Source organism: Akebia trifoliata, chromosome 5, assembly GCF_017979445.1.
Source record: "Akebia trifoliata isolate Shusen 1 chromosome 5, ASM1797944v1, whole genome shotgun sequence".
NCBI lineage: Eukaryota > Viridiplantae > Streptophyta > Magnoliopsida > Ranunculales > Lardizabalaceae > Akebia > Akebia trifoliata.
In genome coordinates, this window is record NC_141379.1 from 23478479 (window position 1) to 23550567 (window position 72089).

At 34.3% G+C, this 72089-nt stretch overlaps 2 protein-coding genes across 4 annotated transcripts; one reads left to right on the forward strand and one right to left on the reverse strand.

Annotated features, from left to right (window-relative positions):
* Nucleotides 1-27356: 27356 nt before the first annotated feature.
* Nucleotides 27357-54915, reverse strand: PYM (partner of Y14-MAGO). 3 transcript variants are annotated; one of them, XR_015178639.1, is made up of 6 exons: nt 54520-54915; nt 54321-54437; nt 48925-49158; nt 33548-33692; nt 33232-33298; nt 27357-27945 (listed from the first exon to the last, which is right to left on the reverse strand). XR_015178639.1 is itself a non-coding variant. In XM_086443043.1 (5 exons), exons 1-4 carry the CDS (start codon nt 54697-54699, stop codon nt 33549-33551), a joined length of 675 nt encoding a protein of 224 aa, XP_086299169.1. In that variant the 5' UTR covers nt 54700-54915; the 3' UTR covers nt 31510-33298; nt 33548. The 3 variants fall into 3 exon arrangements, 2 of the variants coding, with proteins under 2 accessions (XP_086299169.1, XP_086299168.1); XM_086443043.1 differs by lacking the exon at nt 27357-27945 and having other exon boundaries at nt 31510-33298; XM_086443042.1 differs by lacking the exons at nt 27357-27945; nt 33232-33298 and having other exon boundaries at nt 33363-33692; nt 54520-54914.
* Nucleotides 31481-32045, forward strand: LOC147401683 (putative calcium-binding protein CML29). Its single transcript, XM_086443044.1, has one exon. It carries the CDS (start codon nt 31481-31483, stop codon nt 31952-31954), a length of 474 nt encoding a protein of 157 aa, XP_086299170.1. The 3' UTR covers nt 31955-32045.
* Nucleotides 54916-72089: the final 17174 nt, after the last annotated feature.

Consider the following 72089-nt stretch of genomic DNA (forward strand, 5'->3'; position numbering starts at 1 on the left):
TACCCTTCGAGTACATTTGGATATACTTGATAATGTAGTTCATAGTCTAAAGTTCTTTTCAAGTACTTTAAAACTCTAAATACATTATTCCAATGCTCAATACTTGGATTATTAGTAAAATAACACAACACCTACTACATGTGCAATGTCAGGTCTTGTGCAATACATAGCATACATAAGATTCCCAATCACACTAACATATTCTAATTGAGCTTTAACACGACCAGTGTTCTTCATTAACTTGATACTAGAATCCATAGGGGTAGGAGTTAGTTTATGATTAAAATGACCATATTTCTTCATAATTATCTCAATATAATGAGATTGAAACAAAACCATTGCATTGTCATTTCTTAAGATTTTAATTCCTAGCATTACGTTAACCTCTCATAAATCCTTCATATCAAAATTAATTGATAGAAACATTTTGGTTTCTTTTGCATAAGTAAGATTAGTTCCAAAGATGAACATGTCATCAACATAGAGACAAATAATGACACCAACATTATTTTCAAATTTGCAATAAATACATTTATTAGCATCATTAACTTTGAAATCATGAGGCAAAACTATTTTGTCAAATTTCTCATGCCATTGAAGACGACTTACTTTAAATCATAAAGATATTTAATTAGTTTGTAAACTTTCTTCACTTGATCAAGTTTGACAAAACCTTCTAGTTGCTCAATGTAAATTTCTTCTTCTAAATCACCATTTAGAAAGATTGTTTTTACATCCATTTGATGGACAACCATTTTATAAATGGAAACAAGAAAAATAAGTAGTTGAATAGATGATATTTGAGCTACTGGAGCGTATGTGTCAATATAATATAGATTGTGTCTTTATTTAAAGTCATTAGCAACTAATCTAGCTTTAAATTTATTTATCGATCCATCTGCATTTAATTTCTTCTTCAAAATCTACTTATACCCTATAGGTTTTGCACCTGAGGGTAAGACTGAGAGAACCAAAGTTTGATTTGAGATAATCGAGTTCATCTCATCATTAATGGTTTCTTTCTAAAATATTGAGTTCATAACCTCACAAAATGTGGAGGCTTCATGTGCTTCTATATTTAATATAAACCTAGTAAAAATTTTTACTTTATTTTTATCTCATTCAACGAGATAAATCAAAAAGCCGAGTCTAGTGCGTTCAACTTTAGGTATCTTACTCTTCCTAGGTTTGATATCTTGTTGGTGATTAAAACCTGCACCATTAGTGTTATCTTGAATAGGTTGCAGAATCTTTTCACGAATAAAATTTTTAGAAATAGGTTCATAAGGACTTAACTTAGTCAAATCCTCAAAAAATTCTATATCTACAGATTTAATGATATCACCAGTGTCCAGGTCAAGAAAGCGATAAGTTAAGCTATTATAAGTGTATATGCATGATTTTTAATTTTCAAAAATCACCTCTGTGAGTGTTTAGAGTCGTCATCATTTATTTTTGTAAAAGGGTGTGAATGGTTACTCAGAATGCATTTTTTTAAAAAAGTATCATTTTGACGTTTAGTGATTCTCATCTGGATAAAATATCGATCCACCTAAAATCTAGGTAAGTGGTTCGATTAGAAAAGGGGAAAGTGTTAGGCACCCCTCTTTCTCCATCAAATGATGGTAACCTTGAAAGATTTGGTCGTTTGAATGAAGTGAAAGAAAATAAAAACGAAAAGTCAAACGGTCGACAACTTGTACTCTTACATGTAAGGGATTCACTATTAGTCCGGATCATGAGGATCATTTTATGGAAGGAAATGATCCTTATCAAGATTATGCTTTAAGGGTGTAAATTTTTAAAAAAATATTAGCTTGCGACCATGATTCGATTCTCATGAATTGAGAAAGGTTTCCTTACCAATTGCCTTAAAACAAGTTGTTTTGGGAAATTAAAATGATTTTTTTCCTTATTTATTAAAAGTGGTCACAACCCTTACATTTTCAACCAAATAGAAGTTCGATTTACTAGAGGTATGGGAGGGGAGATACTACATCTTAGAGGTTTTCTAAAATTTAAAAAAAGGAAGAAGGACAAATAGAAGAGGGAAATGGAGAAAGGGGAAGTGTAATGCTAGGTTCAATCCTACCTTGAGGCTTAGGCCTTTTTTTTCTTTCTCTTTTCATTTTTCTCTTTTTTTCTTCTTAAATCTTTTGTAGAATTATGGGAGTAGATATTTTAGAGTAGATGAAGTAATAAGAGAGGAGAAGAGTTGACTAGAGAATTGAAGAAATTTTTTTAGTCTTTTTCTTGAGGCTTGATAGCATATCCCTTTTTGAAAGATGGGAGGCATTTATAGGTGTTGAAGGTTACTTTTAAGGGTAGGATGAGGTGAAAAGGTAGAAAGGTGAGAAATGACATGAGTTTTGAGGATGAAGAGTGTGAAATTTAAGGTTGAGAGGAGGGCATTTATGGAAGAAGTAAATGGGTAGCTTTTGATCCAAATGGGTTGGATCTCTCAACCCATTTGGGTTGAGTGTTAGGTAAGGTGAATGGATATGATGTTTGGTTTAAAGAATGAATTATGTAAGAAATTAGGTGGTGAAAGCGCCCTTGATCCGCGGGGTACGCGAATCCGCTTTTGACCTTTGAGGTTTGGGAGTTGCCACCTAGTTATTATGGTCTAGGAACTGAACATTGACTCTAAAAGGCAAAAAAAATAATAATAATAATCTACGAAAAATAAGAAACTAAGTTCGGGGATCACGTTACGGAGTTGGAAGGTGTTAGGCACCAACCCCGCCTGGCAAACGGCGGTCTCTACTAATTCCCAAATAGAATTACATTGCTAAAAAGACTTGATCAATAAATTTTTTTTTTAATTTTTACCTTTACGAAGACAATGGTCTTGTTCCCTCAGATTTGGTAGAATAGTTCTTTGTACAGCACTCCTCGTTTCGTTCTGTCACCGGATTCGTTTAAGATCTTCAAAACAAAGTATCCTTCTGAATTTTTCTAATTTTTTTTATGGATTTTTAAAGTGTTTTGGAATGATTTCTAGGTGTTTTTTGAGTTAAAGTTGGGGTATGGATGTTAGGTAAGGACTTGGGACTTCAAAATTAAAGTTTGTGGGAGGCTAGGAAAGTTTTTTAACCTACTTTTTCTAAGATTTATTTTTTGATACGAAAATAGGTTGTAGGGACCCCTATTTATAGATTTTTTGGAGTGCTTATTTTGATAGAGTTAGTGTTTAATTATAATTCTTTTAGAGAGAGTTATTGTTTATTTAGAATTATTTTAAATAGAGTTATTATTTAATTAGAATTCTATTAGGTAGAATTATTATTTAATTAAGATTATTTTAAATAGAGTTATTATTTAATTAGAATTCTATTAGGATTTTGACTTTTAGTCTCACTTGATGGACTTTAAAATTTTGACTTTAGTATTACTTGATTGACTTTAAGATTGACTTTAGTCTTACTTGATTGACTTTAATAACTTGACTTTAGTCTTACTTGATTGACTGTGAATATATTTTTGGAGAACCTCCTTTATTATATCTTTAATTTTTTAGGCCCCCAAATGGAGGGGTCCTTTAATAAATATCTAGGTAACCATCAACAATTTTGCCTAAGAGCCTAATTGATAGATTTTTTTGGTTCAGATTTTTAAATTAATTTTATTAATATTTCACTTTACATTATTTAATATTTTATTTATTAATTTCAAAATTTTTAAAATTTTTTTAATTGAAAAATTATCGTTTTGCCCTCGAAGATGACTTTTTGCGTTTTAAGTCAATTTTCAATGTTCCAGGATGTTTTGGAATCGATTTTTTATGAGAAATTCGATGAGAATATTGATTTTATCATTTTTAAAATTTTTTGTGAGAAATGGTCGTGAACTTTATGAGGGGCATTTTCGTAATTTTGTCGAATTTTGTGAAAATTGGTAAAATGATTTATTTGATTTCGATTTGTTGTTTTATGTGTTTGAAAGGATTTTTCTAAGTGTGATGTAAGTTCTAGGAATATTTTGAAGTTATGGATATTTTGGTAATTTGGTCATTTTTTAGTGATTTTTATCGTAAAGCTTCTTTTTGTCTGCAAGATGATGATTTCTTTGTTTTTGAGGTTACATTTTCCTAGCGTAGTGTGATTTCTACAATTTTGTTAGTTCGAGATACCTCATCCGAATTTCTGAAACATATCTGATAACAAAATAAAGTATTGGAATTATCATCCATCATTGGGAATCGTTGCGATCGGGTTGACGAGTTGATTAATCAGACGAATGCAAAAATGGGATGTCTACAGATGCCCTTATTTGGCAGAGGGTTGAAGCAAACTAGATAGCAAATCTATTTTGGTAGATAGTGCGATATCCGAATGCCAAAGTTAGTGACAGTTCATTTTGCAGTCTGATTTAGCAATTCGTCGGGACGTTCGGATCCTTGAGGGTAAAACTCTCATCGAACAAATTTGTCAGGTCCTCGAGCTTGAACTCTTATTGACGATGTCAGATCATCGAATTTTTAGAAAATTCTTCCTAACTAATGCAAAAGTGCACGTGTGTACAATGGTGTGAAAAAATGTGTCAGGTCCTAGAAATATTCTCTTACTGACAATAATGATTCAAAATTAAAATGTGATTATGCAACGAAAGCAATCATGGCAAGGTTGATCAATGAGGTAATTGTAGTCATAACATTGTAGCAATTTCGTTAAATCCTATTTGAAATTCTTTTTTAAAGTTCGAAAAAATTTGAGTTTCATTTATTTGACTCGAACCTGTTGTAGCCACGCTTCTCGGGCTAAAGAACTTAAACAATCCTGTTAATTCAATATGATTCAAATAAAGTTGGAGTCTCATTTCTCGGACTCGAACTTATTAGAGCCATGTTTCTCGGGCTAAGGTTTACAGGAACTTAAACAATCTTGTTAATTCATTTTATGATTCAAAAAAAGTTGGTGTCTCGTTTATCGGACTCGAACTCACTAAACCACGTTTCTTGGGCTCAAATTTATAGGAACTTAAACAATCCTATTAATTCATTCTATAATTCAAAAAAGTTGGAGTCTCATTTCTCAGACTCGAACTTACTAAGCCACGTTTCTTAGGCTTAGATTTATATGAACTTAAACAATCCTATTAATTCATTCTATGATTCAAAATCGAACTCAAAGTTTGAAAGATCAGGCCTTTATTGGCTTATCATGCATTTGGATTCATAATTATCATTGGACTTCATCGAACTTTTAAGTAAGATTTCCTTTTTTATCATGTGATTAAGAACAAAATTTTGGAATTAAATAACTTTCAAAAATACCCCTAGTTTCAAGGTTGACTTTAACTGGAACTTGACTACGAACTGATAAAATGGATTACGCTTAAAAAATATGGACTCTGACATTCCCTTAAATTTAAGACTCTTAAGATTATCATATGTGCAATAAGGGATTGATCATTTTTTTTCGAATTGCTTTTGAAAAATTCTTAAGTTGGACTTAAAAAATCTTAATAAATATTAGAATAAAAGATCTTTCTCTTCAAAGTGGTTGATGATTCTACATCTTCCATTAACGAACACTTGAACAAGTAAACATACTCCTAAATATTCTACAATGTTCGAAATGACTTCTGAGTTTCTTTGTTTTCATCGAATGTTGTGGCTTGAATGGTTCTGCATTTCTCAATTTCTGCACAAGCTTTCTTCTGAATTTTTCTTCTTGATAGGACTTTTCCTCCCATTTGATGATGGCCTAATTTTTGCTTAGGTTGCCTTTCCAGGTTTTCAACCTAGCGGATTTTTCTTTTCTTTTTCTAAAGATGCCTTGATTTTTTTGTAGGTTGCTTTTTCAGGTTTTCAACCTAGCAGGCATTTTTTATGGTTATGCCCTAACTTTTGCTTAAGTCGCATTTTCAGATTTTCGACTTAGCGGACTTCTCTTTATTCTCAATGATCTTGAATATTCAACTCTACAGCTTCTTAGTTCCCTATACCTTAAGCTAGTCAATTAGCATTCAGGAGGACTTAATAGGTGGGCTTAGGACATGGTTTAGAAAGAAAGAGTAAAGGGCTCGACTTCCCAAAATGCCTATAGTCTAATATTCTTTTTTTTTTGTCATTCTTTTCTATAAATTCTTTTGACTCTTTTTTTTTCTAATGCCCCTAGTTTGGCATTTATTTTTGTCAAATTTTTTTTAATGCCCTTAGTTTGGCATTTTTTCTCTTTTGAACATTTCAATAGGGGATTTTCATTTTGGATGACACTTTTCTTAAGATAATACATTTTTTTTGCATGACCGGGCCTGAAGTAACTTATCAGGTTGCCTACGTACCTCAAATATTTCTTTTTCTTTCTTTTGGGATCAAGTCAAAACGTAGTTCATACTTAGACTTCCCTCTTGAGGTTGGTTGGTGTGGTTTTAGAAAGAAACATACTTTTTGATTTTTTTAAAGACTGCGAGGGGCTAAATAAAGTTATCTTTTTTTTTTTGGTAAGACAGGGAAATGGTTCGACTAAAGGAGGCCTCCTTTGGTGAATGCTGCCCGACTTGGTCAAAATTTTAGGAATTCGATATCTGGATTGCTCTGTTGAGTAAGGTCTTCTTTTGAGAATGAATACTTTTCAGTCTTCTTTTGTGAAATCGAGTATGATCGAGTTTTCTGACTATTTAACTCTTCTAAAACTTCGAGAAAATCTTTTATTCTCTTATGAATGAAAACTCTCATCTTTTGAGTGAAAAACATGATAAATCCACTTATAGGTCTTAGCGTTTTTGTCAATGCTTCCAGTTATATCATTTTTGACCAATAATCTTTGACTTTAAAAATCAACATTGACTTTATATCTTCATGAGACTATGTAGGAACGTTGTTAATCTTCTCAAGTAAGTTTATTATTCTTTCATATTCCCCTGAGGATAATGTAGTACCCATTTGCACTCTTTTGAATGTACTCTTTAATTCTATTATTTATCAAATTTGATTAGTGAGCTTTGAGACATTCCTCATATCTAATTTTATGTTCACATCATTATTGCACGCATGATAATCAAAAGCTTCTATATTTTATTGGAATTGAAAAACATAGACTGATAAAATCGACTAAAACTTGAAAGTTGAAGAAAGACTAACGTAACTGAAACAACTAACTGGATTTAAAGACTGACGAAAACTAGATTGAAACTCAAAGAAAACTCAGGGATAATTATCTATTAAGTGAGAAGGTCATTCTGGGTGGATGGACTTCTTGGACTTGACATTGGTACTTTGACTAGACAACTCTTTTGACGGATCCAAAATGATACAGATGAGGGTTTAAAACGTTTAGGGACACCTAAGATTAACCATCGATTCTGAAGGTTTAACTCTTAACCACATGATTAAAATTTTGATATAAATTAGTCCTCTGGTGGAAAATATCGAATCCAAATACACTATAAGTTTATAGTGACCAAGAATGTGAAAAATATTAGTCACGGGTCTACCCTTGATTAGGATAGAACCTTTGATCAGACAAATTAATTTGATCTTAAGATCGAATCTTTTTATATAAAGTGGTCTGGATCTTTAAAAGTGAAACCAATTAGTCCAACTGATTTGGTATTGATCAGTTTGATCCATTTGTCAATTGGGCCAACTGGTTTAATTGGTTCAAATTGCTCGGTACATTTCACCGATTGGGTCAGATCGATATAGTGGGTTTAGTTTGAACAGTCTGGATCAGTCCACCCACTTACCTGTTGGTTGGATTAAATAGAGTAACCCGGGAACACCCATAGTCAGTTCAGGTTGTGACCTATAGGAAGGCTTCTATACTCTAGGTTTACTACGTACAATGCAATTTATCTGGCCACCCTTGCCCAAGTGCACCTATATACTTCTCGAGCGTACTCAATCAGACAGGTACGTGGTGACTTGGTTTGATTTACTGTATAGGTGATAATCTAAAACTTCAACTCACTTCTCTGAAGTCAAAAATAGCCAGTTTAATCTTTAGATCAGAGGTGGCGCGCGATGCTTGAGCAAATGCACTTTTAAATCACCTATTTTCTAGAATAGATGTAGTTTATCCTCCTAGTACCGTAGTACATCGGAGCAGGATCTCGGTAGGCACTAATTTTGACCAAAAAGTGTAATTGATATACTTATATTATCTTTAATATACCTATGGGTACGAGTCAAGGGTTGTAGCTTTCATAAATGGCTTGGCATCCCACAAGGGGACCGACCACATACTAGCATTGACAATAGGGACATGTGATCGTGCGATTTACAATAGGTCAAAAGCTCAGGTCGCTCCAGCCTAGGTGCATCGATATACCTTTCAGAGTCACCTGATCAAACGGTACTGATGCCCCAGTTTAATATACACTAAGGTACGTGACTAGAGTTGTGATTTTCATGAATGACGTCGCATCTTCGAAGAGACCGAGCCACTCACTAGTGCCATGTTGACTATATTGGGACATACAAACGTGCAAAACAGTAAACGTGCATGTGGTGTGTGCAAAACAGGGTGGGGTGTGCCCGGGGTTTTTTCAAACAAATGGGCCCATGGGCCTGATCATACCATCACACATTGATACCATATGAATATTAACTAAAATAAATGCCAGTTCAATAACATCATTAAGATCACCAATAAACACATCAACTATATATCTGATCAAGATCAATGGCAAATCAATTAATGAGCATGGCATATAATAATTGATCAAATCCAAATATTATAATAGGCATAATTTTTATAATTTTTAAGGTCCAATCAATGATCACTTTTGGGTGATCCAAAATAAATCGAGATTCCAATAGATGTTACATTGATGATAGGATGATAATTATTGAGATGAGCTCGCTCTCAGGAACATTAATTGTGCTAACACTAGATAAATTTGGATTTTCTGTGAATTAGGAAAATATAATCCGAACTTGCATTGATGATATCTAAGGCTCCTACTAATGAAATCGAGTGAATTCAGGTTCTAAATTAATCTACTTGATGGGATCTACGTTTTATTAAGAGGTGCCCAGACCTAATTCTGATTAGAATGTTTTATAAAAATGTTTTAACATTGCTGTCTCAACATTCTTTCAACAACAATTTCAAATTTACAGATTGAACTTGCATCGATGATATCCAAGGCTCCTGATAACGAAATTGAGTAAATTCAAATTTTAAATTAATCTACTCGATGAGATCTACGTGTTATTAAAGGTGTCTGGACTTAATTCTCAATAGAATGTTCTGTAAAAACGTTTTAACATTGCTGTCCCAACTTTCATTCAGCAACAATTCTAGATTTACAGATTGAACTTGCATCGATGATATCCAAGGTTCTCGATAACGAAATTGAGTGAATTCAAGTTCTAAATTAATCTACTCGATGAGATCTACGTTTTATTAATAGATGTCCAGACTTAATTCTCACTAAAATATTCTGTAAAAACGTTTTAACATTACTATCCCAACCTTTATCATTCCATACTTTTCATATGTCAATTTGAATTTTTCATTATTTAGGGGTCATCAAAAGGTGACCCTTAATTGGACAAAAATACAATACCCAAAATCATCCACAATCAAGCCACAAAAATAAATAAATAAATAAAATAAATTGAACTAAATAATAATAAAAAAACTAGGTCATCCTGGTAATGATCCCATACTTGAATTTTTCAAGTCTGATCCTCAATAGTCCCCAGCGGAGTCGCCATTGAAAGCGTACTCGATTCGCGGGGTGCGCGGACCCGCTTTTGATTTTTGAGGTTTGTGAGTCGCCACCTAGTTATTACGGTTTAGGAACTGAACATTGACTCTAAAAGGCAAAAAAAAAAAAAAACTAATCTACGAAAAATAAAAAACTAAGTCCAGGGATCACGTTACGTAGTTGGAAGGTGTTAGGTACCAATCCCGCCCGGCAAACGTCGGTATCGCTCTACTAATTTTCAAATAGAACTACATTATTAAAAATACCTAATTAATAAAAAAAAAATTAATATTTACCTTTACAAAGACAATGGTCTTGTTCCCTCAGATCTGGTAGAATAGTTCTTCGTACAGCATTCCTCGTTTCGTTCTGTCACCGGATTCGTTTCGGATCTTCAAAACAAAGTATCTCCTTCTGAATTTTTCTAATTTTTTAAATATATTTTTGGGGTGTTTTGGAAGGGTTTCTAGGTGTTTTTTGAGCTAAAATTGGGGTATGGATGTTAGGTAAGGAATTGGGACTTCAAAATTAAGGTTTGTGTGAGGCTAGATAAGCTTTTTGACCTACTTTTTCTAGGGTTTATTTTTTATACGAAAATAGGTTGTAGGAACCCCTATTTATAGATTTTTTGGAGTGCTTGTTTTGATAGAGTTAGTGTTTAATTATAATTCTTTTAGAGAGAGTTATTATTTATTTAGAATTATTTTAAATAGAGTTATTATTTAATTAGAATTCTATTAGGTAGAGTTATTATTTAATTAGGATTATTTTAAATAGAGTTATTATTTAATTAGAATTCTATTAGGGTTTTGACTTTTAGTCTCACTTGATGGACTTTAAGATTTTGACTTTAGTCTTATTTGATTAACATTAAGATTTTAACTTTAGTCTTACTTGATTGATTGAATTTAAGATCTTGACTTTAGTCTTACTTGATTGACTAAGAATATATTTTTGGAGAATCCCTTTTATTATATCTTTACTTCTTTGGGCCCTTGGATGGAGGGGTCCTTTAATAAATATCTGGGCAACCATCAACAATTTTGCCTGAGAGCTTGATTAATCTATTTTTTTGGTTCAGATTTTTAAATTAATTTTATTAATATTCCACTTTACATTATTTAAAATTTTATTTATTAATTTTAAAATTTTTAAAATTTTTTTATTGAAAAATTATCGTTTTACCCTCGGAGATGACTTTTTACGTTTTAAGTCGATTTTCAATGTTCCAAGATATTTTGGAATCGATTTTTCATAAGGAATTCAATGGGGATATTGGTTTTTATCATTTATGAAATTTTTTGTGCGAAATGGTCATGAACTTTATGAGGGGCATTTTCGTAATTTTGTCAAATTTTGTGAAAATTGGCAAAATGATTTATTTGGTTTCGATTTATTATTTTATGTGTTTGAAAGGATTTTCCTATGTGTAATGTAGGTTCTAGGGATGTTTTGAGATTAAGGGTATTTTGGTAATTTGGTCATTTTTTAGTGATGTTTATCGTAAAACTTCTTTTTGTCTGCAAGATAATGATTTATATGTTTTTGAGGTTATATTTTCCTAGCGTAGTGTGATTTTTACAGTTTTGTTAGTTCAAGATACCTTATCCGATTTTCTGAAATATATCTGATAACAAAATAAAGCATTAGAATAATCGTCCATCATTGGGAACCGTTGCGATCGGGTTGACGAATTGATTAATTAGGCGAATGCAAAAATAACGTGTCTATAGGTGGTTAAGTTTTGGAAGGGTAAAGGAAATGATGATAAATGTTTCAAGGGTGTAGGTGCATGGGTTATGTGAGTTGATTAAGGAGAAAAATGTATGGGTTAAAGAAATGATAGGGGTAGGTTATGATATAGGGTATGAGTGGATGTATGGGTTGAAGTGTGGGTTGTTTTACTTTTTAGGAGTAATGATGTGGTTGATTAGAAGAAAGTAAGAGGTGAGTGGCGGTGATGACAAGTATCCCTCTTGATAATCATGCATGGACCTTTATTAGTTGTTATTAGGGGTATGGGTATAGATAAAAAATATGGATTTTGGGTTTGGGCTTAAGGGTGTTGGGCTTTTGTATTGATGAGGGCTTAAGTTTTAAGATTGACTTGGGTTTAGGGTTTGGGTTGCATGGGATTATAATTAGATTAATTTTGAGATTTGGCTAGGGTTGAGTTCATTTTAGGGTGAGATGAACTACGATTTTTAGGGAATTGAGGGTTGGTGGGCCTTAAACGGGTTTAAGGTGATTTCAAATTTGAGATTGGAACGGTGATAAATGGAGAATGTGAGGGGCATGCAAAACCTCTTTGTGGGTCAATGAGTCCTTTAAAGGTCTTAGGAACCTTTGATTCAATCAAAATGCTGAGTTTCAACAAATTGGGCTTTTTAGATTTATTGGCGGATTTTATTAAAAAAATTGATTTTTTGGATCCTTTCAAGTGGGGACCCATTCAAATTGGGATGCTTACAATGAGAATAACCAATAAATACACACTTGTAGATTCTAACTCTTAACTTTAGTTTCTTAGGGATGGATTTTCTTACATAGGCAAGACACCCCATACTTTGAGACGGATGAGATTAGGCTTTCCTTTAAACTAAATTTCATAAGAAGTAATAATTTATTTATTTGTTGGAGTTCTGTTTAAAATATAACAGGCAGACATAATTGTTTCACCCACTAATGAATAAGATAAACCTAAACTGATAATCATAGTATTTACCTTTTCAATTAAGGTTTCGTTCTTTCTTTTTGCAACTCTATTTGTTGCGGCATGTAAGGAGTTATAACTTGATAGATAGTACCATGAGTTTCACATAAATTAATGAACTCATTTAGATAGTATTCACTACTCCTATCAGAACGTAGAATTCTCATTTTATGGTTAAGTTGATTTTCAATTTTTGCCTTAAAGAATTGAAATTTCTCAAAAACTTTATCTTTAGTTTTCATTAAATAAATATATGTGTACCTTGAGTGATCATCAATGAAGGTAACAAAATATTTATTGCCTCCATGTGTTTGACTCTTAAGGTTACATACATCATTATGAATAAGTCTAAGATAGTAGAAGATCTTTCAACAAATTTAAAAGGATTTACTAATTATCTCAGATTGAACACAGGTTTGGCATTTAGAAAAATTCTCTAAATTACACTTACGAATAAGTCTTAGATTAGTCATACGTTTAATTGAACCATAATTAACGTGTCTTAATATACCATTCCATAAATATAATGAATCAATAATATAAATAACAGAAGAAATTTCATTACTTAAATTTAGGCAAATTATGCCTTTACAAGAATAATTATGTCCCACAAATACATTATTAGTGGACAAGGTAAGTCTATTTGATTCATACACAAGTTTGAAACCTGATTTGTTAAACAGGTCTCTTGAAATGAGGTTCTTGGTGATATTTGGTATATGGAAGACATTGACAAGATATATAATCTTCCCAGAGATGAATTTAACCTTTATTGACCCAACCCCGAGAATGTTGGAAATTATCTTATTGGCTATCTTTATTTTTGCACCTTTTTCACAAGTTACATAACTTGTGTAAAGACTTTTATCATTACAGAAATGTTCTATTGCTCTAGTGCCAACCCACTAACCATTGGTGTTTGACACAATATTTGATAGTGAATGAGTTTAGAAAAAAATTGCAACCATTGCATCTTCAATCACTATCGTATTTACCTCTTTCTTGAATTTCTTTTTTCGATGTCGGCATTCTCGTGTATAATAACCAGACTTATTGTAGTAGAAACATTTGTTGTTTTTTTTCTTATTCTTGTCAACTTTCTTCTTAAAAAAGACAAACTTCTTAGGTTTTAACCTATAATCAGTCTTCTTGGGCTCATCACCCTCAATCATGTTCACTTTAATTTTTTCTGTTTGGTCATCTTTATGTTCCCTATTACGAACATATTCTTTTATACGAAGATGGTCTTGTAGAGATTCCAAAGTATACTTCTTTTCCTCATGTTTCATATTTTTCTTGTAACCTTTCCAAGATTGGGGAAGCTTATAAATGTTAGGCCCCACTTAAAAGTCTTCTAAAAAATCAATTTTGACAATTATAAGATCTCCAACGATCAATTGTAGTTCATATATTTGTGACAGAACCGATTTATCGTTGGACATCTTAAAATCAAAATAATTGTTAATCAGAAGTTTTTGGCTACTTGCCTCTTCAATTTTGTAATTATTTTCCAGAGTTTTCTATAGTTCCTTAGCTGAGTTCACAGTATAGTAGATATCATCAATCAAGTTGGAGAGTACATTGAGTATATGATTTTTACACAGAAAGTCATCAGCTTTTGTTTCTTGCGCCTATCTTTTAATCAAATTTTGTCTTCTGAAGTAGTATCAAGAATGACTTCTTGATCATCTTCTAGAACATAGGCAATGTACAAAGAAATAAGGAAAAATAACATTTTTTGTTACCATCTAGTGAAGTGTTGTCCATTGAAACGGTTAAGGTGAGATAGATATTGATTCATAACTTGAAGATAATGAAAAGATGAAGTCTCCATCAAATTGGAAATATATTTGTCTAAAACTGTTGGATTTTAGCTTCGTCGTTTGAAAATTCTATTTGTAAACTAAAATAATTCGATGAATGAGATTTTTAGGACTTCAAGACTTGAATTAAATTCGATCTCTTTTAGATAAACATTCCTCCTACTAGTTAGAATCACAGTACACAAAAGGTCAATGGACAAATGCCTTTAAGATATAGAGAAGTCTACACTCAAATTATTAAATTAGAAAATGTATAATCCCATTTAATCTAAAACATTCGAAAAAAAATTAGAAACTGAAGATGCCAAGTACTTAGGCTTAGAAAAATGAAAACACATAAATTTTCAATGAAGAAATCTGATTTCTAGTTGGTTTTTTATTTTTATTTTTGTGTCTATTGATCAAGAGCCATGATTTAACGTCTCTTGGTTCAAGAGCCATTGGATTGTGTCTGATCTCATATCTAACAATTCATATCACACCCTATCAAAGATATGTGTGAAAAAATACTCGATCCGCATATGTAGATTTGATTTTACCTTTTTGGGACTCGCCACTTAGTTTGTGGTGTAAGAACCAAAAAATGACTCTAAACGGATAAGAAATACTAAACTATAAAAAAATTGTGGGTATAGGGATCAAGTTAAGGGATTGAAAGGTATTAGGTATCAATCTCGCCTGGCAAAAATCGATCTCTACTTTTGGGACTCTGAGTAAAAAAGTAATAAACTTTTTTTGTGAGTCTTACTTTACCTACTTTGGGTGAAAGAGTAATGAATTTTTTTTTTTGGGAAACAAATGGGAGATTAAAACCTCTTCAGGAACAAATAGTTAGATTTTATGAAGATTAGGTCAGCATTTTTACTTTCTTTAAACTTTAGGGGTCTTCAAAAATTACTATCAAAAGGGTTATCTTTTAATTCAGGATTAACCATATCCTTTGGGGTTGAAATTGATAAAACTTCAGAAGAAAATTCTCCTAGTTTTACAAAGAACATTGTACTAGGGATATTTTAAAAATGAATGCCCCAACTACACTCTTTAGAAAAGGAAAATACTCTTATTTTGAAGGTTTGAAATATCTGATTACCACAAGCGCAATAAATATTTAACTTTTAATTTTGATTTTTTACATTGAAGATTTTTAGTCAGGCTCAAGGAACAAAATATTTTCTTTTCAGATTCATCATTCTTCTCTTCGATTCACTTAGGAAAACGAAAATTTTTAGATCAATCATTGACGAGATACTTGTGACTTTTGAGTCTTTGTTTGATTTAAGCTTGCTAATTAAGAGTTTTCTACAAAATTGATAAAACTTGGTCATCCGTACTTTTGATGTTTCGGTCAGGACCATTTTTTTTTTCTAGATTTTCAATCTAACTTCTGTCTAGATTGTTTTTTCAAGTTTTCAATCTAAAGAGCATGATCTAGCTTTTGTCGAGATCACATTATCAAGTTTTCGATCTAGCAAGTTTACAAATATTTTTATTTTTGATCTAATTATTGTCAAGGCCATCCTTTCGAATTTTCAACCTCGCGAGTTTGCCTTAATTTTTACCTAAGTTGTCTTTTTGGATTTTCAACCTAACAGGTTTTTTTTTTTTTGACTTCCTTTTGTTCTTCCCTTTTGAACTTCTGGAGTTACTACCTGATCATGATTTATTATTTTCCTTGACTTTTTGCATGGTATTTAGAAGGACTTCCATAGGTAAGTTTAGAACTGAGCTTAGAAAGAAAGATAGTTTGAGGCTCAAAACCTAAATGCCCCTTATGTGGCATTTCTTTTAATTTTTTTTTCTTTGAATTTTCTTCCCCATTTTGACAATACCCTTTTATTTTCTTTGGATTTTTTTCTTTTATTTATGAGGAATATACATTTTTTTATGTGATTGGGCCTAAATTAACTTCTTAGGTTGCCTATGTACCCCATAATTTTGGGATCAAACCAAAACGTAGTTCAAATACATTCCCTCTCCTAGGTTGGGTGGTCGGGCTAAGAAAGAAAAAAGTAATTTTTTTATTTTAATTTTTAATTTTTTTTTAAATTGCAAAGGGCTGAGAAAAAAGATATTACATTGGGTAACAAGGAAATTAATTCGACTGAAGATGGCCTCTTTAAATGCAGTAGTGCTTGATCTGGTCAAGGTTTGTTGGTTCTGGTAGTTCAATTCCATCATAGTCTTGAAGTTTGACTATTTTTCTAGGCAGTATTTCTTTGATGATGAATGAATCTCTCCAATTGGGTTTGAACTTCCTTCTAAGGTAAAAAACAAACACTTGATTTTCTTGGAGTACCAAATCCCCGACTTACAAGTAACGAGCTTTAACTTTTTTATCAAACACGTGAATAATTCTTTTTTGATAAGCTTGTACATAACCAATGATAGATACAATCTGCTTTTGACAACTAACTTTCGATCAAGACTTTGATAGACGTGATTTCCAGTTCAACAGGTAAGACTGCTTCCATACCATACACTAGAGAGTAGGGAGTAGCTCCCGTGGAAGACCGTATTGAAGTGCGATATGCCATAATATGAATGGTAACTTCTGTGACCAATCCCGGTGCGATTAGCACATATTCCTAATGATTGTCTTGAGATTTTTATTGGTTGATTTAACCACTCCATTAGTCTGAGGATGTAGGGAGATGATTTGTGATGTCGGATCTTGATATTTGAATATAGATTAATAACCTCGACTTTGAAGTATGACCCGTTTTCAAAAATCAATTCTGAAGGTATCCTGTATTGACTGATGATATTTGCTAGGATGAACTTTGCAACTCAAGATGCAGTGAGGACAACATTGATACATTTTGTAACATCTTTTTTGATCTCATTGATATATCTATTTTATTGGGTGAGTATTTATTCCGTGTTGGACAACACCTAAGGTTATACCCAACATATCCTTATAAGATCATGTGAACAAGTCTTTTGAAATTTCTGAGTAAATTCATTATCTTCTCGTGTTCCTTTGGGGATAGGATGATTCATATATGAATTTCTTAGGAATTATTTTTTTTCGAGGTCAATGACTTTTGCTTCCTCGATTAAAGGTTGAGAACGACATTTGTCTATTCACTCGAGTAATTCGATTAATGCAGGAGGGGGTTCTTTGTTAGAGGAATCTCTCCTTGAGGCTAGATTACTAGTTAACTTGTTAATGTGCTCGGGGTATTCAGAAATTTCCTTTATTTAATTAAATTCAGATGGGATGAGAGACTCCATTGTAGACTTAACAAACTAACTCGTCTCAACAGAAATAAAATGGTAGAATAAAGAAAATATATCATTATAGAAAAAACTGGACTCAAACTAACCTATATTACTCATGAAAACTAAAGACAAGTACCCACAATGGGTTTGATTGTAGACTGAGGACTCGGCACATTGTTTACAACTGGTAGGACTAAGGCATTATGATCTTCAGGGAACAACTAGGCAATGTTGAGAGATTCTGAAGCCATATTTTATTGTTGACTTGGTATTGACGTTCATTTTAATTCACCGGACTTACGATCTTAATTAGGCGATGAATGATTGAGCTTAGATATAATGATAACCCTGGTTGCAGACCTGGGAGTAGATTTTTGGCAATTAAAAATTAAGGCCCCTTTTGATAGCATTGGTTAGGTTAACCCCTTAGATTCAAAGTCTCTAACTAGTGAAACATTTCGAGTAAGAAATATTACATGAAGATAATTTACCGATTGATTAGAAATCTTAGAAAATTTTGAATCATAATTAAGTGTTGTACGATCTTCAATAAATAATATCTAAATTGGGTTAATCAGTACATCCCTTAATTTTTTTTTTACTAATCCCGATTTTGTTAAATGTGAAATATTCAATCTATTAAATTAAATTGGCCAATATAAAATGATTGGGACTATGTACCCATTTGAGTTTGGACCAGTTTGATTTTATGGATCTGAATGTTCTACTTGAATCACTTCATCCAATATTTTAAGTCAATTAGTCCAATTGGTCAATGCGTTGATCTACATGATCCATTTACCAATTGGGTTAACTAGTTTAACTTGATATTGATTGGCATGTCTCATCAATTACATCTATTGGACTAGATCGATATTGTGGGTTCAATTTGAGTGATGTGGATTGGTCCACCAACTTACTTTTTGGATGAATTGAATAGAACAACCCAAGAGCACCCATGATAAGTTCAGGTCATAACCTATAAAAAGATTTCTAGACTATAAGTTTATTACATGCATTGCAATTTATTTAGCCACCCTTACCCAAGTGCACCTATATACTTCTCGAGCGTACTCAATCAGATGATACGTAGTGACTTGGTTTGATATACTTTATAAGTACGAGGCTAAGGTTGTAGCTTTCGTAAATGGTTTAGTGTTTCACAAGAAGACCGACTACGTATTAGTATTATGTTGGCAATAGAGACATGTGACTTTGCGGTTTATAATAGGACAGAAGCTCAGGTTGATCCAGTATGGGTACATCGATATACATTTCAAGGTCACCTGATCGAATGCTCCAGTTGTGGTTTTTATAAATGACGTCGTATTTTACGAGGAGATCGGGCCACGCACTAGTATCAAGTTGGCTATAAGGGACATGCAAGCATGTAATGCATCATAACTTAAACATGTTAGTGGTGTGTGCAAATAGGGTGTGGTGTACCCGAGGCATTTTTGGATAAATGAGCCCAATAGTCACATCACATCACCAAAGTATGAATATTAAAAAAATATGTCATAAAGCATAAATGTATCTATAACATCAATCAAGATCAATGCATGCACATCAGAGATATATCAAAATCATGTCATATCATACAAGCAATCAATCAAGATAGTGAAAAAAAAATAAAGATGATCAATCAATCAGGATAGCACAAAATACTATCAATCATCAACCAACTATTGAGATAAGCACAAGAAAATTTCTTTTTTTTAAGGACATGCATGGCAAACCTTTTGAGAACATAGGATAGTTTGGCCAACTCATAAGGTTTCAAATTTTACTAAGGGTTATTAGGCCAACATGGTTTCATCTCATCTATAATCTAATATCACACCCTTTTAATTTGATGGGAAAAGATTTACCAAAAAATTCAATTTAAAAAATAATAAACTTAGGTCCAAGTTTTTGAAAATGGGTAGCTATGAAATCAAATTTAAAAATTGAGAAAAACCTTAGTGAAAAATAATTGTATTTGAAAAAAAATTCAAAGTACAAATTTTTTTTCCTCTTAAATCATGTTTTAAATGTGACACTATGAGTTCAAAGACCCTTAGTAAGATAAGAAATCTTACTAGGTAAGTGAGTTAGTCTTATTCACTTGAAACCCACAAATTCTATCATAAAAAATATTTAAAAAATTAGGGTATGTTTGATTGCACATGGAAAATAGGTGGAAAATCAATTTCCATAGAAAATGACATTTTTAAGTGTTTGATTGCACATGGAAATGGAAATTCATTTTTCACCTCAATCAAGAAATCCACCCAAATTTTCCATCAGTAATTCTTCCCCACTTATATCTTCTTTTTTCCTACCACCACCACTATTACACTAACCTTGTTGTCATCACCGTCTCCGGTCACCTTCCCTCTCTCTCTCTCTCTCTCTCTCTCTCTCTCTTCTTCTTCTCTTTTTCCATTACTCACCTCCGCCACCACCACCACGTTCTACCCTCATCTTCCTCATCATCTTCTTCCTCACTTACCTCTGCATCTACCATCGCATCCTCCCCCTCCCTCTCCCTCTTCCTCATCATATTCTTCTTCCTTTCCCCCTCATCTCTTCTTTTTCTTCTCCTCCCCTCCCTCTTCTTCTTCCTTTTCCTCATATAAGTTTCTCATGATTTTATCCAAGTACAATCAAACAATAGAATTTGATTTTCCAACCCTACCTATTTTCCATAACTATTTTTTCATGGATTTCAAATTCCATGGAAAGTCACTTTCCATGCAATCAAACATACCCTAAGAGTAAAATACATGTTAAAAAAATATTTGTATGTAATAAGAGAGCTGTTATTACCACATCAACTTTTACTAGTGTTCCATCAATTCTCACATAAATCATTAAAATAATTGCACATAGTCGATATAGTGTTAGTAACAGTTGGTGTGGCAATAGTAACTCTCAAATAACATAAGAAGTTACTCTTTCCTTAACAACCGTGCAATAGAAAGGGCTACCAGTAAGTTCCTTTTTTAAAATTTTAAAATCTTAAATTGGTTCGAGCGGACCATAAAAAAAATTTAGAAAGAAAATACTTAAAACTAAGAAATCAATCAAATAATCCACAACCATGCCAAAAGAATAATGAAAATAAAAATAAAAACATAAAAATAAAATTAAAATTAAAACTATGCTAATTTTGCAATGCACCAATATTTGAGATTTTCAAGTTTGACCCTCAAAATGTTTCCAACAGAGTCGTCACTAGAAATGCCCTCAATCCACAGGTGCGGATCTGATTTAACATTTTTTGGAGTTGCCACCTAGTATTGTGGTCTAGGAACCAAAAAATGACTCTAAACGGATAAGAAATATCAAACTACAAAAAGATCATGGGTACGAGGATCAGGTTACGAGATTGGAAGGTATTAGGCACTAATCCCGTTCGATGAAAATCGGTATCTACTTTTTTCAAATATTTACATTGTAAAAATGCCTAAAATAAAATAAAATAAAATAAAATAAAAATTACATTTTCTTTTACCAGAATGATCATTACGATCAATTCCCTCAGAAAGTGGCAATGATCGTTCCTCTTATGAATCTTCTCGCTTTATCTTTATTACTAGATCTACTTCCGATCTTTGAGGTGAGACTTTTTTTCTTATAAATCTAGATGTTTTATGATTTTTTCAGGTGTTTTTAAGATTTTTGGGTATTTTTAAATTGAAAATTGGGGCTTGGAGGTTAGGTATGGACTTGAAACTTCAGATTTAGGATTTTGGAAGCTTTTGATGAATTTTTAACCTCTGTTTTCTAGGATTTTTCTTGACCTACGAAATTAGATGGTGGAAACTCTTTTTTATAGAGCTTTATAATAAAATTATGATTTGATTGGATTTCTTAGAGACAAGATATTTCTCTAACTAATCTATTAAGTGATTTAGATAATATTTTAATTGAATTTTATTTTGATTTTTTAAACTTGAGTAGAAGAAGAATTTTTTTAAAATTTTGGAGAACCCCCAATGGAGGGTTCTTTATTAAATATCAGGTCGGCCCCCACTTAAGTAAATGGGTCACCACTTAAAATTTGGACCGTGGGATTAATTAATTAATTTTATTTGATCAAAAAATTTTAATTTAATTTATTAATGTTTTACTTTACGTTAATTAATTTTTTAATTATTTCTTTCAAAATTTCAAATTTTAGGACTGGAAAATTATCGTTTTGCCCTCAAAGAGGACTTATGCATTAAGAGGTTATTTTTCGATGTGTTGGAATATTTTAAAATTATATTTTCGTAAGGAATTCAATGAAAGTATTGGTTTGTCACTTATGGGTTTTTAGTGTGAAATGATCATGGACCTTATAAGGGGTATGTTGATAATTTTATTGAATTTTGTAGAAATTGACGAAACTATTTATTTGATTTTACATTATTATTTTATGTGTTCAAAAGAGTTTTTCTAAGTGTAGTGTAGGCTCTAAGGATGTTCTGATGTCATGGGTATTGTAGTAATTTAATAATTTTTAGTGATTTTTCTCGTGAAGTTTCTTTTTATCTCAAAATGATGATTTCTATGTTTTTAATCATATTTTCTTAGCGTAACCCGATTTCTAAAGTTTGTTTGCTTGAAATATCTCATATGAGCTTTGAAAACACATCTAGTAACAAATAAAAACTTTAGAATATCCATCCATCATTGAGAACTATCGCAATCGAGTTGACAAGTTGATTAATCAGGTGAGTACAAAAATTGGGTGTTTACAATGTGTCTCATGCCTTTTAATCAACACCTATTAGTTAAATATGTGTGATTTAATGATTCTAATCGCGTTCGATCGATTGTCACTTGATCTAACGGATCCGATCATTCCTGATTGGATACCAATCATGAATCAACACATCTAATCGACTCTGATCAAGTACTAACTTGATCAAATGCACCCGATCATTTTCGATCAAGTACTATTTTGATTCATTTTATTCGATCGATTTTCGATCAAATACTAATGTGATCGTGTGGTGCAAATCGCATACAATCCATCACATGTGACGGATCAACCACATTCGTTGGATGCTTTTATATCTCAAAAACTTCAAGACACCTCAATCTCTCACGACGATGCGTATGTGCGAAGTGCATTTCAAAGTGCCCTAAACGCCCAGTCGCCTTTTTGCTCGATGCGCCTACACACCACCACGAAAAATCAGGTCAAAGCCTTAAATGTGTGACACAAATACAATTAACTATATTGACTTTTTCTTATAAGGTACCTCACATTCTCGCTTGTGAGAAATGTGGGATTAAACCTCATACAGACAAAAATCGTCAAAATCTAACTCAAGAAAAATCAAAAAATAAATCACAAAAAACTTGAATTTTATTTTGAAAATACTCAACAGTTATTGGAAAACAAACATATTGGGCTGCATGCGACTAGAAAAACAGCCTGGTTAAGAGCCCTATGTATTTTATACTCTAACTAAACACTTTAAACTCCAACTAAACACATACCATGTAGACACCGTTCTTATTCTATAGGATCATGACAACGTATGTGATCTCGACTCTTAGGTTGTGCATTGGCATAGCCACAACGATGTAGTTAGTATACCTAAGTGTGCTCATGGTGTTGCTATGCATAACTTGCACATGGCGGCCTAGGTGGATCAAAAGGTTCTAACTCCAAAAATGGTATTAGAATGATTTTTGCTATGTCGTGGATTCCAAGGTATTTTGAGATATTTCTATATCAGAATGAGGGTATTTTATTCCAAGGATTATTTCGTTATTTTTTCAAAATTAGAAATTATTTGGAAATAAAAAATTTCTTACAAAATTGGTGTTTTATAGTAAAAGAAGGTTTTCTAAGTCAGAAATAATCTTAGATAACCTAAGATTTTATAAGAGTACAACAATTTTATAAGAGTACTAACAAGGGCATCAGAAACTATTACTTATCAGTGGAAACAAACCTCAACTGAAGAATGAGAAATCCAGAAGGTATAAAATAGGATTCCATACTAACTTAATCAATGAATAATGATTTTCTGACGCCCCCCTCTGGCACATGCCCCCATATGCTCCTTGATGTGGCATGTGCTAGAACCATATATTTTTTGTCGGGATACACAACCGCACATATTTATGGGGATGTACAGTTGTTTTATCCGAGGAAATAAATCTATGGTTCTAGCCCACGCCACATTTGGGAGCATATGGGGGGTCTATGTCAAAGGGGGAGTCAGAAAATCATCACTTTTAATCTATAATTGTCTTATAAATCTTACCTTTAATAATTAAAACTAGTTCAAAGACATTATTTGATCGAATAAATAGGTTTTCATAAGTAAAGTATTGAAAATATAATAATAATAATAATAATAAGAAGAAGAAGAAGAAGAAGAAGAAGGATAAATTCTCAAATAATTACATCATTTATTATATATTTTCAAAACGTTATACGTATTAGGGGTGCAACTTGGTCCGGTTCAAATCGAGAACCGAACCAAATCGATAGCTTTGGGGTGGTTTGGTTCAGTTTGGAATAAGTTGGAGTTCGGTTCCGAGTTACGAAAATGAAGAACTGATCAATTTGATTCGGTTCTCGGATCAAACTTATATAGAACCAAACCAAACCGAGAATCGAACCCCTATGCAATAAATAAATATATGTATATATAATAATTATGAAGAATTATTTTAAGAGTTAGTCCATAGATTAGTGATCTTTTATGAATAAACTAATGACTTTCTTTATAGATAGATTTGTGATTTATTATACAAAATTTTATGTTTATTTTTTTATTAAAAAATATTACTTATAATTTATAAAATATTTGCAATCTGTGGAATCGAACCGAACCAAATCGATTTTAATTCGATTTAGGTTGATTTGGTTCCAATGAAATTTGGTTTAGCTCTAGTTCTTATTTAATAAAATCGATTTATGTCAGTTCGATTTCAATTTGATCTCAAATCGAATCGAATCGAACCAAATTGCACCTACGTATTGGTGTAGTTACCAAAATATTATTATATATTGCATATGTGACCAAACTGCCTTTAAAAGCGGGCTGACATGATGTTGATGTGTTGCAGGTTATGGTGAAGAAGGTACAGACCCCGTAGACAAAAGCAAGCTCTTGTCTTGCGTTACAACCTTCCTTCTTTTTCTTCTTGATATTTGCACCTTCATCATCATCATCATCATCTTCTGCGTTCTTTATTTTTTCCTTCATCATTTTGTTCTCCCTCCAATGGCAACATCAATTTCAGAACATTTCGTGGTAACAATTCGATTCTGGACTATGGATAGAGACATTTGGCTTGAGTTTGGTTCACTTGAGTCTCCCCAATCTCGTCGAATTAATGTTGAATTTAATAAAAACAAGAAAATAAATGCAGAAAATTAAGAATTTTATTAACAAATATAAAAGAAAATGAGGGTTTATAGGTTTGAAGTCTCCATCAATCAGAGTTCTCTCTAATGGTGAGAAAGAACCCATTTTCTTTCTAGTTCATCTTCTCCATTTCCAAGCTCTCCTTTCTTTTCTATTTCTGAAAATAAAAATCTTCAGCAACGACTAAAGTTCCAACCCTTTTTTCTAAAACTCTCTCTTCTATGGGATAAATTTCACCATTTCTTTCATTGATGACATTCCTTCTCAAATTGATGAAACAATAAGAAATAATAATGAGAATTTCTAAAATGGGACTTCAAATTTTATGGATCGGAAATTGAAATAAAAAAGGATTTTAAGCCAATGTTGTATTTTAATATCCTCATTATCAAAGTTTGAAAATTAGCTCACTGGAACTTGCTTGTCTGTATGAGAAGACTCAAAGAAGGTTGATTTAGTCCAAAAAATCTTGATTTATGCATCAAAGATGATTCTATGAAGATCTTTCATTTCGATGCTAGCCATTGAGCTTCACTCTGACATACTAACACCGAGAGGGCTTTATTTTATGGCTAAAAAATGGACTCGTCATATTTTGTATATATTTGAGGTTGATTTGTTGGGAATAATTGTAAGTTTTGAGAATCAAGGAATATTTTATAATAATCTTGTAAAAGGGGAAATTTATGTAAATGGTGAATTAGGGGACTTAACTTCTGTTTCAAAGTACTCTATTTCTAAAAGGAAAATGGTGGAATGAAAAGAAAGATGAAGAGCATGAAAATGGAGAAGAATGAGCTATAAAGAGAAGGCACTCCACCTTTCAAAAAATAAAGAAGAGAAGGCATCTCTCTCATCATGAGAGAAAACTATGATTGATTGAGATCTCGAACCTATAAGAACCTTCATTTATTTTTAGATTTGCTAATAAAATTATTAATTTTCTACATTCACCTTGTTATTTTTCTTGAATTTGATTGTAATAGACTATCCGACTTCCAAACCAATCTCAATATTCTTACTGGTTATATATGGAAATATCTCATACCTTTTATTCAACATTTTTCTCTCTTTTTATTATTGATTCCTCTTGGGATCCTATCTCTTTAATCGTCGTCATGAGTAGCACATTGGTCGATCAGGTCACAAAACTGTCCCTAAAGATGATGGGAGTGTGGCCTCGGGTTAGTGATACCACACCGATGAACTTTCCAGGACACTAAGCTCTTTGTGCAATCTCTTGAGTTTGACCCAAGGCCGAATCGTCCAATATTGGCTTCTACACTTAACAACCTATTGACAACTCGACCCACCCATGGGTTGCCTAAGTGGTAAGGGCGAGCACGTGAAGTGTGGGTTAGGCACACGTCACGGGTTCGATTCCCCTCTTGAGTTTGTAGAAATTTGCATTTATTGAGATTCTTGGATGAATATTACAAAAGTCCCAATAGGGTATTTATAGGCATTACATCAACCAAGATATATGAAAACTACCTAATATAAATATTCTAGAATATCCTAATTGATATATTCTAAATATCAATATATATTCTAGAATATCTTTCGTCACAACCTTCCATTTGGGTAAGATACACTAACAATGATATAATGTATCTCATGCATTTTAATACAGTGCATCTTATTCTCTAATAGAGTTTTTCTCATGATTTAATAGGGGGACTATGGCGGTGGGTTGCTGAGGTAGTCCTCCTTGAGATTAGTCGTGGTGCATGCAAACTGGCCCGAAAACTCGATTAGCCAAAAAAAAAAAAAAACTATTGACAACTCTTAATCCAACCTAACTTAGATCTTGAAGTGACATGTGCCAAAAAAAAATTTAACAGAAAATTACCATCCACAATGGGAATAATGTTTCTTTCAAGTCAATGGAAAATTGGCTTTGTCGAATATAGCCAAAATAAACAAAAACAGCATCCTTTTTTCAAAATTTGTAATCTTATATAACGTTGGTTATGGAACAACATATTCACCAAAAGGTTTGTGAGGAAGGAAAATATTGCCTTGGTTCAATTTAAGTATTTTAACTGAGTTCTGTTCATTCCATTAAGAACATAAAAACAGAGGGAAGAAAACTTGATTGTCGAAGATACTGAGTTTTATTATTATTATTTTTTAAATCAATTTGGGATTCACTCTCATCATCTAGTTAGATCGGCTTTTATGGGGGATTCGATGTTTTTTCAAATTCTTCAAAATCTTAGAATCCAAAACTTTAAATTTGTAATTGAGGGGGCATGCCCATTACTTCTCTAGTATCTTTCTATATGCATCAATACAAAAATCATTGCTAGTCTAGAGGGAAAAAAAAAGAGATGAAATTAAATAATATTCGTGAAAATTTTATAAATAGCTAAATCCACCAAGGAATCTCTAGGAAAGGAAGAACAACATGCAAATGATTTTATGATTTTAGAATTTTCTTCCTCAATTGAAAATTTTACAAGGTAAAATTAGTGAAAAAGGATGAAAAATGACTAACATAACCACACTCATGAATGGATAAGAGCAAACCATTAGTAATATAGAATGTTAGATTGAATTATTAAATAAGTATAACTATATGCTTAAGCATCCATAGATCTTATTACACATACATGAACATGTAATATATTTTATTAATTTAACACATTAGGTTTGATAAAGATTGCAACTTCAATCGTATTTTAGCTAACGAAATCAAGGTCGAGCAACTGGAGGATTATTGTTATTGTTATTATTATTAGCATTATTATCTTCGGCCCTAGGCGGGTCTGCATTTCCAACATCCGCACTAAACCCGAACCTTCCATCAAAATTGACACCACCACCATTGCCACTAAATCCAAATCCAACGCCGTTACCTAACCCGACACCACCATTGGAACCAGAGCCACCCCATCCAAACCCGAACCCAGCACCACCATCTCGTGATCGGCCAGAACCTGAGCCATAGCCCCAAGAACCACGACCAGGACCCGAACCAACACCCCAACGATAATCCCAACTCCCATCCGGTGCAGCGCCCGAGCCCATGTGGAAGTCCCACCCTCCACCCCAGCCCGGACCCGGACCCCTTCTATTGTTGTTTGCACCTCCTTGACCCGCCATGGCACTACTACTACTGCTGCTGCTGCTTGGTTGCTCTTCTTGTGTGATCCTTGAGGTAGTGGAAGAGATGAGAATGAGGAGTGAAACAAGCAAGGACACTACAACCACACAATTTGGCTTCTTTATGATCATTTTGTCAAAAGCAAATACAGGTATTTTTTAATTGGGATGAAAGAGATTGGCCTTTTAATTGACCTCTCACCTACCTATTTGCCGTGGAGTCTTGAGTTGCTAAGAAAAAAGTCATTGGTTTGCTGTGCTTGTGATCATGAGGTAATGGTGGGTGTTGGAGTTGCCCACACGATTTAGATATACTTGTCCTCATCAAATTCTTATCCCAAAAGTTTGGATTTGATCAAATAATCAAGGTTGGGATCCGTTGACTCAGGAAGAATGATCATGGAAAAAACACATTATCCCAACCTTATAAGCATGAAATCCAACGGTTGAAATTTATCCTTGAAATAAGTAACATCAAGATTTGTGCTATCTGGATGCATACAAATTCCGACCTTTAGATTTCATGTATTTTCTCATGAGAGTCATTCTTTATGAGTCACCGGATTCGGACCCAATAATTAAAGGGTCGATGGGAGTAGGCAAAGACCATCTCTATATGTTAGGGTGTCAATGGGTGTACCCATTTAACCCAAACCAAACCAAACCAAAAACCTTGTTTCAGAATTTTTTTTTTTTTTTTTTTTTGCTTATATCCGAATGCAACCCGATCTAAAAAGAACTGAAGCAATAGGAATCGAAATGGATTCGGGTAAATTTTATCCATTGGGTGCCTATATATATATATATATGGGGATGGTTCATGGGTCGTATGTAAAAACATATGTAAAAATAATGATTTTTCAAAATATGGGTTAGAGGTTTTGAAATGAGCCGATTTTTTACGAGCATGGTCACTATGATGAGAAGATCATCCTCACAAAAAATCAGTTCAATCTGAAACTTCTAAATCCATCAAAAGTGATTTACAAATTATTGACAAAAAAATCAACAGTCCACATTCTAAATCACTTTTAATGGGTTAGAAGTTTTAGATTAGACTGATTTTTTTTTCCCAGATGATTTTCCCATCATAGAGACCATCCTCACAAAAATTCAGCTCAATCCGAAACTTCTAACCCATATTTTGAAAATTTATTAATGTTACATTGGTTTTACATATATATATGGGTCCCGTTCAGCACCAAACATTTTAGCCAACCATCTTCATCCTACATGGGTTAGAAGTTTTGGAATGAGCTGATTTTTGGTGATGATGATCTCCTCACTGTAGAGATCATCCTCACAAAAAATCAGCCAATTTCAAAACTTCTAACCCATGTTTTAAAAAATGTTTTGCCAAAATGTTTGGTGTTGAACATTTCCCTATATGGGTCCCGTTTAGCACCAAACATTTTGGCCAACATTTTAACCAATCATTTTTGTCCTACATGGGTTAGAAGTTTTGAAATGGGCTGATTTTTGGTGAGGATGATCTCTACGGAGAGAAGATATAGATAGATATATAATAATGTTTGATGGAATAAAGTTAATGATATATATATATATATATATATATATATATATATATATAAAATAATGTTTGATGGAATAAAGTTAATGATAAGATTCTTACAATTTTTCTTCCTTGACTTATTACTCATATGTTCTTTGGATGCTGAAAATGTGTACTTTAATTATGTGAGAACCCTTACAGTTCTTTACTAATGTTTTCAGTTTTCTTTTCTTCATGACGTAAGTGTGTTTCTCAAAGAGTAAGGATTAAATGACTTCCCCATGTGGTTAATCAATCGACTCCCCTAATGTCTAATGTGATGTAGATCTGTACTTATCGGGATACACAGCTGCACATCTCCCTCAATTTGTGTAGTTATGTATCTCAAGGAGTACAAAATTACATTCTAACACATGTCACATCAAGGAAATCGATTGAGTATATCACGTGGGGGAATCATTTTATCATAGCTGTTTCTCAAAATGAGTGGCCACTTGTATGCATGGTTTTAAAACTCGTTTTGACGACTTGTCTCATCCATGAGCGAGATTGAGTCATCTTGGACAAGATTTAAAAAACAAAAAAAAATCCTTAAAATTAGAACATATCATCTCTTTAAGACAACTTGTCAACTCGTCTCGGTCTCAGACTAGATTTAAAACGATACTTGTATGCTATTGTATTTACTAAAATGTTTCCACCCAAGGGAATTTTTAATAATTTTTCTTAAAATATAAATTTGAGATAACTACTGAACCAAGTGGTAGAATATTGTATTGTTTTTTCTTATACAATGATTTATTTTATGGAACTTGGATGGATCATTTTGATCACAAGGAATAAATTTATGGCATTTGTAGGGATTGAGATTTGAATTATTCATCAAGATTATCAATCTAAAACTAAATCAAATAACAAACTCGGTGCCACCTTTATAGGGATGGGTATCTAATCAAACTAAATAATAAATAATTCCAAATCCCAATTCTCAGCTCACGCTAGCATCCTTTGTTGGATTTGTAAAATTCATTATCTATGTTTTAAAATTCACCGAATCAACGCAAAACTTAACTGAATCAACTCGCTTCCATTTAATTTCAAGTTGACTCGGGAACGAAACCTTGTTGGAACCAACTCATCAAGTCAACCCCAACATTAAAACGAACTCCAAATTGAACGAAATCAAATTTTATAGTTCTGTATAGTTAAAATAAACTTGTAGCAACTGATAGCTTACTTAGACAATTACAAGGAATGTATAGATTTGTCAATCCTTGTGCCACCAGTACTGCAATAGAAGAGAAAATGACTTACCATACCTTGCAAATGTAATGATCAATGTTCACACATAATCCTGACCGTTTATATGTGGGATCCAACGGTTGAGATAAAAGATGAATCCTGAGAATATCACAGATCTCTAAGATTAATCTCAACAGTTGGATCTCATGTAAACACAATTGAGATTGTGTGAACATATCAGTTTACTTTCACGAGTTTATGGATCCCAACCCACCAAAAAAAACAAAAAAGAAAAATCTCAATATTAGAATGATAGAACGTATTTTTACATGACTAATGATAATCTGGCAATCTTTTTTCAGACGCTCCCTGACTTGGCCATTACAGAACCATAAATCTTTTTCTTGTGTATAAGCAGAGATCAGTGGTTCTGTGATGGGGGCATCTGAAAAAGAGCGTCAGATTATCACGACTCTTTTTAAATTTGAATAAATTTAACATATTTTTATTTGACTTGGATGAGTCGACTTGCAAGTCTCGGAATTGGCTCAACTAAACTGACTCAGTTTTAGAACATAGATCTTTGTAGGGAATCATCTGCACCACTGTGCACCATCCATCTATCTCAATCAGCAGCAATACATGTTCCAATCCCTGGAGGATAAAGGTGAATAAAATTAAAGGAATAAGAATCCCCTTTTTCCTATCTTTTAAAATTATTGCACTCCCAAGTGAGCCATCAAGAATAACAAGCATCTTACTTTGCTTGCCTATTTAAAGATAAGATGACCAACATTAGTAATTCAGGGTTCATCAATTCCATTCTTCAATGGCTCAACTTGAATCACTCTCCAAACAGACCGAGACATTGAGCGAAGTCTTAGGTCTCGTTGAGACATTTAGGGCCTTCGACGCAGATAACGATGGGTTCATCTCTGCTGCAGAGCTCGGTGGGATCATGGACTCACTTGGGTACGGAGTAAGCGAAGAAGAACTGCAAGCAATGATGCAGCAGGGAGACCTGAACGGGGATGGGCTACTGAGTGTCGAAGAATTCCTGCAAATGAACACACAGGATATGGAGCTTGGTGACTTGGCATCGTTGCTCGGAACTTCTTTCGAAGCTTTGGGTGTTAATGGGGGCGAGGCCGTGACAGGAGAGGAGTTGTTTGAAGTTCTGGGGAATATGGGAGTCGGGTTTTCCTTGGAGGATTGCCAGGATATTGTATCGTCCATGGATGGGGATGGCGATGGGGTTGTTAGTTTTGAGGACTTCAAACTCATAGTCAACTCTTTCCTTTAGATGCTACAAAAGTAGAATATTATGTAGTTTTACTGTTTTTACCTTAAAAGTTTATGAAGCTTTATTCAATAATAAGTGCTGATTTCCTAAAGTTTTTAGAAGCTGTGTATAATAAACAGATGCTGTTACCAAAATCTTGTAAACTAAAAACAGAGAGATGAGGAACTTAAATATAAAACAGCACTTGATATAGTTTATGATTCTAAATTTAAAAAATATATTACATGATTCTGACTAACTCTTTCAGAGGTTATGAAGAAGCTTCCTTCCATGGGGAAGCCTGGACAATCTATGACTCATACTAGCACACTTGGTGCATATCCGTGGATGGGGATGGGATCTCTCCGTGATCTACTGTGACAAAAGAGATTAAGGAGAGACCTTCCCTTCCTCTGAGAGTATGCCATATGTGTGAGTATGAAGATGTTACACAGACCCGGTAGAGTACACAATGAGCAACAACTTGGCAGATGTGTTGGTAGGTTAGGTAACAGAAGCACCATTCAGATAATAAAGCCATGTGAAGTCGGAGGGAACAGCTTACCCGGAGAAAAAGTGATGTCATGGAGATGGTTTAAAATATCATATTGATTGAATGTTTCGGTTAATGAAAAAACTGATACGGTATCGGACGATACATTCCCGAAACATTCAATGTTTCGTATTGATCTTGGCCGATACCGATACATTCCGATATTTTAAACCATCGTCATGGAGAAACATGAGGTTTATAGAGTTCAGGATTAACCTCCTACTAAAGAACAGCTAAGGTCTAAAAGAGTAAAAAACCCTAAAACCTCCATTAAAAAAACAGTAAAAAATCTGGTTTGTTATCAAGAAACAATGCAGCAGATAAAGAATCCTAGAACTTTGCAGATTTATGAGCTCCCCTTCCTAAATTGGAACTATTTTCATTTTTTAAATACATATTTAAACACTTCCATCTATTATTTCAGTATTGTGGATGTGAAATAGAAGAGCCAGGACCTAAGAGTATGTTGGGAGGTTGGTAAAGATGAAGACAAACAACGTGACTTTAAACTAATGGAAAGCTCTCTAGGTGAACCGCATGGGACTGCTAAACATTTCTCAAGGACTTGTCTACAACTCCTACTACACATTCAGATGAGACCAATTCTGTAGAGAACACATACAACTCAGGGTGATGAGAAATGCTAGTGATACCTGTGGGTATTGCCAGAAGTTGCAACTTGCACTATGTTGGACACTTGTAATTTAAAATGTGGGTATGCGTCAAATGATCAGAAGACCCATACCTGGAAAATCTCTTTGGCTGTACCACCGCATAGTACTGCTAGCATTTCTCGAGTGACTAATTTGACCCTAAATCGAGTTGAAGAGAGTAATACTTCAGAAAAAATTTAAAATCCAATCGTGAGGCAGAAAATGCTATAAATACCAGGCACTAAGAAATGTATTGATCCACAAGAACTGAAGGTTCCAGATCCAAGGAGTCTCATTTTACAACTGAACTTGACAGGACAAAAGGAGTGTTTCTCCACAAGGACTAGAACCCAAACACAATAAATACTGCACAGTTTGTTCACACCAATCATCAGCACAAAGCCTCACCTCATGAAGCTGATAACTCTGCTTTTTTATCTTCAAGAAGTCTAAGCTCCTTACGCCAATCTTCCAATTTAGCCATCTTATCTAACTGCTCCGGTTTCATCTCTTTCTTCTCAATTTTCTGTTGTTGAGCTTCTGTGAGTCGAATCTGCAAATGTCACACAACTGTCAGTTGATTTGATCATTATTTCCTTATTATATGGTTGAACCCAAAATCCAATTTACAGAAGATTACTGCTCATTATAAACCTTGTTTTGCAAAAGACAATAATTAGCTTGCTAATTTAGCAAAAAATTAAGACTCAAAAGATACCTTGTTATCCTACCAAACCTCATCAACTCAAACGGCCAAGGTCTCCATCCCAACCGCATAAATCATTTAGGGTGTCACCTATAGGCCAGAAAATTGCAAAATTCCTTCATCTTCTTTACTTTTTCTTTTTCATTTTTTCTTCTTCCCTAGAGGTTTTACAGTCTACAGCCTAGACATGCACTAATGAAGTTGAACTAAAAATAGTCCATTGTGGAGATACTCATTCTAGGTTAACAAATTAACATGCATCAACTATTACTACAATTTCATTTTTTTAAGTTTTGATACCAATTCCTCATTTTTCTTTTCACTAGGAAAATCATGGGGCAGGAAAAAAAATGCATTTCATTCAAAATTCTAGAGATGAAAGAAAAAAGCGAACCCATGGGATTTATGGGGACGAGAGGCTCATCAATCATGATGCTCCAGCAATAGTCCACACTCCAGAATTGGTGAACTTCTAAATCACATGGGTTGGCCATTTGATTAAGCTATTAAATATTAACAATCAACATATATTTGTTCTAGAGTTCAAAAAAGTAAATAGCAATTCCTACTGACCATCAGACAATTCTCAATAAAGATTTTGGGGGTAGCATTAATCGAATGGTCCAGACACCAGATTCCAGATCAGTAAACCATCATTTAAATTTCATTCATATTACTCGAGCATGAATCCTTTTTCATTATCATTCTCTGCGCAGAGCGGTATCTTTGGTTATTCGTGCACCTTCATTTTTCTACTCCCTAAATCCAATCATTTATCTATCTATCCAGGGTCGGGTTCTGTTGACTGGAAATATAACATATGATCCAAAGTGCATAAGCAAAACATCTAATTGTTAGGAATTTATGTGTATCCCAATGATACATACCCTGATGTTCATATCTTGGGAATAAATTCCCACCATTGGGATTTTGGACTTACACAGTCAAGATCGTGCATTATTTCTTGAGTTAACACACGGATATAAGACAAAGGTGTCAAATTTTGGTTGTCCCTTGATCCCAACCTTGTACATATACTAGAGTTTGTCCGTGCCTATTGGCAAGGTCATCATCTTTGGGGATAAGGGGGTACTTAAGGAAAAACAATTGATTTGAAGGGGTATGATTGAAAAAGGAGGAGAAGATGAAAAACAATAAAGTTGGAGGGAAGAGAAAAAGCAATAAAGTTGGAGAGGTATTATTGGAAAGGAGAAGAGAAAAGGAAATAAAGGGGAGCATTGTCCTCAAGATTTGTTGGGAGATTATATCCAAGTCATTTTTTCTTTCCTTTCAACTTCTAAAGCCTACAATTTCGACCAATGCATTGTTTCTTTTCTTTTCTTTTTTGATAGGTATATAGTTTATTAATAAGGAGAAATGAGGCCAAGATAACCTACTCACAACAAGCAAAGCAAAACAAACCCATTCCCTCACAAGGCAAATTGAATCCCATCTAAACCAAAAGTCCTTAAAAATTGCCCTTTGAACTGCCAAGAGAGCTTACTCCCCCCCCCCCCCCCCCACCCCCACCCACACACCCACAAAAAACAATAATTGAAATAATTACTTTTTTTTTAATGATTCGAAATAATCACTTCCTAGAGAGAATTCCCCTTCTCTTCAAACAATTTGTTGTTCATTCCTTCTAAATACCTTAATAAAAACAAAATGAGTTAAAGACCACAAGATCATGTCTCCAAGCAAAAAAACGTCCCCAAATCTGCCAATTCTGGAGGGCTAGGACCGGCACGGAAAAGTACCAAGAGGTGGTAAGGAAACCTCCCTAACAGAAGAATAGTGGTACAAAGATGATTGATGGATTTACTATTGGATGTGCAAAGGGAACAAAAAATGAAGAGTATTACATAGTTGATTTGTAGAGGTAGAACATAGAGAGAAGAGAGAGAAACAAGAGAAATTAGGAAGAAGAGAAATACAAGTATTGCTTACACAACCTTCCTTACAATATAATACTAAGATATTATGGTGAAAAGACCATTATACCCCTTATATAACAAATATAATAACACTAACACACCCCCTAAAAGAGCATAAATATCAAGCATTCCCAACTTACCACATAAATCTTGAAACAATCCGTCATGCATTGGCTCAGTAAAAGTATCAACTAACTGATCTTTAGATTTCACATAAGAGCTAGCAATCTTCTTACATGTCACCATGTCTCGGATGAAGTGGCATTCGACCTCAATGTATTGGGTCCTCTCATGAAAAATGAGATTGTTTTCCATATAAATGGTCGCTAGATTATCACAACTTCATTAGCTCAGAAAAGAAAAACCAAAACTCTCTAAGAAGAAATTGGATCCATACCATCTTACACACGTTATGTGCCATAGCTCTGTACTTCTCTTTTTCACTGGACCTACCAACAATATTCTGCTGTTTGACTCATCCAAGTTTCTACGGTGTCACCCACAAAAGTTCATTTTATAGGAGATAGATCTCCCATCAAACCACCCACCAACCCAGTATGCATAAAAAAAAAACCTCTAATCCACAATTGATTGGAACGTTTAAAAAAAGGGCCTTTCCCTAGAGCTGTAGTATCTTGTAACATTTTAATTATTATTATTATTCTAAAATCCAGATTTATTTTAAAACAAAACAAAATATAAAAAAAATCTTGTGGGCAGATTGGATCTTTGAAGAACCATGGGACCATAGTCCAAGTCATTGGACCGAGACATTAGGCAAGAAGATGTCTAGAGGATATTTGGAGTTTTTTTTTTTTTTTAATTTTTTGAACGAGTTAAGTCATTTAGTAAAAAAAAAATTTTAAATCACCTAAAGTAACCTTTTTGGGTATATAACCTTTTGGAAGATCACTTCTAGAGGACTTGAGGAGTCTTTGATCAAAGATTATTCTAAGAGAGCAATTACAAGTGAGACATTCCCACATAATTTAGAAGGCGGTGGACTGACACCTTGTGTTGATTCTCTTTCTTTCTTCTTTGTTTTCCCTTCAAGTTTTAAATTTTAAATGGGGGAAAGTGTCATTATATCATTAGATAAAATCATTTCCGATTTTTTTTCCTACGTCCATTGGATTTATCCATGTAACTTGATGAGCTAGAGACGCTCTAAAATTTAGGACAAGTGTACATATTCCTATTAGAAAGAAAGTCTAACCTTGTTGGAAACTTTGAGAGAATGGAAAGTTCTCTAGCTTTTTGCAAGAGAGGGAATTGATTGACAATCAAAGTATTTTAGGAATGAATGATTCCTTGAAGTACGTCCCAGTCATAGGACCCTCCATCCTCTCATCTTCATTCTAATAATCTCATCACTCTTTCTCTTACATCTCATTTTCTCTAATTCACTATCTCTCTCATCTTTTTCCAAGTTCATTTGGCTTGTGGTGGTAGAAGAGGGGAATCATTCGGCTACAGAGTGATAAATGAGCATTAATCCCAAGAATTCAGAAGAAAAAAATCTAGGTACCTCAGCCTCAACCCATTCTATAGTGGTCCAAAGTATGATACTATTTTCCTTGATTTGAATGGTATGGAAAAGCTTGTGATATTGTTATGGATCTTGGTATTGTGCTTGACGTGATTACATAACATGATTGTGTGAGAAAGTAAGGCCTAAACCCTTGAGCAAACCTAGAAGCTCTCGAGGAAGGTCCCCAAGTGAAATAAACAGAGTTCAACTGAGCTGGTAGGAAAATCGGTCATGCATGAATGGGTTGACATGTAATCAATTTATGATATAAAATCGTGTTGTGGTACATCTATTTCTCTTCTTTGATTTCTATGTATTGAAGAATCTTAGAATGTGGTCACTATTGGAAATATTAGAATAGTTAGTTCTAGTTTGACTAATATTAGTTTATTTCAATTATTTCTTTATAAGGGCATATATGTCCATTCACTTATTATTGGTTATAAATATATGTCAAGCTCTCATTCTGATACTTGACTTTTCTTTTCTAAAATTATTCTTGGAATCAAAGCGTAAGAAAAACCTAACGCCCCTCTTTGGCCCTCCCTCTTAGTTCCTTCTCCTTCTCTCATTTCTTATCTCACTGAAAGTTATGACCATCTAGTGGGGCATTGGTTCTGGTGCCTCTAATCACATGACCGATGAGTCTAATCATTTTATTTCTTCCATTTTTCCTACTACTCATAAGGAGGTTCGTCTTGTTGATGGGTCTCTTACCCTTATTCACAATAAGGGTACTATCTCCTTATCCCCTGATTTTCTTTTTAATTTTGTTCTTCCTGTTCCTCACCTATCTCTTAACCTTATGTTTGTGAGTAGTATTACCAAATGTCTAAATTGTTTTGTAACATTTTTTCTTACTCACTGTGTCTTTTAGGACCTGACTTCGAAGAAGATTTTTGGTAAGGGTTATGAGAGGGATGGGCTGTACCTGTTTGAAGCTCTACCTACTACTACTTCAGCTTCCATCGTCCCACTTACTGGGAATCATATTTTTTCTTCCCAGACTTTAGATTTATGGCATACTAGCTTAGCACATGCTAGTTTTCAGCACCTATGTTCCTTATTTCCTGCTTTAAAAACTTTGTAGTGGACACAAATTTTAGTGCTCTGTGTGTGAGTTTTCTAAACACACGCGTACCTCTTGTATTCCTTGTATAGATAGATTTAAGAGAAAATTATGAAAAAAATCCTAATAAAAAAATTATTTTAAAAAAAGAACCTAATTTGTTGCAAATTATAAAAAGAATAATAAACCGGCCATTCTCTTCTCTCTCCCCTAAATTTTTTATAAAAAATCGAATTTAAAAAAAAAAAAAAAATCGGCCATTTAATGGCCTATTTTTCTCTCTTGATTTTTTTAATTAAAAAAACGGCTATTGAATGACTGGCCATTCTCTCTCCTGAATTTTAAAAAAAAAATCGAATTTAAGGCCATTCAATGTTTGACCATTACTCTCTCTTCTCTTCTCTCTTATCTCTAAGAACGAAATTTTTTTGGTTTCTTCATCCTCTTCTCCTTCTTCAACTTCTTCACTAAGGCAAATTGAAATTTTTTTTTTTATTATAAACATCTCAAGATCTTGATCTTATGATAAGATCTTAATCATAAGATCATAAGATCTTGATTTTATGATCTTGATCTTAAGATTTTCAAATCTTACTAAAGGTGGTTGAGTCCACATGTTTTACCACATTGACAATCAAGATCTTATGATCTGGATCTTATCATAAAATCAATATCTTGAAATGTTTATAATAATAAAAAAATTCAATTTACCTTAGTGAAGAAATTGAAGAAGAAAAGAATGAAGAAGCCAAAAAAATTTCGTTCTTAGAGAGAAGAGAGAAAAGGGAAGTGAGAGAAGAGAAGAGGAAGTAATGGCCAAACATTGAATGGCCTTAAATTCGATTTTTTATAAAAACAAATTCAGGAGAGAGAAGAGATGAGAGAGATTGGCCGGTCATTCAATAGCCGTTTTTTTTTTAAAATTCGTTTTGTTATAAAAGTCAAGAAAAAGAGGAGAAAAGAGAAAAAATAGGCCATTAAATGGCCGATTTTTAAAAAAAAAAAAACATTTTTTTTTAAATTTAGGAGAGAGAAAGAGGAGAGAGGAGAAGAAAGAGAAACCGATTATTTTTTAACTCGAATTTTTTTATAAAAAATTTAGGAGAGAGAGAAGAGAAGGGCCGACCATTGAATGGCCGATTTATTATTATTTTCGTAATTTGCAAAAAATTAGGTTCTTTTTTTAAAATAATTTTTTTATTAGATTTTTTTTTCATAATTTTCCCTAGATTTAATGTTATTTTTTATTTAATTCATTTTGATGTGTGGGGGCCTTCCCCTGTTACTGCTTTTAATGGTCATAGATATTATGTTACATTTATTGATGACTATTCTCATTGTATTTGGGTTTATTTAATACGTTCTCTCTCTGAGGTGCTCCTTATTTTTGTTAATTTCCTGAAAATGATTCAGAGTTAGTACAATATTATTGTCAAATTTCTTAGAACAGATAATGGAGGGGAATATATTTCTGATGGGATTCAATCTCATCTCCATGAATGTGGTATGCTTCATCAGTTAATTGCACGTACACTCCTGAGCAAAACGGGGTGACGAAACGTTAGAATCGCCACCTCATGAACATTGTCCGTTGCCTTCTGTGAGGGATACATGTTCCCAAGTCATATTGGAATATGGCAGTTCTTACTGCTACTTTCTTCCTAAATCGTGTTCTAGGCCGCAGCTTAGGAGGACATGCGCCTCTTCACGTTCTTTGACCTGATAGCACTCTCTTCCCCATTACATCGAGAGTTTTGGGTGTACCTGCTTTGTTCAAGATAGAACTCCTCATTGCACCAAACTAGATGATAAAACTATTCGTTGTGTTTTCTTAGGTTACTCATCTATATCAAAGGGGTATCGGTGCTATGATCCCCTCTCTCATCGTATTATTCATTCCCTAAATGTCACATTTTTTGAAAATGTTCCATATTTTCGTGCCTCATCTTCTTTGTACGATCCCTCTCTTATACTCTCTTATAGTGCTACCATCTCCTATTTTCTCTCCATCTTCATCTTTGCCACCACTGTAGGTTTAATCTCGTCGCCCTCCCCCTTTCCCAACCTTACTAACCTCCTCTTTAGACTGTATACCCCCTTCTACATTTACTCATGTTCCTTCTATTTCTGACTCTCATTTACCTATTGCACTTTACAAAGGTAAGCAAGGAAGTGTTACTGATCACCCTATCGCCCAATTTGTTTTCTATCAAGGTCTCTCTTATTCCTATTGAGCCTATCTTGCCACCACAAACTCTATTTGAGTTTCTCGGTCTGTATCTGAGGCTTTACGTGACCCTAAGTGGGCTAGAGTCATGATTACTGAGATGGATGCATTGCAAAAGAAACACCTGGGAACTTGTTTTTCTTTCCTCTGGAAAGCAGATTGTTGATTGTAAATGGATTTTCATGGTCAAGTATCTCGCAGAAGGTATTGTTGATCACTACAAGGCCTGTCTCATTGCTAAGGGCTTTGTGCAGACTCCGGGAAAAAACTTTGGTGCGACATTTGCCCCTGTAGCCAAACTTTCTATTGTCTGCCTTCTTATCTCTTTAGCGACATGTCATTCATAGCCTCTTCACCAGCTTAATGTAAAGAATGCCTTTCTAAACGATGATCTAACATAGATCATTTATATGGATCCCCCTCCAGGTTTCGTCTTCAGGGGAAGTATTTTGAGAAAGTATGTTGCCTTCTCAAATCTCTGTATAGCCTAAAATAGTCTCCACGAGCCTAGTTCCAACGTTTCTCTGAGATCATTCTATCTATGGAATTTTCCAGATACCATTCTGACCATACTTGCTTTATTCAACGAGGAGTAGATGGTCGCAATACCATTATCTTGGTTTATGTGGATGATATTATAATAAGAGTTCAAAAGCAATTGGGTAATGCTTTTGAGGTTAAGGACTTAGGTCCTCTCAAGTACTTTTTGGGGATATAAGTAGCTTGCTCACATCGTGGTATTTCGTTATCTCAACGCAAATACACATTGGATCTTCTTTAGGACATTGGTATGCTTAGTTGTTGTCTTGCCTCTTTCCCAATGGATCAGAATCATAGTCTTCATGCCGAATTTGAAAAAAATTTATTTGATTATTCCTCTTACCAAAGACTCGTAGACCGTTTGGTTTATCTGACTAGCACTAGACCGGATTTGACCTTCGTGGTTAGTGTAGTTAGTCAGTTCATGCATGCTTCACGTACCTCTCATGTTTATATCGTGTATCGTATCCTTCGCTATTTGAAGTCTCATCCTGGTCTAGGCCTATTTTATTCGTCTACTGCTCAGCCATATTTGTCTTATTTCATGTGTTGATTATACGAGTTCTCTTACAGATAGAAGATCTACCTCTGGTTTCTGTATTTTCTTTGGTGGTAACCTTATCTTATGGAAAAGTAAGAAATAGAGTGGTTTCTCATTCTTTTGCTGAAGCTAAGTATCGTGTTATGGCTCTTGGCACATGTGAGCTTCTTTGACTTAGATCTTTGCTGACATAGTTGGGATTTCCTACTGTTGGTTCCTCCTCACTATTCTATGACAACTAGTCTGCTATAATGCTTGTATCTAACTCAGTCCTTCACGAAAAGACTAAGCACATTGAGGTTGATGATCACTTTCTCAGGGAGAAAGTTCGATCTAGTACACTTGAGACAATCTTTGTTTTTTCTTTAGATCAACTAGTCGATATGCTTACGAAGTCTGTTGGACCTTCTGTCACTAACTTTTATCATGCCAAGCTGGGCCTACTTGATATATTTGCCCCAACTTGAGGGGGAATATCGGAAATATTAGAATAGTTAGTTCTAGTTTGACTAATATTAGTTTATTTCTATTATTTCTCTATAAGGGCATATATGTTCATTCACTAATTATGGGTTATAAATACATGCCAAGCTCTCATTCTGAGACTTGACTTTTCTCTTCTAAAATTCTTCTGTCACCTACGAGATACGACTCACAATGTGTTTTTCATATCTTTTCATATTTTTAGGTGTTTGGCGTTCAAGTGAAGCCTTGATAAGAAGAACAAAAGAGACTAGTTTTTATTGTTTCCTTTTTTCTGTGTATATCGATGAACTTTATATGTTGGAAAATATTGTGGGAGAACCTTTGTATTTGAGTTGAATCCATGCGTGTTAGTGACTCTTGAACAACATTTTAACAAAAGAATTTTTTGTTGTATTATGCTAGTGACTCGCATAGATAAGGAAAGAATCCATTTTTGTAATAGGTGGTGAATCTATAAATTATGGATAGCCAAGTATAAATTGTTTTAAAAGAAATACTAAAACAAATCATTTTGCCCCAATATTTTTCAGAGATGTTCTTAATTGATTTATATGAACCCACAAAAGATCAAGGTGAAAAGCCATCGTTTAATATTTTTAACGAAATTATTAAATTAAATTGACTATTGAGCATTTTCTGCTGTTGTAACATAGGGTCCAGTCCGGGGGTTGAACCATTTTAACTTCCAAATTTGTTAAACAATAACCCTTATTGGTATTTTTCTTATTAAAAACACTGAATATCTTCCTATGAGTTTTGGTCTTGATATATTTGGGGGTCCAACTCAAAACCAATTGGCAATGAGTTGAGAGGCCAGGGAGTTTGTAAGGAGCGAGACAAGGCAATGAGTGTCCGATGTGAGACTAAACTCAATACGCCCTCACACATGTGGAGCAAACTAGGCCAAAGCACATGGAGATACAAACTGAATGACATGGAGAAGAGAAAGGCTTGCTTTGATACCATGATAAATTTGAGGGTCCAACTCAAAACCAGTTGGCAATGAATGGAGAGGCCCAGGAGCTTATAAGGAGAGAGACAAGGCAGTGAGTTTCCGATGTGGGACTAAACTCAACAGGTCTCGCATGGAAATTACTTTTCTATATATAGTTACACTTTTTCAAAGTTGAAGTGTCAGTAAGGTAATTTTTTGTCAGTCTAACATTTAAACAGTTTTGTGGCTTTATTTACCTTTTTAGACAAATTTGTTTATGTTGAAAACTAGGAAGTTTTGGAGATTTAAGTACCCTTTCCAAAACTTTTGGTCGTAACAAAAATCACCCCAAAAGAAATTTGTAAAAAATATTTTCTGGTACAATGTCAGTTGTAGCCATCTATAGTATTAGTAACAGTGTCACAGTTTTTGAAAACTTATGCATAAAATTTCTTACAAAGCAACCCATTTTAAAATTTTCCTTTGACCTAAAAAGTGGACTCTATCTCATTTTAAAATGTTTTAATATTTATAGAAATTTTTTATTGAGCCATGTTTAGTGGCCAAGTCTAGAAAAAATTTGGAAATTGTCTCAGTGGATGAAGTGAGTTAATGCGAGCAGACCTGTGAGGGGTTCTTTGAGCCGTATTTCATCTCACCTCTAGATTTTGAGTCATGGGTCTCAAAAATCGGGGTGTAATTGCTTGGTATCAAAGCCTAGGCTTTAGGACCTAAGAGATAAGTGTATTTGATTTAGATTTTATTATATTATTTTCGGGCATAGTTGTTAGAGTGATTTAAAAATGTTTTGATTAGAACTAAAACTTAGTGTAGGAAGATAACAATAATGAAACGCACACACACCAAAGCGGAAGTAACAGAGAAGATCCACATAGTTAATGAAGATAGGTTGTTGAGGAACGTCCTGAAGAAGATGACGGCTACACAATACCAACTCTTCCTAATCCCAACTCTCAAGCACCAGAGGATCTTGGTTCATGGGGAGGAAGGAGCATGGGATAACTTCAAGATGTTAGAGAAGGCAAATGGGAAATTTGAGACGATTGGATAGTTTCCTTCCAAGAATGAGAGTAGTTAGTAGTATCCTTTTGAAGACCAGGGGAGGTAATTTAATTCCCAATAGGGGTTGCATACCTGGAATAAATGGATTATGATTAATACACAAATAATTATTTATAATGGTAAATTGAATCTCATGTGCTTAGGTTTATTGTGACATTTGTTAAAATGCATGTATATGAATACTCACTCATAAAATACTCCAACAGAATCCCCTAAGTAATGGATAGAAATAAACTAAATAATGGTATCACAATGCACACATTTTAGAAAAAAAAGGTGTGGGTGTGTTTAGACCCAAGGAAATTAAATAATAGAAAATGGTGAACATCAAAGGTGGTGCACTGAGAAATCCTATTTGTCATGAACAAGATGTTATGGAAGAAATAATGCAAGCCAAGAGGGTCCTGGTTGATATGACGTAACAAGTGGCAATGCAACAAAATCGAGAGAAAATGCACCTACAACATACGTCAATAAAACATACTGCCATGGGGGCAGAGACTCCATCTAGGGTAGGAGGGGGTGACAAGATTGTAGGCAATGAGGGAATTCAAGGGGATGCAATGCCTAAAATTTAAGGGGAAGCCAAACTTGATCGAAGCGAAGAAGTGAATGAAGCAAATGCTAAAAAAAACTTGGATAATCAAGGGATCGTAAAAGAATAGTAGGTCCCACTCGTATCTTTCATGTTAAAAGGGGGTGATAAGATTGTAGGCAATGAGGGAATTCAAGGGGATGCAACGCCTAAAATTTAATGGGGAGCCAAACCTGATCGAAACGAAGAAGTGAATGAAGCAGATGCAAAAAAAATTGGTTCACATCTTTCATGTTAAAAGAGTACACTGACTATTGATAGGACTCGATGAAAAGTAGTAGGGACGTAAACCAAATGTTGTGGGCTTAGTTTGAGGAAGCATTTTACAAAAAATATTTTCTTGAGACATCACAAGTTTTAAAAGTGGGAGAGTTTATGGATCTTCTTGACGGTGTTGTCCACGTATCGATGCTATGGAGGTATGTACCAGACTCGTCACGCGTTGTCCAGTGGCAAGAGATTCAAGTTAAAGAAAATGTGACCTATGAGGCGAAACTCATCTAGATCCTAGACACCATAGAGCAAACATTTCGCAATATGCCCATTTCCTTGGTTAAGATACTTTGGTAACATCATGGCTTAAGAAGAAACACATGGGAACTAGAGACGAACATTCATGACAAGCACCTCTAACTTTTCACCTAAAGAGGTACGTTTTATAATTTTGAGGATGAAATTCTTTATAGAGGGTAGGTTGTAGAAACCTATAAATCTCTTGATACCTCAAGAAATATTTTTCGTTAAATGCTTTCTCAAATTGAGCTCACGACATTTGACTCACGTCTCTACTCATTTTCACTGAGTCCCATCAGCAGTCAACGCCCCCTTCTGGTACGAAAGATGCGAGTGATACCCATTATTCTTCTACGATCCCTAGGTGATCCACTTTTTTTCTTCTACTTCAACGACTTCTCCAATTTTGTCAAGTCTGGCTCTCCCTTAAGTTTGGGGTTGCATCTCCATGAATTCCCTAATTGCAGCAGTCTTGTCAATTCGTCCTACCCTAACTAGAGTATCTTGAGCCTAGCGCTCTACAGTACTTCTCTACCCCATGGCGGTCTATTGTTATATTGTTGCTTGTTGTAGGCACATTTCATCCCGATGTTGCATTGTTACTTGTTGCATCATCTCGGTAATGACCCTCATAGGTTGCATCATTTCATCCATAACATACCATTCCTGATGAGCAGGAACTCTTGGTGCATTACCTTTAATGTTCCCCATCTTCTGTCATTTAATCTTGTTATGCTCTAAACACACCCACACCTTTATTTAAAATCCATGCATTGTCATGTTGTTATATAGTTCATTTTTATACATTGATAAGGCATTTTGTTGGAGTATTCAATGAGCGAGTGGTCCTATACATGCATTTCAACAAATGTCGCTCATAAATATAAACACGTGAGATTGAATTTTCAAACATAAACAATTATTTATTCATTAATTACAATCCAGTTTAAAATTTTCATTCAAAATATTAAACAGTGGTTTTCACCCAGATCTTTTTTTAAAAATAAAATCTGGAATTTAAAATAACAATAATAATAATAATAATAATAATAAATAAATAAATAAAAGGTAATTGGGTCCTATAGTGATGGAAACTGAACAGGGGCAAAACCCTACACCAATGATCTCCCCACCCCATTCCCTCTACCAATTCTAAAAATCACCCTGCTCTGAAACTCCAAACAATTCTAGAAATCCCTTTCCAAAGATTGCATGATTAAGAAGGCCTCACCTTGCCACTATCCCAAAAAAAATTCCTATCCCGTATTTTGCATTTATAACCTCCTTCTACACATTCTCACACTCATCCTCGAACTTCTTCTACAAAGTCAGATTCATAGATCCAATATTTCTGATTCTGAGACCATTTTTTTTTTGGAAAATAATCATGTTTCCAATTTGACTAAATGAAATTTCTGATTGCCTTCTTGTCGTTTCTAAAAGTTTAGAATCTATTTTGTATTACCATTTTTAATTTAACAACTCTGGTAGAACCTTTTTTCTCAAATCTGAATAACCTCCCCAAAAATCCTTTCCATTCGAAGAAGCTATGGACATAGGGGAAAGAGAGCAGATTGAAAGGATCTGTATGATTCTTGCTGATGTAAGTTCTTTAAACTCTTCAAAACAGTTTCTGCTTCACGCTGTTTGAAGAATCTTCACTACAATTTTCTGGTCAATCTGCAGATATCAATGCCAACATCATAGTCTCCATCTTAACTTCCATTTTGGGGTGCAGTTTGAGCATGGTTTTATTAATGTTGCCATATATATTAATCCAGTGTAAGAAATGTTAAATCATTAAAATATATCAGCATGTTTGCACTCTTTCTCACTAGTTTTATCAAAAAATTACCGTAGAGATTTATAATAAAAAAAAAAAGGGGGATGAATCCCAAGAACAATATAAAAGCCTAAGAGGAGAATTTCAATGGGAAAAATCCAAATACAAAAAGCCACCCTCCTCCCAATATACAAGAGCACCCCACCTAAATACAAAACCATTAAAGAAGATACCTCACTGGTTCCTTCATTGGTCTTCATGGTACATGCCTAAGCCTTTTCAATCAAATTTCCTTCATTTTATCCCATATAGGTGCCATTCCAATATTCCATTAAATGTACCCCTTTCCAGTTTTGTTTTTCCTAGTCTTGCCACTCATCTATCTTAACATCCCCATATCTTCTAAGCTCATTCGAACGTGTTCCAGGTCTGGGTGCATGTACAAAATATAAAGGGTAGGAAAGTAGAACTATTACAATATTAATGTCCTAGGATTCTCCCTTTAGCCTGTCTTAAGTATCTTCAATAATTTGATTGAATCTACTGAAGAATAAAGGAAGAAAATTATTTTCTTTTGCACAAGAGAAAAAGGTGGAAGAAGAAATTGAAACTTTCATTTTCTGGCAAAACAAGTGTATGACCTGCTGCACAAAATTCCAGTGTTTTAGTTACTCAATAATGTATCTGTGACTTTCTAAGTTCCATAGTTTTCCGACCCAAATGTCTGGGAAAAGGCATGGATGGTAATGATGATATTTCCAAAGTTAAATTATAAATAATTACTTTTTAATTACTTCAATTTTTCCACAACTCTGATAAAAACTTGAAAAACATAAAAAGTTTTAGAAACACCCAATTATATCCCTTGAAAACAGATTAGTAGAAACGTTTTTTTTTTTTTGAAGATTAGTAGATACATTCTTTAGAAATAGTAAAAACAATACCTCAAGATTGGCAATAGACACTGAAGGACTGCCAATGGAAAAATAAAAACAGCATTTATCATCATTATTATCCAGGCCTTCCCAACTATGAAGGAATCAGCAAAACATAAATCTGTTCATTCCATTCAACTCTATATAGGGCTATTTCTTCTTCCAAGGCACTTGTCTTCTTATCATTTCTTACGACCTAAATCCACCATTTTGTCCAACTTCCAAAAGGTCTAAATTCTTCAATCCCAAGTGAAAAGGGGGGCAACAAGCGAAACAAATCGTCAGAACCATGGTTTAAAATTTTGTTTCAATCCAGTGTTTCAGTTTTTTCAAAAACCGAAACGATCCTGAAACATTCGAAAATTTTTAAACAAATTCTTCCTCAGAAGACCATGGTCAAAGGGCTATTTCAACAGTGAAAACACGGGTATATCAGACCCAGTCTTTTAGAGAAGACTAAGGTCAAGGACATTTTATTTAACTTGTAAATGGAAGTTCAAAAATAGTAAAAAGGGATTAGAAAGATGAAAGAGGCAGCACAGCAGACCAGGTACTCTCTCTTTCTCTCTCCTCTCTCTCTCTAGCGCAGATCTCTCGCACGCAGATCGCTCTCTCTCTCTCTCTTAGATCTTTGCTCAGATATCTCTCTTTCCCCAAAGATCTCTCTTAAAGATCTTTAAATCAGAAAAAAAACTAAAGAGAGGAATCGAAAATTAGAATGTTCCGATTTCTACGTAGTTTCATCTCAACAGGTTAAAAATCTGAAATGTTTTGTACGAAATGAAACAAATTTTTAAACCATGGTCAGAACCTCTTTGTGTGTGTGTGTGTGGGGGGGGGGGGGGGGGGGACGGGGACGGGGGGATACAGTAAATCATCAATGCAGCAAATTTGATAAATCATACCTTCTTCTTGAGTGCTCGAATTTTTTTATCAAGATCAGGATCAGGCACCCCTGGATTTGAACTCTCGGTTGAATCTGAAGAAGGATCTGTCGAAACAGCCAGCATATTCATCTGAATTGCTACTGATTCCACAGCTTCCAACCTGTGAACTTCATCATCAGAAGAGAGCACTTCTCCAGCTTTTGACTCCACAGCTTCCTTCAAATCCAAGTTCTTCCCCTTCTCAAGAGCAGCCTGTCAGGGGTAATTCATTAAATTTCCAAAGCCACAAAAATAGGAAAAGAGTAATGAGCAGTCAGACGGTTCCCTTCATGCATATACTAACTTCACAAGTTTCATAGAATGTAATCTCCTATTCCGTGTAAAAATAAAAAGTTTCTTAGATCAAAGAAATGGTTAAAGCTTGCAAATAAATGAAATGGCTTCTTGTAAACTACCTGGCTCATCTTTTAGACTTCAAAACCAGATAAACCTAAATAAGCCCATCTGAACAAACCTATTCACTCCTAAAGACAGTAGGTGACTATATGTTATAATTCTCACACTTGGTCTTGTACAACTACTAATAAAAACTTATCAAACAAAGTCTAACCCAATACAGAATGCGAGCACCTCAGCGGGAAGTCCTGAACAAATCTGTTTCTAGCCTGAAAAGGAGAGTTAGCTTGAGTAACCATGTATGTACTGTACCATTATCATTATTCATCTTGTTTGAGTGATATATGTAATTACAGTACGAACCAAAAGAGATTTAGCTTAGAAAAATGCTCAAATCCAATGGCTAGATATCATCAATCAGCCTAACTTTTGATGCGTAGGTCCATCAACTCATGAGCCAAACATTGACGGGATCAGTGAAAACGAATGTGTGTGCCACATGAAATTTTTCGGTTGTGGGTTGATTGAGTTTATAATGACACCAGGGTAGGGTGGGCATTATCATTTAAATATGATTCTTTCAAAGCCATTTGGATGGCCCTAGAAAGGCATCCTTCCCAGCTAAGGCATGGGTTTTCTTGCACATGGAGGGATGATGTCACAAATCCGAATAATCTATCTATAGGACACTCTGAAATCTGAATTGGCCATACCGTGTTTATGCTGAACACAACCCAATACCATTTACTAATAGGCTATACCTCCGCCAGTAGAGAGTAATTTCAATGTACATGGAATCTTGGAAAGAATCAGGCTTGCTAGAGGGTATTTCAATGACTATAGCTATTGATACTATTTTTAATGGTAACTGTATACTTCAAAGGGGGGGGGGGGGGGGGGGAAGGAGTCACTTCTGGCATTTGACCATTTTGTAGAAGACAGTAAGCTTAGTAACTACTCTATAAGATGCCATTTATTCTCTAAATCGTATATTGGAATTTCACAAGAAGCAAGACCCAATATTGTATGCATAGACCCCAAAGGAAGACCAATGAAAGATGTTGAGGATTTGCCCACTTTCACAACCCAAAACTTGGGTAAAACTTTAAACACCAAGAAATTGAAGTTACAAATTTGCACTAAACTGTCCATTGTGATATCTATCCAATTTATGCAAATTTCCACGTTGTCGAACAAAGCCCCCCCACCCCCCACAATAACCAGCCCATAAAGCTTGCTCTTATGCAAATTTGTCGCTAAATTCAAAGCACCATAAAGGCTTCTCAAATATGTGAAGTTGCACTTTGTTTCCATACTCAAAAATTAGGGTATAATCTACAAATTGCAAATGCGTGAGCATTGTAGCCTCCCCTTTAACCCTTGCCCCTGTGAACCATCCCAAATAATATTCTAACAAAGGCCTCTTTGAACAACAACAACAACAAAAAAAAAAAAGAACAGAGATATGAATCACCTTGCCATTCAAAATCTAAATATAATGGAAGGCACAAGTCTTTAGATATTTTATTGTTACCTCTATCCACATTAGTTTTAGACTTCATCTTGATTTTGAGCCTTTGTCGTTGTTTTTTATTCTTCAATTTGAACAAAAGCCCTATTTCTCACTAGAGTCGACATCTATTTTCGTTGTACAATTCCCTAACCATCTCAATTGGCTTTCCCTTATTTAATCTGTTAGTGCGGATTGATGCAAGATAGTGAAGGAAGAAGATGAATATGGGGGGTTTGGGATTGGGTTAAGGATTTAGACTACAATAGGGTAGACCCAAAAGGATTTGGGTTGTAGGGTTTAAACGTTTTGCAATCACGATCACAATCCCAATGGCCATATGTTGAAATGTAAAATGAAAAGTTTTGCAATTATAATATCTTCAATAGGGTAAAGGAAAGGGTTAAGAGAATGGGTAACAGATTAAGAGGGAAGGAAAAAAAGGGTTTCAAGAATTCAAGAAAGTTAATAGAAAATAAAGGAAAAAAATTAAGATTGAAAGAAAAAAGAGATGAGATAGAAGGATAGAATCTTAGAATCACACCAAGAACGATGGAGAACTTATTTCAAAAAACTCTTTCTTTATTCATCATCAAAATCGTCTTTTAAATAAATCCTAATACAATCTATATATAAAGAAAATAAATTTAGGAATCCTAATAAAACTAAAATACTAAATAAATAACCTTATTTTCGGAATTTTCTCTCTCCTAAATTTTCAACCCTTATAAACTTAAATAAAAGACAAACTAAATTTACCAAACTACCCCTAAATATTATAATAAGACATGGGCCAATAAAACATGAAAATAAGCCAAACAACATAGAAATAGAGCCCTAAAACAGAAAACTTAATAAAAATAAAATCTACTCTTTAAGCTTTGACATCCCCATCAAAGATATTAATAGATTCCTTAAACTATACTCATTTATAATCCCTCCCCCCTATCTTACCACTCATCCATTTAGCATCCTACGACCATCAGATGAGCATGTAGTTTCTTGACGACCCAACATTCAATTCCATATAACGTAACTAGTTTTATTATTTATTTATAAATTTTCCCTATAGTTTGATTAATATACATTGGTTACATTGGTTAACAAATACTTCAAAAGTGTCTTCACTTTAAGCATCCAACAATTATTCTAGTGGGTCGCTAGTTTATCTATCTTTAAATTATTCTAAGGGGTCACTAGTATGAGTACGTGTGTGGCTAAATGAGTTGTGGTAACTCCTAGGAAATCATGGGGTAAGGTTGACTTGGTAATGCGGAACGCAAATCAAGTTAACGGTCAAGAGTTCCGATGAAAAATTTGTAATTATTTAGATTTCACTTAATTAGGCCTAGATTTATCATTCGAGATTATTTTAGATTAATTATTTTTTTAGTTTTGACTTGTTTTAGGACTTTATTTTTATTTTTTTTAGGTTTATTCTCATGTTTTATTGGCCCATAGTCTTAGTATAATATTTAGGGGCAATTTAGTAACTTTAGTTTTTTTTTTATTCAAGCTTATTAAGGTTTGAAAATTAGGAGAGAAAAAATTACGAAAATTAGGTTATTTATTTGGTGTTCAAGTTTGAAGACTCTTAGATTTATTTTCTTTATATAGATTGTATTAGGATTTAAAAAAAAAACAAAGAATCTTTGATGAATAAAGAATGAGTTTCTTTTATAGAGTGAAAGAAATTCTCCATCATTCTTAGTGTGATTCCACAGTATCATCTTTTCTCTCATCTTTCCATTTTTTTTTATTGTTTCTTAATTTTCTTGAAATCTTGAATTCTTAAATCCATTAAGAATCATTTTTTCTTGATTTTCTTTTAATCTTTGTTTTTCTTGATTCTTAAAGTCTTGAATCTTGATTTCTTGAAACCCATTTTCTTAACCTTTAATCCTTCCCCATTTTCTTTAACCCTTTTTTCATTAATCTCTTTCCAAATCTATCATATACCTTATTACTTAACTCAAACTAAATAACTTAAACCCTCCCCTAATCGTAATTTCAAAATGTTGTAATTGAAAAACTTTGTGTTTTACATTTCAACATATAGCCAATTGGGATTTTGGTAACCGTTTTCCTATTGTCGCCCAAATCCTTACCCAAAATCCTAAACAACATTCCCTAAACCCCTATTTTCCTCTTCTTTCCTCAACATCCTGCATCACTTAAGATATATTAGGGGGATAGCTTGAGTGCCACACAAACGTTACACAACGAGGGGCTAGGTCCATGACACTAGGCATAGAATAATTTGGGTATTTTTTTCCCTAAAGGTTGTACACCAAGTTTCTTGGTGTCTAAGAGATCCAATTGTTGCTCAAGTCTCTTGGGTTTCACGTCATAGCATCTATACCCAGACTGAGCATATCCAAGAAAACACAAGTGGTTGCCTTCAAGAACAATTTCTCTCTAAATTATGCAATGAATTTTAATTTAATGAAAATAATGCATGTCATCTAGATCTAAAGATAGACCATAAATTGGATCTCTTAGATGATGAGTGATTAGCTCACTCCACATCCACTTATTCGCTTTCCTACTTTCATGTGCAATTAACAAATAGGGAAAAAGGCCAACCTAAGACATATTTTTGTACTAAATTAAGACCTCTGCTAGAATTTGGATATTTCAAACATGATCATAGAAGTTATTGAAACGATGTCCATCCTTAGCACATCAAAAGTCTAATGAATGCATCACTCCCAACAGCATAGAGGTGATTGGCTCAACAATTAACATATATATCACATTTTTTGTATAAGTGTAAATTTTATTGATAAGAGGACTAGGAGTCCTCAAAGAAGATATATATCACATTATCAACCAACTTCATTATAAAGAATTCAAAGCACCATAAATTATCAAAATGTATCTAAAGCACACAAGAATGCATTCTAGCAAATTCCCATGCATTATTATTTTTATTTTTATTGGCCAAGTAATTAGCATGTGAAGGTGGGTTTCGATCCCAGGTCGTAGTATCAACACTCACAACTTTAATCAACTTAGTGAGCTCTCACCTTCAAAATACTAAACAGCAAAAGAATAATCAGACCAGAGACCTTCAAGTGTGTTAGATTGAAGTAATAACCAAATACACCACGACATCTTCAAAGATTCACCAACATTGTATGATTCTCTTCCATGAATTCTCATGCATTAATCACTTAGAAATCTAGTGTTTTGAATGTGTTGAAGTCATACGAAAACACCTACAAAGATTTGCCTACATTGTATGAATCTCTTCCATGAATCCTCGTGCATTAGCCACTAAGAAAATTTACTATAGTGAATGCGATCAAAGTTGTGCCAAAACACCTCTATTCACAACTAATATAAAAATTTGAAGTAATAATCTGTTCTTTTTCATTCCAACCAAAAAAAAATTGATAAAAAGGTAAGAACTTGAACCCTAGTCAAACAAAATAAACATAATTGCATCCAATATTTGAAGAAATTGAGCTAAAAACTATACAATAATGCATACCAAGCATCATACCTGTTGCTTCTTATCCTTCTTTCTTTCATTCCTTTTAGCTGATTTCGTCTTGGGTTTCGCATCCAACACAGGATCGTAACCTGGCGGAAGGTCGGGGGCTCCCATTCCCTTCCTTAACTGCATAAAAAACAACACAATAATTGATGAATCAGAGAGAAACAAAACCTAAATAACATAGAAATCTAAGAATAACCCTTACCAGGACACCTTTGGATTGATAAATCGCAACTTCATCTTGAGGGACGTAACCAGCCCTAATTCGAATCGGCTTTCGAAGAGTTCCATCTGGTCTCCTCGTTGGCCCCAATATCCTCTCTCCTTCTTTTAGGGCTTTTCCCCAACGAGCTGACTGTTCATCAGTTCCATCACTGCTAGCCATTACTGAGAACTCGAATTTGCACCTTTTTCAAACGTCCAAGTGTTCCGTACAGGTAGATGACGGGGGTTGCGGTGGTGATGATAATCAAATCGTGGCTGTTCGTTTTGATTTATTTGTATTTCTCTCACACACAGTAGAGAAGAAAGGGAGTGTGTGTGTGTGTGTGTGAGAGAGAGAGTGAGTGCAGCTCTGCGACGGCCTGTGTGTCTTCGAGCTTTCGCGTCTATAACGAGTATTCTATTAATTTTCTATTCACATGGTTTGACTCGTCCGAGTCACATCGGGGTAACTTGGATCCTAGCCGGTTAGTACAGTTCATTGGGCCCCCGACCAAGGATCTTGATATTGAATCCACAAAGGTAGGGCTGGCTGGTTCAAAATTTCCCGGCCCTAAATCCGGGTCGAGTTAGGATTTAGTAGTGCCTTACTTAGAGATGCAAAATAAAGGCCTGTGGCCTGCAGCCTGAAGGGACGGAGCCAGGATTTTGCTCTCGTTGGGGTGCAACCAAGAGAGAAAATGTTTTTGCTGTCAAATGCTCAAAATGCCCTTAATTTTTTAAGGTTGCATAATTATTGAGTGGGCATTTTAGGTAATTTGACCTCAAAGAGGACAAATGACCAAAATATCCTTATTTTGTGACTTATTACTTGAAAAGTATTTTAAGTCATGTAACCAAAATATCCTTTCATTTGTTTTCAATCCTTACAAAATTCTAGCAAATATATTAAACCAATCACAACTCTCAAACTCTGAATCTAAAGTCTTAAACTCCAACTCTGGGCTCTCAATACTAATTTCTTTTTTATTTTATATTTTTGCTAAGTTTATATTTTATATTCAAATCAAAAATTGAATACAGACATGACAAATGTATACAATAGCATCGATAGATCAAGATTTTTTGAAACCTATGAAAGGATAAAATCCTCTCCCATCTAGACCTCTCATTCACATCATCAACACATATTTTGAGGTGGGCATGTGACATCATTCAAAGAAGACTCTATCTAATTAGTGAAAAATCTCAATTTAAGAGAATTTTTTTTTTCTTTTAGATAATTATTAATTTGGATAAGGGGTAAAAAGGACAATTGTAATTTAAAAAAGATTAAGATTTCTTTTTAGGATTTTTTTATTTAAAGGCCTTAAGGCCATTGTAAAGAAAAAAGAGGAAGGGGAGAAACCAAGGAGAGGAGGACATGTAATCGTGAGATTTATAGTAAAATGGCTTCACAAACTCGTGAACATAGGCACGTTTGTCAAACCACATAAAAAATCCTTACGTTCTTTATTGTTTTACATATTTTTCTGTTATTTTGTTAGTTTAATAATGAAATTGTGACTAATGTTGATTTATTACAAAATCAACCTCTACAATTGGCATCGTCCGTGGGAATGAAGGAAGAACACTCATGAAAACCATAATAGTAAGAATGGATCAGGGAACTACGAAAAGGAATGATTTGGTTTTTAATCAGGAGTTGGCGGGCTACCCCCAAGATGAACCCTTGTGGGTGTAAAGTTTGCAATTATAAGATTTTTTAAATGACTTTGCCCAGGTTGGATCACAATGGGTTATTGAATCACAAGGGTGGAGCCATGATCAGGGCTTCCTAATCGAAAGATGTAAAGTAAAAAAAATAGAAGGGAAGGACGTGGGTACTACTACAACCAAATCGAAAAAAAAAAAAAAGGGGTTGGTTTGTCCAGTCAAAAGATAAGTAGTATTAAAAATAGAAAAAGAATTGGGGAAGGCTTTTGCGTTCACATTCGATCACATGAGCATCAAAAAGAAAACGAGAAAAGATAGAAACATGCCAGAAAGGTAGATGTGCGATTTGAGTAGAGAAAGAAAAAATAGTTTGTTGGATCAAGGTCTCTTAGAAATGATTGTCGAAAGAGGCAAGCGAGTCTGAGGGAGCAACAAATCATGAGAAAGAAAGGTGTAGCAGCTACGTTTCCTAGGAAGGAAATAAGTAGGAGATAGAGTTGTGGTTGGAAACAAGGTGCAGTCATGCAACACAAGGAGATCTAAAAAGAGAAGAACGAAAGAGGGCCCTAGCCGAAAAAAGGGGGTGTAAAAAGGAAAAAAATGGAAAGGAGTTGCAACCGCAACACCAAAGAAGAAGCTCGTGCTACTCATTGGCTGAGAATTGGAAACATTAGATCACAAAAATGTGGGTGTCGTGTAGGGTATTTCTCAGACAAGCGACACGTGGCAATTTCGAGGAATTTTAACCGAAGAACCGAATTATGCGATAAGTTAACCAACATTAAAACCAATCTCCCAAGCTACACAAATGTAGAGGTCAGAGCAAATTCTGTAAAACCTAAGACATTAGGTATAAATGTTCCCACAAAAATCAAGGCAAATCACTAAGCAAGTGCAACCACTTCGATAAGAATTACAAAAAAAATCCAGGGAAATCTTAGGGCGAAAAACATTATAAGTACAAGGGGGCAATACACCCAAAAGGTATGAAAAATCCTCTCTGAGAACACTCTATTAGATTGGGATTAGAAATTCTAACTTGGGCGTCGAAGTGGTTTTGTTGCAGGCCCTCTCCCGAGCACAGGAAGAATGGAATATTCATACCAGTGAGAATCGTGAGGTAGAGCAAATTTTTGCATCTACAATTTGGCATCGTCTGTGGGAATCATTACAAAGAGAAAACGACCAACATGGTGAGAACGAGAGGTGAAGGATGTGGAGAGCCAGTGAATCCCTTACCAATGAACCCACCTCCAATGTCACAAGATCCAATGATGGCACTACATCAATTACTAATAGAGATGATGGAAGAAATACGTAAGGGATTAAAGAAGCAAAATGATGAGATTACAACAATAAGGGGGGAAACGAAGAACTCAGACAAAGGTTGGGCTAGGGGACTAAAATAGAAGAGATCTGACAAGGGAAGGTGGACAAAGACCCCTACCCCACGCAGTAGAATGGACCGGGGATGAGCACACTATTGACTTGGCAGCTATCAAAACACAACAAGGAAGTTTAGATGCTCGAAACCCAATGACAAGGGAAGAAGTCAAAGAAATGTTGCGAAAGAAAGATGAGGAAATCGTTTGAGGAAGGGATCCAGGATAGAAAGCTCAAAATGCAATTCGGGAACTCAGGGAGATACCATTATCACCAGCAATAATGGGATCCTACCTCCCGAGGGCATTCCATCCACCAAAGTTCAAAACGTATGATGAAAAAAAAGAATCCTATGGATTATATCCTTCACTACAGAAGTCAAATGGTCTTGTACCAGAATGACGATTTATTACTCTGCAAGCTCTTCCTATCAACTCTAAGGCAATGAGCTATGTCGTGGTTTTAGGGATTGCCCACAGGATCAATAACAAAATTTTCCAAACTGGAAGAAGCATTCGCCGGACAGTTCGTCCATTTATGTAAAAGGAAAGTCGAAGTAAACACATTTTTCCATCTACAACAACAGATCAGCGAAAGTATCCGATCTTTTATGACTCATTTTTGAACGAAAGCGCTAACCATCTAGAATACAGATGAGGTGATCACTTGTGCGACCTATATAGTAGCAATTGTCTTGGGAATCCAATTACATGAGTCACTAATCAAGTTTGACCCATCAACTTGAAGACCTCTACACAAAAGTTGAGAAATATATCCTGGTGGAAGAGTTGCTGAAGAGCATAGGGCAAATAGCACAGACAGTTGTTGTTAGTATGGCAGATCTAAAGGTCCCAAAAATTGCGACCTAGCCAAACAATGAGGATAACAGGAAAAGACATCAGGAACAGAAAGAACAATCGAGATAAAAAATAAGGCAGGTATACACGCCGCTCAATGACAAGATATCAGTGATATTAAGGCACATCCGCAATGACCCAAGCTTTGTACAACCACCTCGTGATTATTGAGAAAAATCGATGAAGCCATACTATGAGTATCATTGAGCCGAATACCACCCGACCGAAGATTGATATAGGTTACGGCATATTATATATGATATGAACGAAGATGGAAAACTCAAGAGATACGAAGCTACCACCACCAAGGAAAGACGAGGAGATCAGAGGGACGAAGATAAGAGACTACGACCTCAACCACCTAGAGAAGAAAGACAACATGAACCTAAGGAACGCAGGATAGTGCATACAATCGCTGAGAGATACAAATCAAAAAGGCAGTCAAGATATACAACTAGAGAAATGGTGAAGAAGATATGCCATGAGGTCGACGTCAACCAAGTATCCTTGGGGTCGGAGAAGCACGAAAATCGTGTCCTATCTCAAGGGAACAAGCAATATTATTCACTGAAGACGACCTCAAAGGCATAGTTACACCTTATCAAGACACACTCGTTATAGCATTGCCAATCAAAATGTAGGGCATGTTTGGATTGACTTCTCCAAGTGCTTCTGGCTCTTGTGGGGAGCCAAAAGCACTTTCATGTGCGTTTGGATTAAGAAGTATTTATGGAAGCAACTTTTGTGTGGAATAATTTTGGTACTTTTGAGAGAAGTACCTCAGTCAATATTTCTCAAAATTGCTCTTGCAGGGAACACCAAAATCTCGTCAATTTAACGTGTTGTTTCCAAGTATGCCCTTAATCAATTTTGATAATTATCGATATATCCCTCTTCTATCTTCTTCGTTTTGTGAGAGGAGACGAACCCTAACGATGTTTTCTCCTTCTCTCTCTCCCCCTCTCTAACGATTGCAGCGAAAAAAACTCCCTACAATCATCTTCTCCCCAACGTCATCTTCGATTTTAAGGTCTAATATCATATTCTTCTTCCCTTTCTCCCTCTCTCTAGCGATTGCAGCAAAAAAAACTCCTCCTTTAGCAATCGATTCAATCAACAAATAATACCAAGGTTAGTTTCTTTCCTTTCTCCCTCTCTCTGTTTTTTTTTTTTTTTTCCTATTTGATTAGATTTTTGTTAAGGTTGTGTTTCGATTTTCGCTATAATTTTGTTTCTATTTCTTTAATTTCAACCAACCGTTCGATTTAGATTTGAATCGATGTTTCAGACTTAAAATTTTCAGAATCGCAAAGCAATTAACACAAATTTCTCGATAAAGCTACGTGTGATATGGTATTAGATCAGCAAAATTATTTGATTCAAGGAGGGGATTATCAATTTTGGAGGAGAAATTTTTTAAAAATTTGTTTCAAATATGTGGTTTAGACCTCTCAATCTCTCCTTTGTTGGCTTTCTTTCTTTATCTACGCTTTTTTTTTTATGTTTCAATATGTTTTTGTTGATGATTATGATGGTGTTTTATGATTATTATGGTTCATATAATGAGTGTTATGTGATTTATTAACTACAATGGTGTTCTAAGTTATGCTCAAAACTGATGATCAAGCTCTAATGTAATAGATTAGTTACAATGCTGCTATAGTTGACAGTTACACTTCTATGTTATGTTCAAATCGATAATCAAGTTCTAATGTAAAAGATCAGTGACAATGCTGTTATAGTTGATAGTTACACTTCTATGTTATGTTTAAATTGATGATCAAACTCCAATGTAAGATATTAGTGATAGTTTATTGGAAATTTAGTGAGTATGTTATAGGTTTTTGCAGTTGTCTTTATCAGTGCTGGTAAGGGATGGGAGACCATTGCATATGTACTTTAGTATTTCTATTTAGTGCACTTCTGTTTAGTTATGTTGAGTTCAATATTGTGCTCTATACACTTCTGTTCAAGCTTTAATATAAGGGTAAGGAATTCAAGCTTTATGCACTTATGTTCAAGCTTTAATGTAAGGGGTTAGTGATAGTTTTGTTGTAGTGACAATGCATTGGTAAGGAGTTCAAGCTTTATATACTTTTGTTTAGCTATATAATGATAGGTGTATTGGTAAGGAGTTCAAGCCTTATGCATTTCTATGTAGCCATATAGTGATAGTTGCATCGGTAAGAAGTTCAAGCTTTATTTATTTATGATTCTGTTGGAGGAATTCGTTGGGTATGTATGTGAATTTTCCTAGTGAGTCGCATGCAATCCATGACCACTTGATGACTTGAGTGTTGATGAGGAAAATGGTTAAGTTACTTTGATTTATTGAAGTTGTCTTGATATGTGGAAGTGCCATGAAGCTACTATTGTTGTTGGTTGTGCTTTAGTCGTGCATTGTCATTGGTTCTAACAGAGCTTCAAAGTTGTCTTGACATGATTTACATTTTTTGTCCAAGATTTTACAAACAAAGAGCTTCACAAACTATCTTGTATCTAAGAAACTGATGTTGAAATATTTGTTTTGCTTGTATCTAAGAAATTGAATGTTCACAAGAATATTTTTGAATTTAACTTGTTTGCTTGTATTTTTTTTCATTAGTATTATGTTGAACATAACCAATATATTGCAATGTGATAATAAGACAGCAACTTCAATATAACCTATTCTAACAACCTATTTGGATTGAGAGAAGAGAAGAGAAGAGAAATATGCAATTTTCCCTTCCTTTCTCCTATTATGTGCCTTTAGGGGTGTGCAATAGCTAATAGTGGTTAAAACAGATTTATTAGGTGCGTGCAAATGTATATTTTAAAGTTAAGATGGGTACCCAAGCAAGTGGGGTGAAATATGCCATTGCAGTATGTGCAAATAGACCCACCGTTATTAGATAGATAACAAATTATTAACCTCATAATAGATCCAAACATACATCAAACCTATTCACATTCACTCCATGGATCCATGATTGTACAACACTAGAAGTTTTCTTTATTCATTTTCCATTGCCAACAAACAACGACTTTGGTGAATTCCGCCCATTTCCTTTGTGCATTCAAACAAATATATACTCTATTCTCTTGACAAAAAATATTCATTTTCTTAAACATTAATTCCTCAAGAAAGAAAAATCATGAAAATATTTTCCAAGCAAACCAACCGTCACTAAAAGATAAAAGAAAACAACATAAGTCACGAAGGCACACATATTTTACATGATTTATACACACTTGCTACATCCATGAGTCACTGGAACTGATCGACATCATAGAAACAATTATTGCATGCCCCTGCAATGGTAGCTTAAACAAGTAAGATGGGAGGTCTGAGCATGTCTAAATGTTATAACCTGTGTATACAACAATTAACACATACCCCTTATAATCCATAGGTATACAACAATTTTCTTTATAATTGTACCCATTGTCCTTGACAACCTCATCTTCAAAAATCCATTCACCCCAAAACCCATCAATCCCACGATTCGGATTAAAAAAATAAAAAATAAAAATCTCTAAACTAACCCCACAAAAGGTTTTTTTGTTTTTTGCAATTATAGTTTCTATTGTAATCTATGGTGGATTAGGTTATCACAGAATCTATTTTTTATTTGTTTCCTTATCCCCAGATGTGTTCGATTTTTTCATTGTGACATTTAAAGATAAAATTTCATGATTTGCTCATGTTGGAAATCCTCTAATGTTTTGGGATAAATTCATGTTAGAATTAATCCCATGTTCATTCGAGGTCGTGTTGTCTAGGCTTTGATGACATATTGGGGTACTTGAATTAATAATATTTATATGAACTACCATTTAAATTAATTCTAAGCATCCACTTAATTGGACCAATTCTTTCCCAAATGTTTTCTTGTAGTATTATAAGTGTGGAGCCTAGATTGCAATTTTTAGTGAAGTTCACTAGTTAGAATTGCTCTGTTAGAAAAGTTGAAATTTAAATAATTCTCTTTGAGTCCTAATGGTTTAAGACATGTTGATGTACATATTATGTATTTTTTTAAATGTTAATGAGTATGGGATGTTGCATTGATGTAAATTGTGTATTATACAGGTATTTTTTTATCAGAAAATTTTCATATATCCATTTTTAAAAGGAGATGCTGCCGAAATTTCGATAGAATTATAAAATTTATAAATTTATTTAAATTGAAAATAATTATTTTTATAATTTATATATATATATATATATATAATATATTTATTAATGTATTATGATCATTTTCGGTGCATTCTGGGTGCATTATCAACATTAAGGGTATTCTCTTTCTATTATATTTCTATTTGCTAGATTTAGGATTTTATATGAGCCTAATCATAATTGTAAACAATCTTAAGAGTTCATAATACAAGTCCTACATTAGACACACATTGTCTTGTCTCTTCTATTAGTTTTAATTCCTATCAGAATCAGTTTGTTGTGATTAATTTTTTTTCTAACACATGATTTATTTATATTTTTCTTTGACACATGACTATTTTTTTTTCTTTTAAATATTTATTTAATTTTTTTCACATATTTATTTGTTTTCATTTTAAGATATCTTTTGAAAGTACAAATATGAACAAGGACAAATAAGTTGCAACACAAAATGATAAGGATAAAGTAAATTGGAGTCCGTATTTACACAAGACCTTTATTGAACTATGTGTTGAAGTAGTTGCATAATGAAAGTTTGTTCAAAATGAATTCTTCAAGAAAATGGGATTTAAATTCGAACAAAAACAATAAAAATCATTGGAACAAAACAAAATTAGATTGGAAGGCTTGGTCCAATCTAATGAGTGTAACTAGAATCGATTGGAATGACTATTCTATCATTGTGATCGATGAATGGTGGATTGACCAATAAATTGTACTACATATTTTTTTTAATATATTTAATTTCACTTATTTATAAAGATATCAATAAATATCTATTAATTATATTCATCATTTTTTCTTGCAACATCTTAGAGATAATAAGTTTCGTTTAAGGCATTAGAGCATAGAGATAAGTTGGACAAGTTATTTGGTGGTACTATAACTACCGGATCTCGTTTTCGATCTTCTACAACGACAAACATAATAAATGAGTCAATTGCTGATGATGATAATGACGATACCCCTGAATACATTCCAACGACAAAATAAAATATACTTTCAACTCACCCGATGATGATATTGATGAGTCACCAAGTTCAAGACTATCATAGAGAAGGTTGTCAATAAGTGGGGATTTTAGATTAAAAAGGAAAAAAAGAGAAAAATCTTATTTATTTGAGGTTGAATTTAATTGTTTGATGGATCTTTTCCAATCAAAGATTCATAGGGATGAACTTCCAAACAAGCAAAAAAATTTATTCCTGGTGAATGTATGTCACTTCTTAATGAATTAGTAGATGAGAATCCTATAGGTAGCAATTGATATTGTCATGCGAAATTCAAGTTCGTGGAGAGTAGATTTTAGGAATGTTTTCTATAACTTGCCGACAAATGATGCTCGTTTATTGTATATTGATTTTGAATACTGTCGTTATCGTGGTGATCACTAGAAAGTTATATAATTTTTTTCATGGATTGATCTTTTATGAACCTTTTTTGTGGACTATGTGATTAGCAAAAGAAAGTTTATTTCATGGATTATGATTTGAATTTATTCTATATAGATTATTTTTCTATTTATTTCTGGTTTGTAGATTGTTGATTATGTCTTATGAATTATGGTTTGGTTATTAAAAATATTTGTTTTAATATTTTATGTGATTGTTTATAGATTGATATATTTATGTGATTGTTAATATTGAATATTAAATGATATTTTTTTATTACTAATGTAAGTGAAAATAAGATAGATTATTTAGATTCAAACGATGAGATTATATGTATGACTGCACTTACTGTAGCAAATCATTATTGTACGGCTCGTAAAAATAAATTAGTTCAACAATCTAAGACTAATTGTAATTTTATTGGATAAAATTATATGAACTATGTTTTATTTGGGAATAATATAATATGTCACGAATAATTTCGGATAGAAAAACATGTATTCGAGAAATTATGTAAAACTCTAAACAAAGAGGTGGGTCCCGAAAGAACAAGAAACGTTTCTTTGAAAGTATCCTTAGGAATGTTCATAAAAATATTGGGACAAAACGAGGGCATGCGAAGTGTTGGTGATCGATTTCAACGTTTTAAAAAAATTGTAAGTAGATACTTTCATAGAATCTTGAAAGATGTCCTTGAATTATATAAAACTCTTATTGTGCCTCATTCTTTAGATGAGATCCCTCCTCAAATTCATACAAATCGAAGATTCTAACTTTTCTTTAATGTAATTTTAAAATAAAATTCAAAAAAAATTATAATGTTTAATTTTTAATATAAAATTTCATTTTATATGAAGGATTGTGTCGGCGCGATTGACGTACTCACATTGGGGCACGAGTTCCAATAGTAGATCAACTTCGAGATTTAGGTCGAAAGGGTATAACGCCAAATGTAATGATTGTATGCTCTTTTGATATGTTCTTCATATATGTAGTTGTTGGTTGAGAGGGACAAGCAAATGATGCGAATGTGTTCTTAAAAATCATAAATAATCCCAGTTCAAGATTTCCTCACCCTTCGTCAGGTTGGTATTTAAAATTTTACTTATAAGTACATTCAATTATATGTTATATATATATAATAATAATGAAAATATTATTCATTTGTAGACAAATATTACTTGGTTGACTCTAGCTATCCATTGATGGATGGGTACATGGCATCATATAGGGGTGTCTACTATTATTTACAAGACATTCATCAGGGTGTATGGTAGAAAGAAAAAGAGTTATTTAACCATCTTCATTCCTCATTGCGTAATGTTATAGAGAGGTCTTTTGGTGTATTAAAGGCAAGATGGGCAATTCTTAGGGACATGCACACATATTCCATTGATACACAAACAGACATCGTCATTGCTTACATGGGAATACACAATTTCATTCGAAAAGAATCTTTGACAGATGTTGAGTTTGCTATATACGAAGAATTAGATTTTATAGATGAAGTCATCCTTACGAGTGTAGATAAGTCTTGACCCTCGAGACGTTCACAACGGGAAGGACATAAAGAAATGAAACGTAGGAGAGAAGTCATAGCTGAAGCTTATGATCGACGTGATATAATTATATAATTTTATGACTTAGAAGTTACTATTAACTGAATAAATTACATTTTTGGGTAAATTTAGTATGTTTTTACTATATGAACATCTATGTTTATTGGTATGACGATCACATGTATATTTTGTTTATGAATATTTTATTTTCATTTTACATATGTTGGTGTGATTATTACATATGGTTTTATGTATGATGATATATGTTTTATTATATGATAGCTGTCATGTTTTTATATAGGTTTTATTTTTCATATGTCTAATATTTAGGGGAAGCTTTGTCGAATTTAAAAAATAAATAAGAATAAGTATATTTTGAATTTAAAATGATGTTATAATGTTTTTATTTAATAAAAATAGCAACTGTTACTTTTTTGAGCATAAGTTGTTGAGTTATAATGTTAAATATAGTAGGTATTATATAAAGCCATTCTGGTTATTTTAATAGAATTCAGAATAGTTTTTAAACACAAAACTCTGTGAGAAGTACTTCCGGTTGTACTTCTCAGATTCTGCATCCAAATGTACAACACGTATCTAGCTACTTTAGACAATACTTCAAAAAAAACTTATGAGAGTAGTTATGTTTTAAGTACTTCTGGTTCCTGTATTTACACAGGCCCTAGACCTCAGGAGAATTTTGGTGAACGTCGAAAGCGTAGTGGATATTTTTTTTTTTGGAGCAACAAAGAAAATGGGAGTATCGGAAAGCCTTGAGTTGACACAATTCACTGTGTTTGGATTTAGTAGAGCTCTGACTACTTCAATTGGGAAAATAACCCTCCCAATGGCAGTAGTAATCGATGAAGATTCAATATACAATGTCATTCTCGGTAGGAGATGGATACACGAGATGAAAGTCATTCCATCTACATACCATCAGGTGATACGATTCCCAAATAGTAAATGAACGATGGAAATCAGAGGAGACCAAAAAATGTCTCAAGATGTTTTATAATGGCACTCAAATCCGATAAACGTGATGAAGCTGAGCCTCAAAAAAAGAAAAGAACCACCGATCGAAGCCAAGCAATTGTAGCAATTACAGAAAGAACACAGAAAGAACAAGTGGCAACGATCGAGGAAATAGAACAAATAGATCTTGATACCAGCGAAGAGCAGCTAATTAACATCGGTACGTTACTATCAAGGGAAGAATGGGATATGTTGGTTAGTTTCTAAAGGCCAACAAAGATGTTTTTGCATGATCTTTTGAAGATATGCTGGGGATAGATTCTTTTATTGAATGCTACCAATTAAACGTCGATGAGATATTTTGGCCAGTTTGGCAAAAATTGAAGAGATTGTCTCCGCGTTTAAGGCAAAAAGTAAATGGGAAAATCAACAATCTCTTGAGAGTGGGATTCATCAAAGAAGTTGAGTACCCCGAATGGATAAAATATAGTAGTTGTGCCAAAGAAGGATTAGAGAATCAAGAACTGCATCGACTTTACCAATCTCAACAAAGTCTACCCGAAATATAGTTTTCCCTTGTTGAGGATTGACAAATTGGTCGATTTCACCGTGGAACACAAAAGGATGTCGTTCATGGATGGGTACTTAAGGTATAACTAGATCCCTTTGGCAGTGGAAGATTAGGAGAAAACATCTTTCACAACGGAGCATGGGTTGTTATAGTACAAAGTAATGCCTTTTGGGTTAAATAACGTTGGAACAACCTATCAAAGATTGGTCACCAAAATGTTTGAGGACATGATCAGGAGAATGAAAAAAGTGTACATCAACAATCTACTAGTAAAAAAATAAGCAAGCAGAAGATCATTTAAGGGATCTCAGGGAAACATTTGAGCTCTTGAGAGGTTATCAGATGAAACTAAACCCGAAGAAATGTACTTTTGGGGTGTCTTTCAGGAAATTTCTCGGGTATATGGTTGCAAAGAGAGGAATTGAAAAAACCTAGACCAAATATGATTCCTGATTGAGATGTCGAGTCTGAATAGGTTCATCTCAAGAGTTTCGGATAGATGTTGACTATTGTTCAGCTTATTGAAGAAAGGGAGAGAGTTCGAATGGAACACAGAATGTGAGACAACCTTCTACATCCTAAAGAAGTACTTGGGACAACCACCTATTCTCAACACTCCAGAGGAAAGAGAGGAGTTAAGAATTTACTTGGCAGCCACCGTATTGTCAGTCAGCTCGGTATTGTTCAAAGTAGACCTCAAGCGAGAATATCCAGTATATTTCATCAGCAAAACATTTGGCCCATCCGAAGTAAAATACACAAGAATCAAAAAAATCAGACCATCCCTAGTTTACTCAGCTTAGAAGCTCCAACCATGTTTCTTGTCTTATCGAATTCGGGTAGTAATTGATCATCCTCTAAAAGACATGCTATATAGATCAGACAAATTCAGAAGAATTACGAGATAGGCAGTAACCCTCGGAGAACATGATCTATAGTTTGAAGGACGAACGGTGCTGAAGGACAGGTATTGGCAGACTTCTTGTCCGATTTTTTGATTAAGGACCCCAACTGAGAAGAATGGGAAGACAAGGTAGTATAAGAATTCGATGCATGAAGTGCTCAATCAGGGTAGAGAATGTTTGTCGATGGATCGTCAAATTGCACTAGATTAGGGGTTGACATAGTATTGGTAACTCCGAGCAATGACAAACTTGAAAAAGTATTGAAGCTTGGATACGACGCATCGAATAACGAGGCAGAATATGAAGTTGTTATAAATTGGATCAGAATGGTGAATGAGTTGAAGATCGATAGGCTTTTAATGTACATCAACTCACAACTAGTTGCAAATCAGTACAATGGGGAGTACCAAGCTAAGGATGAGCAGATGGCAAGGTACTTAGCGTTGTTGAAAAAGGAACTTGACTGGTTTGCAGAAGTAAAAATAAACAAGATTCCGAGAGAAGAAAATAGACACGCTGACTACTAGCATTTATCACTTCAATGCTTGAAGATTTGAAATCACGAATGATACCCGTAGAATACTAGTAGAAAGAGAGCATCGATTATCAGATGGAGGAATGTATGCAGATCGACCGAGCATTAGATTGGAGTAATGACTATGTAGAATACCTTCAGTGAAAAACGCTCCCTAAAGAAAAGAAGAAAGGCATAAACCTCCTTTATAAAATTGGGAGGTATATGTTAATCGATGGAAAGCTATACAGAATGTCATTTAGGGGGCCACTTCTAAAGTGCTTGAATTCAGAAAAGTCTGAGCTAGTAATGGTAAAGATACATGAAGGAATATGCGGAAATCATTCGGAATGACGATCGTTGGCAAACAAAGCAGTAGCACAAGGGTATTTCTGGCTGAGGATGCAAGAAGATTGCAAAAGGTTTGTAAGATCGTGCAAGAAATGCCAAAAATATGCCCGATTAAACTTCCGATCTTCGAACGAGCTTTATCCAATGATAGCTCCCTAACTGTTCGTAATTTGGGAGATGGAAATTATCGGACCCCTACCTCGGGGGAAATGGGGTAAGATGTTCATATTGGCAGCAATTGACTACTTCACGAAGTGGATAGAAGTCATCTTACTCACTCGGATAAGAAAGGAAGAGATTATCAGATTCATGTGGGAACACATCATAACACGATTCAGGATTTCATACGTAGTAATCTCGGACAATGATACTCAATTCAAAGGAAATCGAGTACTTTCGTACTGTAAAACATATAAGATTCGTGCACTTGAGTCATCACAGAGGTATCCTCAAGGGAACGGGCAAGCGGAAGCTTCCAACAAAATAATATTGGATAACTTGAAGAAAAGGCTAGTTGAACATAAAGGAGGATGGGTGGAAGAATTACACAGCATATTGTGGGCATATAAAATGACGCCTAGACGGGCCACAGGGTTAACACCATTCTCATTAGCATATGGAACGAAGGCCGTCATCCCTACCGAGGTACAAATCCCCATAACCATAACTCAAGTTGCCGAGGCAAGCGTGAATAAAGAAATGATAGCACGAAACCTTGATTGGTTAGATGAAACTCAAAAATGAGTAATAGAGAGGCTTGCATCATATCAACAACAATGAAAGAGTGAGAAAGAGGGCGTTCAAGATCGGAGATATGGTATTACGGAAGGTATTTTCCAACACAAAAGAACTTGACAGTAGAAAACTCGAAGTAAACTAGGAAGGGCCATACATTATACATAGAATAAGAGACGTAGGAGTATATTATCTAAGAACTATACCAGGGGATGTAATCACGACACCTTAGAATGCCTTCAACCTTAATAAATATTTTCTCTCTAAGAATTGTTGCGTTCTATTATTTATTAAAGTCTTAGAATAATTTTTCGAGCCCGATCTGGGATTTCAGTCGGATATTGTCAAAATCTTTTGCAAAATGAAAGCCTTGGCCTTTCATTGGAGTCGAGCTCAACTGAGGAATTGGTATAATGTAAAGCCTTGGTTTTTCACTGGAGCCGAGTCCAACTGAGGAGTTAGTATCGCGTAAAGTCTTGTCCCTTACACTAGAGTTGAGCCCAATTGAGGAGTTGGTATAGCGTAAATCCTTGGCCCTTCACTGGAATTGAGCCCAATTGAGGAGTTGGTATAACATAAAGCCTTGGCCCTTCACTGGAATCGAGTCCAAATGAGAAGTTGATATAACATAAAGCCTTAGCCTTTCATTAAAGCTAAACCCAACCGAGGAGTTGGTATAGCGTAAACCCTTGGCCTTTCATTGGAGCTGAGCCCAATTAGGAAGTTGGTATAATGTAAAGCCTTAGCCTTTCATTGGGGCCAAGCTCGATCTGGGGTTTCATTTGATCATTTTATTATATATCTGAGTCTTGGATCATTTCATGATCTAAGCCCGATCTAGGACTTCAATCAATTTTTTTAGTATTTAGTGAAAGATTAGGCTCACCACGAAAGCTGAGCCTGATCGTTTGGGGTTGATACATTAATTAAATTTCTAAGTCTTGATCATTTTAGGATATGAGCCCGAGTTGGGACTTCATTGGATCGAGTTTAATTATTTACCTAAGTCTGAAATTTTTTAGGATACTCTATTCTTAAATGAAGTTTATAAAGTGATCCAAGGATATAGCCTTGTGAAACAAAAAGAAAGAAGAAGCGGACTTTTCATTAATAAAAACTAAATTCATTATAAGAAAATTACAAAAAGTTTCCTTAAACATTGGTAGTACAGTTGGCATAATCGGGGGGCATGTTGGGTATCCTCGAGAACCACGGGAGGGGTAGAACCATTCTTCAGAGCTAGCTCGGCTTTCTTTAGTTTGGCCTTAAGCTTGTTGTAAGCTTTCTCCCATGCAGACTCTGACGCATCGATCTAGGCCTAAAGGGCTGCGAGTTGATCCTCAAGCATTTTTTCTTTCTCTACCTCCTTGACCTTAACATGTCCTTTGATCGAAGCAATTTCCCCCTTCGCCAAAGAAATATCCTTCCTCGCTTATTCAAGCTTGGATCTCATAACGTCCATGTTTCCCTGGATCTTCAATATGTTTGATGCAACCACATCCCTCTCGCTTTGAAGCTTTTTGTGACCGTTTTAGTGTTGTCACGATTGGTAAAGGTCACATCTCTGGAATGACCAAGCTTAGCCATGTCATGTTGAACCTGAAATAGAAAACAAAAGGTTAAAAGTCAGCATATTTAACAAGAAATAATCAAGGAAAATAAGAATGCTCACCGTGGCTAAAACTTGGAACAAGTCACAAAAGAACCTAGTAAGATCCTCTGCAAAATGCTTATTTGTTATAGCCATGTCCTTTGGAAGACATGACGACTCAAACATTGCCTACGTAACTTGAGATTTGGATAACGTAGATTTTTTTCCATGATCGAACGGTCAACTATGGATGAGAAGGTGACCCAGGGGGTGCTTGGGGGTCGTTTCACCCTGCTTTGACTTAATGGTGGAGGTTGAGGCTTGTGATGGGTTGGCGGGGGCCAGGGATGGAGCGGCGAAGGATGTAGCTGTGGCTTTGGTCAATTTTGCAATTCCAAGATTGGGAGGTAGGGGGTCAGTACCCCTTCTCAACCTTTCAAGAGGGGCTACGTGTCCTCTTCATCCTCTTCTATTTCAATAAGAGAAGAGGGTGGCACCTTGTCATCTGAGGCATCAGAATCAGAAGTCAGAGCTGGTCAATTCGATCGAAGGGACATGTCCTTGTTATCGGAAGGCCCACAAGTAAAGCTGGATCTCCTCACTTGCGCAAAAGTCGACCGGAAAGAGGAACTTGGTGATTTGATAATACAACTTCGAGTTGGAGAGAATGTGTGTTATGATTACCTAGTCACCGACGCATTTGTCTTTACTTGGACCTACAATCATGAGGAGTGAAAAGTAAAACGTTAGAAGCAAAGCAAATAATGATAGAGTTCAAAGGGAGAAAAACTCACCGAGTCCATTGAAAGAGTTGAACACAAAAGAGGGAAGCTTGTCTCCAGTTGCATTTTCCCACTGACCAATTAATTTAATCGAAAAGAAGAACCATTCCTTGTCCGAGTC

Bases quoted from the DNA above. Each gene is read 5' to 3' on its own strand.
- PYM (XM_086443043.1), bottom strand. From the start codon at position 54,699: ATGGCTAGCAGTGATGGAACTGATGAACAGTCAGCTCGTTGGGGAAAA. The intron at 54,438-54,519 runs GTAAGGGTTATT...TTTTTTATGCAG, and splicing joins ATCAATCCAAAGGTGTCCTG to TTAAGGAAGGGAATGGGAGC. The intron at 33,693-48,924 runs GTATGATTTATC...TGACATTTGCAG, and splicing joins TTCGAGCACTCAAGAAGAAG to ATTCGACTCACAGAAGCTCA.
- LOC147401683 (XM_086443044.1), top strand. From the start codon at position 31,481: ATGGCTCAACTTGAATCACTCTCCAAACAGACCGAGACATTGAGCGAA.